General features: G+C 38.2%; 5 protein-coding genes across 7 annotated transcripts; 2 read left to right on the top strand and 3 right to left on the bottom strand.

Annotated features, from left to right (window-relative positions):
* Nucleotides 1-1,688: 1,688 nt before the first annotated feature.
* Nucleotides 1,689-6,328, bottom strand: grxcr2 (glutaredoxin and cysteine rich domain containing 2; the record flags this gene model as incomplete). Its single annotated transcript, XM_079486077.1, has 3 exons — nucleotides 1,689-2,916; nucleotides 3,436-3,645; nucleotides 6,026-6,328. The coding sequence occupies 3 exons, from the start codon at nucleotides 6,326-6,328 to the stop codon at nucleotides 2,743-2,745; spliced, it is 687 nt and encodes a 228-aa protein (XP_079342203.1). The 3' UTR covers nucleotides 1,689-2,742.
* Nucleotides 6,329-18,121: 11,793 nt separating this feature from the next.
* plac8l1 (PLAC8 like 1) lies at nucleotides 18,122-25,900 on the bottom strand. 2 transcript variants are annotated; one of them, XM_079487476.1, is made up of 5 exons: nucleotides 25,673-25,749; nucleotides 25,369-25,552; nucleotides 23,623-23,759; nucleotides 22,305-22,446; nucleotides 18,122-18,215 (listed from the first exon to the last, which is right to left on the bottom strand). In XM_079487476.1, exons 2-4 carry the CDS (start codon nucleotides 25,544-25,546, stop codon nucleotides 22,315-22,317), a joined length of 447 nt encoding a protein of 148 aa, XP_079343602.1. In that variant the 5' UTR covers nucleotides 25,547-25,552; nucleotides 25,673-25,749; the 3' UTR covers nucleotides 18,122-18,215; nucleotides 22,305-22,314. The 2 variants fall into 2 exon arrangements, with proteins under 2 accessions (XP_079343602.1, XP_079343601.1); XM_079487475.1 differs by lacking the exon at nucleotides 18,122-18,215 and having other exon boundaries at nucleotides 21,452-22,446; nucleotides 25,673-25,900.
* Nucleotides 25,901-26,736: 836 nt separating this feature from the next.
* Nucleotides 26,737-45,233, bottom strand: lars1b (leucyl-tRNA synthetase 1b). The gene is made up of 32 exons (XM_079486958.1): nucleotides 45,035-45,233; nucleotides 44,034-44,155; nucleotides 43,864-43,951; nucleotides 43,643-43,723; nucleotides 43,394-43,531; nucleotides 43,081-43,242; nucleotides 42,860-42,972; nucleotides 42,325-42,388; nucleotides 42,160-42,227; nucleotides 41,789-42,014; nucleotides 40,228-40,315; nucleotides 39,879-39,955; nucleotides 39,594-39,647; nucleotides 38,956-39,096; nucleotides 38,792-38,869; nucleotides 38,592-38,677; nucleotides 37,653-37,718; nucleotides 37,465-37,547; nucleotides 37,072-37,210; nucleotides 34,015-34,227; nucleotides 33,795-33,852; nucleotides 33,377-33,440; nucleotides 32,977-33,160; nucleotides 32,688-32,778; nucleotides 32,321-32,461; nucleotides 32,032-32,172; nucleotides 30,148-30,258; nucleotides 29,792-29,902; nucleotides 29,487-29,591; nucleotides 29,202-29,297; nucleotides 28,580-28,712; nucleotides 26,737-27,857 (listed from the first exon to the last, which is right to left on the bottom strand). Exons 1-32 carry the CDS (start codon nucleotides 45,038-45,040, stop codon nucleotides 27,652-27,654), a joined length of 3,534 nt encoding a protein of 1,177 aa, XP_079343084.1. The 5' UTR covers nucleotides 45,041-45,233; the 3' UTR covers nucleotides 26,737-27,651.
* A 514-nt stretch (nucleotides 45,234-45,747) lies between these two features.
* rbm27 (RNA binding motif protein 27) lies at nucleotides 45,748-58,656 on the top strand. Of its 2 annotated transcripts, XM_079486956.1 has the most exons (21): nucleotides 45,748-45,966; nucleotides 46,572-46,690; nucleotides 46,829-46,947; nucleotides 47,376-47,470; nucleotides 48,036-48,232; nucleotides 48,473-48,775; nucleotides 50,361-50,579; nucleotides 51,255-51,431; nucleotides 51,775-51,921; nucleotides 52,037-52,178; nucleotides 52,435-52,588; nucleotides 53,153-53,350; nucleotides 53,453-53,578; nucleotides 53,694-53,819; nucleotides 53,939-54,013; nucleotides 54,093-54,242; nucleotides 54,326-54,430; nucleotides 55,849-56,046; nucleotides 56,137-56,220; nucleotides 56,309-56,440; nucleotides 56,788-58,656. In XM_079486956.1, exons 1-21 carry the CDS (start codon nucleotides 45,908-45,910, stop codon nucleotides 56,875-56,877), a joined length of 3,015 nt encoding a protein of 1,004 aa, XP_079343082.1. In that variant the 5' UTR covers nucleotides 45,748-45,907; the 3' UTR covers nucleotides 56,878-58,656. The 2 variants fall into 2 exon arrangements, with proteins under 2 accessions (XP_079343082.1, XP_079343083.1); XM_079486957.1 differs by lacking the exon at nucleotides 51,255-51,431.
* Nucleotides 58,657-64,842: 6,186 nt separating this feature from the next.
* On the top strand, nucleotides 64,843-66,931 carry pou4f3 (POU class 4 homeobox 3; the record flags this gene model as incomplete). Its single annotated transcript, XM_079487500.1, has 2 exons — nucleotides 64,843-64,938; nucleotides 65,201-66,931. The coding sequence occupies 2 exons, from the start codon at nucleotides 64,843-64,845 to the stop codon at nucleotides 66,089-66,091; spliced, it is 987 nt and encodes a 328-aa protein (XP_079343626.1). The 3' UTR covers nucleotides 66,092-66,931.
* Nucleotides 66,932-71,855: the final 4,924 nt, after the last annotated feature.

Genomic DNA, 71,855 nt, shown 5'->3' with positions numbered 1-71,855 from the left:
CAGTCAACCCATCAAGAATCATCTCACCTGTTATGGTCCTCGAGAGTCACCACAACAGTTTTTGGACTATGCACTGGCGAATTCTGCCTTCGCTGTGGGTGGGCTGAGGAGGGCATAAGTCAGGAGCCTCTCCGCAAGTTGGCCCCTCACCAGAGCCCACTGCCAAGATGGCCGCCTCACCACAGCCCGCTCACAAGATGGATGCTTCACCTGAGCCCACTGACGAGATGGTCCTGCCTGCGCTTCATTGGCATCTGGCCCTGCATGTGACTCCCTGGCGTCCGGCCATGCCTGCACCTCCCTCGCTCCTAGCCCTGCCTGTGCCGCTTTGACTACCAAAGCTACATGCACTGCTGCCGGCTTTGCCCTGGTGCTCTGATCCAGACTAAAATCCAGATTATCTTTACCTCTGCGATCTACATTCTTTGTGTATTTTAAATAATGTTTTACAGTATTTGTTTCTTTTGCTCTGTCTTTTAGCATTATTTCTGAAAATATCCAGATACCTGTTTTATTTGTCTTTACACATTTTCTGGGAAGAATCATGACAAAGAAAGAAATATTTTTATGGTAAACAGAAATCATTTTCACTGCTGATTCTATTTATATGATTAACCAATCTGATATGTTAATCTGCAGCTATGCAGTTCTAGAAATGAATAAGGGTCCATAAAGCAACAACCACGCAAATATGACCGTGTCTGCTCTGTCAAGCCCAAACAATTACGTGGAAAATGGAGTAGCATCAGATCCCAGACACCCTGCAAATCTGACATTGCAGAAACCTGTCAAAACATTAGTTGCAGACTTGCTCTCACAGCCTCCCCACTGTTTACATTTTACAAACTCCAATGCTCCTTAACTAGACTAAAGTTTGGCTTGGTTGGTTTCACTTCAAACAAAGAGAATTCTGGCAGGCTTATATTTATCGATGTCACTCTTGTTTCTCGAGCGTGTGGAGGTGATGCTGAACATTCTTGTACACAAACCTACCATTTCATTGTCACATTGTCTGTTTTTAAGGTTTTATTGTTTGCAGAAGTTACAGGTCTGACAATTCAAGCCTTCTGGAAACAGTAGCTTAGACCAGCTGGAAGAGAACAACTATTATGTGCATGGGTAAAACTTGTTATTTGTGGTGGTCAACCAGCATGGTCATGACTGTGAGACCTATGTGATTTCATAAGGTCTGTGACAACAGCATCCAAAACACAACATACAGTTGTCTTCTCAGCAGCGTGTTAACTACAATACTGCCATTCATGTCCTGAGAAAGATGTTTGTTTGACAACCTCTAGACTTTAAATGTCTAAGGATGAATATATATACAGTATTGCGAAATGCATACATTTAATGGATTTCTTGAATCGCAAAACAAAAACATTCTATTTTAGGCAAACGCATTTTAGGTTAAAAAATTACAAGCACGCAGAAATGATGGATGACGTGGAAAACTATAATGGTGCATTTCTTAAAAATTCTAAAATGTGCATATCTTCATTTCAGACCATTTATTACCTTTTTAACTTTAAAGATTGATTGTTTAAAGGTAATTATATGTCCTATACATGAATCCAGTTTTTGAAGACACTCAGACACTCTTGAATAAAAAAATCTTATTAAAAATGTAGTTTTAATGTTCAATAGGGTCTTTTATTTTGCCAGGTCTTTTCTTTTTTGTACGTTTTACTTCATGTTGCTTGCGAGCCTCCCTCTATCATCGGTTTAATGTTCAGATTATTATCTTGCTGCTTTTTTGTCCTTTGTCTTTGGGAAATTTGTAAGACCTTTTACAGTAACACTTTAAAGTCGGCAAAATACATTTTACTCACATTTTGAAAGGTATTCAGTATATACAAAAAGATTCGCTTAATAGGATTTGGTGTTATAATCCCACTATTTCAGCACAGTTGAATTACCCAATAGGACATTTCCCACACTTTATGCATGACAAGGGAATATGGAAAGAAGATCTGAGGTTTCACTGGATTCGTCAGGTAGGCATCTTCTGTGATTGGGGGATAATTTATTAAAGAAATACATAGCACATGTTTTTGCAAAATACATACATTTTTACATTTATAATTCATTGCACATCTTAAGGTCTGTGGAATGGAATACATCAGTAGTCACTGAACCCTTGTGTGGAAAGAGGTCATTCAAGTATAGTGTATATTCACAAGCGCAAGAGAATGTAGGTTACCAGAGACTACAGAAGACCAAAGAAAAAAGACTATAGAAAAAAACATGTTCATTTGAATTGAAAAAAATGGGTGAGGAGATATTCACCAAATCTCATTCGTGCATGTTCATCGATGATTCCGGCAACCTGATCTCACAGGAAAAAAACCTTTTGTATGAGGTGGTGGATTTACTATAAATCTGAATGAGGTGCATCACACAAAAATGTATGATTATTAGATAAAGCAAACACGAATGCCCACACTAAACACCACCACCGGTACGATAAAGCTTGTAAGAAAACACACGAACGTGTTGAAAATGGGATGAATGGTTATGAATTGAGATCATGGAAATTTGAAGAAACAAATAGACAAACATATAAAACCCTTCTTGAAATTTGAGTCTATTTTCCTCCTTATTTTATATGACCTGTTAAACCGTCGTCTGTATGAACTCTCACTGCAGTATTTCCCAGAAGCCCCTTAAGCCTGTAAATGTAAGATTTAATCTCGGATCCACTTTCTTTCACAGCTCAAAGGTTCTGATCTGCAGATAATGTTAGTGTGTGCAGGACTGGCATCGCTCAAGGCCGTGGGGGTTGCACGCTGGACAACGTAGTTCTCTGATCGACTCATTGAAGCGGTTAGCCAGCATGGACAGTTTACTGCCGTGACACAGAGAGCACGGAGCGGAACCAGAACCTCCGCACTGTCCACAGGAGCCTGCTTCCTGCTGAACAAACAAGAATGATCAACAACTTACATGCCGTACTTCTAAGGACCTATATTACGTTTCGACAATGAAGACACAAATTGACAAGAATGACAGAAAGAGTTATGACAGTGTAGCGTAAAGCATTCATGACACGGCTCATTATTTTCAACGGTGTGCACGGCGAACATCATTATTCACGACAAATCGTGTTTCATGTTGCAAACGTCTTAATCATTGCTCTGTGAATATGTTATTAGTTATGAAGTTTTATGACGAAGCTGTAAAGCCAATTTATGTATTTTTAAGACAATGTAGGGTTTCTATTTTAAATGTTTTTGAAGTTTAGTGTTTTTGAAACGTTCGCATACTGCTTCTGAATCCAAACTTTGACTAAAGACTACAAACCGTTTTCAACCCCTTCAATGTGCTGTGATATCATTTTTAGCTACTACAATGATGAGTAACGGTTATGGTAAAAACCACAAAAGAGAGCAGTAAGAACTGTTTGCAGTCTACAGAACATTATACTGCGGATACCTTTTGTGCAGTCGTTTCATCTGGTTCCTCTGCATGAGAACATGCTGTCCTGTTCCTCTCTTTGCTCCGGGATGTGCGGTGTGGTGAACTCTCTTTCCTGTCCCGACTGCGGTGAGGACTCCTCCCAGATTCTCTTTTTCTGTGTGGAGCCCGAACAATCTTCAGGTTGCTGGTGTAGATAATGATCTTTCCAAAATCTAAAACTGGTGCCTGTACAGCCACAAACACAGACGTGCACATAACTAACCATGGTGGTTCGGGCATCTATCACAGTACTACCAAGGGTTTCTTTGAAATACCACATCTCTCACATTCAGAACACTACTTAAAACCCATCTCTTCTGTGAATACTTGACAGACAATAGAGAAAAAAACCTCTCTCAACAGGTATTGGACTGACTTTTGTTGAAACTAGTAACTTTGTATTAGCATCTATTGTATTATTGCTCCTGTATGACTTATTGCTTATTGCTCTTTTAACTCTCTGTATGTCGCTTTGGATAAAAGCGTCTGCTAAATCACTAAATGTAAATACAATTAAAAAATTTATCATTTATAATGTTTCCAGATTTTTTTCATGGTGTACTTCATATCAAAGTATGATTTTGTTTTATATATAGTTTAAGGGAAAAACATGTTTTTTGGGAACACTGCACCTGCAGTCTGTGAATAAATATCCCTTTCTAGGTCACATTCGTAGTAAGGTAATATAATGTAATGTAATTTAGTATAATATGAGCTATGTGATAAAAATGTGGTTGTGATTTTGTTTACCAAAACTTAAAAGGAACCAAACAGTTCTTAGCCACCATTGACTAGTAGGAAAAATTACTTTTGTTCTGTGGAACACAAAAGAAGATATTTTCAAGAATGTAGGGCAGCAAACAGTCCTGGGGCACTTTTGACAGCCATTGTATTTTCTCTGTGTTCATCAAAACAAATTCATTATACAGATTTGGAATAACTCAAAGGTGAGGAAAACAGAATTTTCAGTTTTGGGTTAAGTATCCCTTTAAGCAGATCGTCACAGGTGACATTTGAAAAACTCTACAAAGCAGCAAAGCTTTGAATCTTTTTAAAGGTCCACATTGTCTTATCGTGGTTGTTTATACATTATAATCCTCGCCTGGATGAATCCATTCTGGGTTCTATAGATCTTACAGTCATATCAGAGGTAGGAAATACAACACAGTTCACAATGGAGGAAAGCTGAGAATGTCAACTGTGCCGGTGGGATGTAATTGCATGCCTATGTTTAGAGCCGGTCTAATAATAGAAGTGGAAACTACAGTATGAATTAGTTACGGCTGGGCACAAAAAAAGAATAATTCAGAATAAAACACTTTGACCTTGGACTGGAACAAAGAAAAGATTGGAATTAAATGTTTCACTGCCTTGAGACTTTAAAGGCCAGCGTACATAAACTAAACTAAACTAAGAGGCAAAACTAGAGTTTTCACAAAACAACCATCTGCAGGAGCTCAACTGAAGATCTGGACTGTAATTTTACTTTCAAATAAAGTTATTTTGGGGATTATAGTCCTGGTAACCTTACACAAGCCAGGTTTACGTTCTTTAAGTACTTTTAGTGCGTTCTCTGTGTTTCTGTTCTTTGTTTTCCACCTCATTTCCCGCTCATTTAGTTAATCATCACCTCTAATTATAACTTGTTTCCATGGTTACTTGTGATTTTCTCCTGTGTTTCGTTTAGCTCCCTCGCGAATCAATGTGTATTAGGCCTTGTCCACTCAAGCAGGGGTATTTTCACAAGCTTTTTTATATGGGGTTTGATCATTTCGTCCAAAACCAAACTTTATTGAAAACTCCTGCCAGGGTGAAGATTGTCAGACCAGAGATTTTGGTTATGACGTCACCATGCGTGCTATATCATCTCTTTTGTTGATATCCTACCGAGACCTGTAATGACGTTTTTTCAGGCTTTTGATTGGCTACCATAGCTTTACGGTTAGGGTTATATCAGAGCCATTGAGAGAGAGAGTCGCGACAGCGGAAGTTGACCGCCATTGCTGTTAAAAAATTGTCAGTTTCTCAATATGCGTTCTTCAGCGGTCGTGTGTCCTTGTGTTCTCGCTCTACGTCATCAATAACAGTCAAAGTCCTGTTCCAGTATCAAATCATGGATGCATTGAATGCAGCCTTGTGCACGTGCGGAGCCCCTTTGAACTCCCAGAAGTCACTGCCTCGCTGGACCATGAGAACACACGTCCGTTCTTTGCGTTCTTGGAATTGAGAAACGGCCATTGTTCCATTGCCGTCTATGGAGTGAACGCGACTCCCTCTCACAATGGCTCTGGGTTATATTTCCACCTGTGGGTTTGGCAGCCATATTTATAGGGTGTTTTTGCGTTCTCATGTTGACAGAGATTTTTTTTAAACGGCGGACTAGGCCTTAAGCTGCCTAAATGTGAAATTGGGAGATTTGTGTCATGCTTTCCCTCATTTGGACATTAACGTTCCCCCACTAACAAGTGGTTCACACAAGAAATGTGTTTTAGATACATGTTACAATTTGAGGTTTTTGAGCAATTATTTAAAGTAATTATGAAAGTTTCCTGCTGGATGTTCTTACTTTATTATCCCCCTCTGGAAGATCGCCACAGGTCAGGGGACATCCGCCAACTCCTCGATAGACATTTATCCTCTGAGCGATCAGTCCTGTAGGAGGGTCCTGCATGTCGTCTATGCCACACAACGGTCCCATCTCCAGCTTAGCGTTGATAAAACTGTGAGGGTACTGCTCTTCAGGACTGTCCAGCTCCTGTCCATCCTCGTACACGTGCTTCAGCACTCGGCCGCTGTACGACGAAGCCAGCTTGAACCGCACCTTCCTGGGTTTGCCATCGATCCTGGAGCCTGACTGGAGCTCCTCCATGGTTCTTTTCTGCTGAAGGTGTAAGAACATAGTATTTCGGAAGGGTTGGGACTGTCCAGCTGCTTTCTGTAGGCTTGATGAATAATTGAGGAGGAGATTGTGTGTGCAACAGGAGAGATGGAAACTGAGACCTCACGGTTTCATCAAGTAATGACGCTGAAGGACAGAAGCAGGTGTAAGGACTGCCTTTGTGTCACCTGTGATGAATATCAATGTCCATTTGATAAGAAAAGTTTACTACCATACTTTATAAAATAAAGTTCTTCTTTATTTTCTTCTCATCCTTCATAAATGGGAGGAGGAAACTGAAAATAATGTTTTAAACATTTGTAACTAAATGTTTGTTTGTGGTATATTTGTCACAATATATAAGTTTGATACAATACGCATTCTGAAGTAGTTTAGAAATATGTCAACTTGCATTTGACACAAACATAATTTTAAATTAAATTTGGTGACCTATTTTACATTTGTATTTACCTTGATAGACTTGGCAGGTGCTTTCATCCAAAGCAACTTGTATTTCTTTATGTGGATGTCCAGATCCAATGTTTATAGTTTGAAAAGTATTTTTCTCACACTAAGAAATTGTTGTGCCTCAAAAAATATTTAATGCATTAACCCACTGAAGTCATTTAAATCACTTTTACGTTGGATGGATTTACTTTAAGGTAGTGGCTCTCAAACTGGGGGCCCCAAGATGGATCCAGGGGGGCCACAGATTCTGTTGCATTAAATTATATTTATACACTTTATGCAATCAAACATCAGAAAAATAAGTCCACCAACCAGCCGTATTGATGTTCCAGCATAACAGTTTTAAGAGTGGTTTAATCAAAATTCTAAGTAGAGGATAATTTTTTGTTTTTATTTATTTATTAAAAGCCGCACTCTACACAGAGGGGGAATTACAATTACATTTTTTGAGATCCACTGCTTTAAGGAGCTTCATACTTCTACTACCACTAATAATAGTAATACAAATTGATTATTACTTTTAATATGATTATTTATTACTATTAATATGATTATTTATTACTATTAATAATAATAATTAAACACAAACCACACTACAAAGCAAAGAAGAGACAGGATTTTATTTAATATCTGTGAAAGAAAGTCATAAAGTTGGCAAAAGTTATGTCCAACTTTGAAAAAATGTGTTGCTGCTTCTTTCAAATATATTATTAAAGGTATATTAAAAATTTAGTATGCATGCTGCTTTGTTTTTGTAATGCAAACAAAAGCTTAGTCTTAGGACAAATTGCACACAACACATTCACAAACAGTGAAAGCCCAGCTTTTTGGGGATATTCAAATAAAACCAACATTCCCGACACTCTGTAGTTTTCCTTTTTTCCAAACAATTTTGTCCACAATACCCCTCATATAGTTTGATCTAACCCATGCGACCTAAAGTAATATTGCAGCAATGCCTTGGACATCACTTTTATGGCTCATTTCCACCAACGGTACGGTACAGTACGATATTCAATTACTGTATTTTCATTTCCATTGTTAGATATTGTGAATGGTCCCAAAACGTGCCGTACCATATTTTTGGACCCTTTTGTTGGGGTCCCTAGCACAGTGTGATGGTACCAGAATGCAGAATGTTGATTGGTTGACAGAGAATCGTCACTTGCCCATGCTACAGGCGCCATTTTACATAGAAGCCCGATTGCTATTTTCTGGCATAGATCACGCCTATCTAGGATACTGCTGGTAGTGGAAACACAAGCCAGATCCGGGTTTGTCGTCCTGAACCTCACCATACTATAATGCACTGAAACGCATCGGATATCCCATAGCCGTTATCCAATATTTTACATAATAATAAATATTCCTGTAAACTATGTCTTTAAAGTGCATTATAGATTTCACTTTTTCTAAAAACAGCATTATAGATTAAGAGCGTTCGTTATTTTGTAGTAGATGCCCAATCTATCATTCAGTCATATCTTTGGGAGGGGTCTTGAAAATGTGAAATTGCTAGAACAATAGCAAGTACCCTGTACGTCCCGGGAGTCCCAAACAAGCCGGGCAACTGCCATTGTGATGAATGGTAATGCTAAATACCTAATGCTAATGCTAAATAGTATTCCCGAGTTATTATAGACCTTATAGCTATTATAAAAAAACGTTTCAACGTATATTCAGATTCATAAATATTACAAGCTATCTGTTCTCCCCATGTGAAAGACCTTACCAAATCCTTCCGATCAGACCACAGCCAGCTGGGTGCCAGTTATAGTGATACAGTCTATAAAAATAAGTGATATTAACCCTTATGTATTCTAACATCAGTCTTGCAATTATGCCATTAGTGGAGTGTGATTGCATTCTAACTGACTGCTGTGCTGCTTTGCCTCTTTTTCCTCCCCACATTCATTTCTGCCACTACTATAAAATCATTCATGTGACAAATTGTTTTGTGTGCCTCTCAGTAAAAGACTCATTCAGAGTGTCAAATCTCCAACTAGGCTATACTAAACGATTATTAATGCGTGCTTATTTTCAGCTCTTGTATGGTGAGATTAATTCTTCTGTGAGGCATCTGAACTGGTATTATTTTCTGAGTGCTTTAAATGCATCTTAATATTTAATATTGTGCACAGCAAAAATTATTTTTTTACAGAAATTAGTTATAATTTTACTGTTATTCTTTTTTTTAATTCACATACAATGCCAAAAAAAATTACGTTATTTTTTAAATACGGTCAAAAACTGTCAATTTAAGACTGCAAATTTACTAGAAAAGGTAAAACATGTAATTTTACAGGAAAACCGTAATTTTTATGGTACATCTTTGGCGCCCCAGCTGCCAAAAAATTTCATGTTGTTTAACAGGATTGTTTTACAGTCAATCTTTGAAATACAGTTAAAAATGCTTCAAATTACAGAAAATGACTGTTTTCTGGCCCCAAAAAGCATTTAAGAAGCTTCTGATGCCAGTGTATCTAGGGAACACAGTTGCATTTGATTGTATGTTCTGTCATTTTGAACTGTCAACAGTCTCTTATTTTACTCAGAAAACAAAATCTAGTATTCTAAAAACCAATAGTACATTTCAGAGGGAACGTATAGTGCGAAAATGGTTCATTGACTACAAACCGAACAGCTCTATTGGCCCAGACTGTGAGAATTCGGTCAGATATCAAACTGACAGTATAATGTTTGATCTCTGTGGCAGGTCGATGCATTAAACATCTCAGGTGATCCGTGTAAAGCTGACATTAGCGCACTTTCACGTTACATCGTCCAACATACGTTTCGAAACTCTGGACTCGCAGCTCTAGTCACAGCGATGAGGAACGCGGAACAAATTATTCATGACTGCAGAGCATAATGTGTAAACAAAGACACACTGTTATTGTTCACTTGGGAAAAGTTACAAGATAACAGAGCTTTGTGTTTAATAAAACAACAGATTCGTCATGAATATGTTGATAGGGTTTCAGCTTGAGAGAAATTAAATATGAATCAAATGTGTTATTGCATCCTGGTTTAGTTTTTGGAATATCAAAAAGTATTTTTCTAATCAAAATTAATTCAGATAAAAATTCCACGACAAAATATGTGTTTTTAATGAATATGGATTTTTCCCCTAAAATAATTTTATATTTTCTTGAGATTTATACTTTATACTTATATATAAGTCGATTTGTTTTCAAGTTAGTATAAAGATTTACCAGATTTGCCTTGTTCACACAGAAACCAGAACACCGTTGTCAGAGATGCACCGATACTACATTTCTCAACCGATACCGATTATTCGGTCACTGAAAAAATAATTGGTTCGACTTTCAAAAAAATTTTACGTGGTTGCCTAAACATTTTGAGTTAATTCAACTTAAAAATATTAGTCAACTCAACAAAGTTTTGTCAACTTAACGAGTTATTTATGTAATAATAATTTTCATATATAATATTTTTTATGAAATGGAGTTGAAGAATGCGAAATGTTTTAACATGGATATGAATCTGTCGCACTACTGCAGCTTTTCCTCTAAAGCGACTCACAGGACATTCATCACAGTTCTCCTGGAGAACCAACCGCTACTTTTCATTTTCCTTGGGCTCACTCTCACTTTAGGTAATACCTATACAGACTTAGTCTGTAGACTTAGATATTTGGAAGAATGCTGGTAACCAAACGGATCTCATCCCCAATTGACGCCCATAGTATTTATTTTCCCTCCTATGGCAGTAAATGGGGGATGAGATCTGTTTGGTTACAAGCATTCTTCCAAATATCTTCCTTTGTGTTTATCAGAACAAAACATTTATACAGATTTAGTTGGGGGTGAGTAAATGATGACAGAATTTTCATTTTTGAGTGAACTGTCCCTTATTATACAACTCTCTTGAGCATAATGTTTTTTCCTTCTGGCTTTTTAAAAATAAAATTCAAAACACTGTAATCTCCCGAAAAGGCTTTTTAGCAACAGTGCACCTGCAGAGGGGTCGGCTGTGAGTCAACGGCTCACTGCCAACATCAGACATCAGCCAAATGAATTCAGGTTTGACGCATGTTTGTGACTCGGTCAGCTCACACTGTTCGGCAGTCAAGAGTTGCACAAGCAGTACGAGTTCTCACCTGACTAGTTGAAATTGTGACCATCAGCCATTCCGTTTGGATGGACGTCAGGCCGATCCACCTTTAAACAAGCAGATTTACTTCTCTGCCTCATGTGTTTCATGAGATAAGAATAAAGTCGTTGGGAATCTGCTTAATGACATTCAGCCTGGTAAAGCGGGCCAGGTTAGGCAATTAGGAGTCATGCAAATGGATGGTGCTGAAACTCTCGGCTTTCAGCGCAGGGACCAAGATGTGATGGATTTAACTTAGGTGGCCTTCAGGCAAAAATAAATTAGAAAGAACTCATTTAATGAAATAGTTAGCACAAAAAGTCTCACATAATTTATTCACCCTCATCCTATGTAAAGTTACTTGTTTTTATATAAAGCTCAAATTAGGAGCCCACTACAAAATAATTTTCATATATATATACAGTTTATATGTTTGTGTTTATAATGACAAGACATTTCAAAATATATGTTTTTACTGTAAAATTTAATTAAAAAGGAACACACTGGTCAAAATGACTAAAAGGATGCAATGTTTTCTGACACGGAATACTACAAAGACATTCCAATTCCTTTTTTAAACATAAATAATATTTTTGTGTTAGAAGTGTTAAAAAAAGCCAGTGAAGATCTTTTATTCCAGAGTTCCATTCATTACGACCACTTGTGATCCTGAGATGCTTTTTAAACAACACTATTCCTATCTATACTGTGCTTATTTACCTTTCTTTTTTTATTAATTATTTAGTCAAAGTCATCCAAATAATTCACAAATATATTACAATAGACACAGTTATCACATTACATGATGGCAAACTGCTCCTCAGACGTCCGTCACAATGACCATCTAGAAAGGGGCCTTGCTAAAATAGCCAAACCCATCCATTAAAAGTCCTGTAGCTGTCCTCTTATGTGCAGCGTGATTCTGCTGAATATGCAGATTTCTGTCAATTAGTTTCCAGCAAAGCACTATAAGCAGCAAATAAAAGCCAAGCTTTAAAGGCCAAGCCTTCAAAATGGCAACTCTTACTCTTTCTTAACTCCTGGTTGGGTCAAATGCGATTTTGCATTTGTACGGCTCAGTTAAGCGCCCTGTACACTACTTACATGCCCTTTCTGAGGTTCTCAATGGTTTTGGCAGCTCCTCGTAGATCTAATTCAGCTGTGAACAGACTTTCTAGGTCTTTAATTATATGACCGTTCGATCAAATACTAAAAAGTTTGATTTAATAAAAGCGTAATTTATTGGAAAGGTGGTCCTGTAGTTCTACTGGTATTTGCATTAGCAGAATAAAGGTCAATAAGCTTAAATCCCAGGAAACACATACTGATAAAAAGCTGTAAGTCACTTTGTAGATAAAAGCATCTGCCAAATGCATAAATGTAAAATAAATAAGCCATCAAGGTCAATCCTAGGGTCTTTCGGTTTTAAAACATGCTCCTACATGCCATTTCAGTTTACACCCGAATGCAAATAAGTATCTGCTTGGAAAGCAATTTTTACATTTTTCACACCTTGCGCACTTGCTATGGTCAATATGTGCCAGCTGGTTTAGACCTCCATGCTTATTAAAAGCACAGGTGTTGCCTACACGCTGTGAGCTCATTGGTTATCTGTGTTGTAGAGACCTCCTGTGGCGGCGGGGCTGTGAGGCTAAAGATGGAACCTGCAGTGGGGAAAAAGCACATTCAAGCGCTGGCAAGGAATCGTGCATCACGCTGAATTATTCACAAGCGTCTGGCGCCCACAGATGGAGAGGGTTCTGCAGACAAGCGCTTTGGATGATGCAAATGAAATAGTGTTGACTGGCAGGCAGCGAGGCTAAAAGACAGGGCTAAGTGCTGATTTGGGAGCATTCAAGATGAAGATAGCGGAAACTAGACCAATAAAAAGCTCGATTTGCGTTTACTGTTTCGCATGCAGACATACTAGATAGCTGTGGTAAGGATTAAGGAATGGACAAAAGTACGCTGAGGTCATAGCAATGGTCGATCGTGGACAATCCTGCACCCAGTAAGCAACAACCCAGAGCATGCAAGCAACCACAGAGCAACACACTGCCCTGCTAACAAAAATGCACAGTTGGAGGACAATGACATATGTAGCTAAAATGTTTTACTAATGTTACTGCAAGAACATTTTTTATAACGTTGATATAACATTTAGAGAATGTTCTCTAGCCGAAGTTCAAGAACATGCCCTGTTAGCTGGATGTAAACTGCTGAGAACACCATAGCTGCATAACCTTAACTGCATAGCAACACCCTGGCACCCAACCACGTTCAATAATGCATTAAAAGATGTGGGAGAAGAAGGAACACTCATACAGATCAAATGAATATCTTGAAAGCGGTGTTAAAGTGCCTTTCTAATGCATAAATATAAATGTAAAGAGTTTGTCATTTATTATTGGCATATACATACATGTAGATTCAAGTGTTAGTTTGACTCAGTAGTTCCTGTGCATCAGTTCAGAATGAACCTGGCACATCATTTCCCACCTCATTGGTGTCTGTACAGGTAATGAGAATCCAAGTCATAAATCATCACTCTGAAAAAAGCTGTCTGCTGGATAGCATGTTTTGTGTTTTCATATCTGCGGCATTGAGGCTTATTTAATCCGAGCGAGCTGTTGGATGTTCAGCTCGTTACAACCCGCTTCAATTACGGACGCCTGTCAACCCCATTTCCACATGCACTTTAAACCTGGATTTAGCTCTTCAGCTTCAGTCTTTAGAGTACAGCTCCAAACCGAATGAATCTAGTGAGAACTTTTATTTTATTTTGGGTTGTGGTAGCCTTTGGGCTGTATTATTTTAATCAGTAATTATACGTGACGGGGGAAATTATCTTCGAATGTTTTGGTGTAACTGCTGAAACGAAAGGATTTTTTTCAGGAAATTGACTTTGTGTTTGAAAGGAACCAGGCAGAGAAACAAAAGCAGTAAAACATTGTTTCATGCAGCATCACAGGCCGTATGAAGCAACAATAGATCTGCATAATTTTTGGTGCACATTCTCCAAACTCTTTATGTGACTTTGGACATCTAGAAAGTTTTCTGAAAACAACATTTGTACAGCATCTGTACAAGTACAGTTTTATAGCCTAAATATACAACAATTTGTAGGGGGATAGCAATGATTATTATGACGTGATTAGATTTGTATTCATTTATTCCGAAAATCTTTAGCCTAAAGCTACGACATGTTGCCTCGGACATGTCAGCATTTATTAAGATCATAACATAACCATTTTAGATACTATTAGAATGAAGATACACACAAGTATTGTAGAATTTATAATGTCTGTGCTATAACATTGTGATGAGATAATGATCATAACAGTTGGAGGAGAATGACGTTATATATCTAAAATGTTTTTATAACGTTACAGCCAGAACATTTTGAGAACGTTGATATAATGTTTAAAGAACGTTATTGAGCCAAAGTTCTGAGAACATTCCCTGTTAGCGGGATGCAAACTGCATACCTTAGCTGCATAGCATTAACTGCATAGCAACACCCTGGCAACCACCTTTAATAATGCATTGAAAGATTTGGGTTCCCAGGGAACACTCATAAAGATACAATTAATATTTTGAATGCATATGTCCCAGGGCGTGTTCACGTGGGAAAGTGACGCCAATGCATACCCTCTAAAGGTAGAATTGTGCTCCTTTCCATTGTGTAAAACTGATAATTCACCACAGGATAATACATATATATGTATTCTTCAGTGGAACACAAAAGAAGATATTTTGCGAAATGTGTCTGTGGTTCCGTGTGCATACAATCAAAGTCAAAAAGTGGTTTGGCTATCAAATTTCTTCAAAATATCTTAATTTGTGTTTTACAGAAAAAAGAAAGTCATACAGGTTTGAAATGACACGAGGGTGAATAAATGATGAAATAATCTTTATCATCCTTTACAATAAGTCCTTACAATAGCAACTGATAGATATACTGGAAATTGTCTGCACCATCTGAACAAAACGGATCAGATTCAATTACTTATAAAGACTCAATCTAAAGAAACAAATCAGATTAACGTGCTGTGAACAAAACCAAAGTGGCAGAACAAATCATATTTCAATATCATCACCAGTAGTTTTGTAATTGTGTAGATATTAAAATCAATGGTGGAACTACTGTATGTGCATTTGATAACTTAATGAAAAAACGCATCATATTTCTTAGCGAAAAACGAATGACAGACACTGGAAAGTACTACAGAGATAACAAAGGAACAAGTAAGAAATTATTCCGTATGAATGTAAAAACCATGTGCAACAATTCACGCATCCAAAATGGGAATATCTGACATAAAACGGTTCATAAAATCTGTTCAACGGAATCTATGTAATGTGGGGCAACTTTAGCACAAACGTACAATTTACTAAGTAGTTTTATTTTGTCCTCTCCCACTCTCAAGGTTTCGTACAGCACCTGTCTCTCTTTCTCTTTCTGACTGATTTCGTTTTTGATTTATTATTTTAACTAGCTATAGCGATAAATATATTAGCGTCTACATCAACAGACAAAATGAAGATAGCTATAACGATAAATATATTAGCATCTACATCAACAGACAAAATGAAGATAGCTATAACGATAAATATATTAACGTCTACATCAACGGATAAAATGAAGATAGCTATAACGATAAATATGTTAGCGTCCACATCAACAGACAAAATGAAGATAGCTATAACGATAAATATATTAGCGTCTACATCAACAGACAAAATGAAGATAGCTATAACGATAAATATATTAGCGTCCACATCAACAGACAAAATGAAGATAGCTATAACGATAAATATATTAGCGTCCACATCAACAGACAAAATGAAGATAGCTATAACGATAAATATATTAGCGTCTACATCAACATATAAAATGAAGATAGCTATAACGATAAATATATTAGCGTCTACATCAACAGACAAAATGAAGATAGCTATAACGATAAATATATTAGCGTCTACATCAACAGACAAAATGAAGATAGCTATAACGATAAATATATTAGCGTCCACATCAACAGACAAAATGAAGATAGCTATAACGATAAATATATTAGCGTCCACACCAACAGACAAAATGAAGATAGCTATAACGATAAATATATTAGCGTCTACATCAACAGACAAAATGAAGATAGCTATAACGATAAATATATTAGCGTCCACATCAACAGACAAAATGAAGATAGCTATAACGATAAATATATTAGCGTCTACATCAACATATAAAATGAAGATAGCTATAACGATAAATATATTAGCGTCTACATCAACAGACAAAATGAAGATAGCTATAACGATAAATATATTAGCGTCTACATCAACAGACAAAATGAAGATAGCTATAACGATAAATATATTAGCGTCCACATCAACAGACAAAATGAAGATAGCTAAAACGATAAATATATTAGCGTCCACACCAACAGACAAAATGAAGATAGCTATAACGATAAATATATTAGCGTCCACACCAACAGACAAAATGAAGATAGCTATAACGATAAATATATTAGCGTCTACATCAACAGACAAAATGAAGATAGCTATAACGATAAATATGTTAGCGTCTACATCAACAGACAAAATGAAGATAGCTATAACGATAAATATGTTAGCGTCTACATCAACAGATAAAATGAAGATAGCTATAACGATAAATATATTAGCGTCCACACCAACAGACAAAATGAAGATAGCTATAACGATAAATATGTTAGCGTCTACATCAACAGATAAAATGAAGATAGCTATAACGATAAATATGTTAGCGTCTACATCAACAGATAAAATGAAGATAGCTATAACAATAAATATATTAGCGTCTTCATCAACAGATAAAATGTAGATAGCTATAACGATAAATATATTAGCGTCCACATCAACAGACAAAATGAAGATAGCTATAACGATAAATATGTTAGCGTCCACACCAACAGACAAAATGAAGATAGCTATAACGATAAATATGTTAGCGTCTACATCAACAGATAAAATGAAGATAGCTATAACGATAAATATGTTAGCGTCTACATCAACAGACAAAATGAAGATAGCTATAATGATAAATATGTTAGCGTCTACACCAACAGACAAAATGAAGATAGCTATAACGATAAATATGTTAGCGTCTACATCAACAGATAAAATGAAGATAGCTATAACGATAAATATATTAGCGTCCACACCAACGAAAATATCAAGATAACTATAGCGATACATATATTACCATTCACACCAACGAACATAAACATGATAACGGTAAACAATATTAGCCTCAACACCAACGAGCCATAAGGATGTACACAATTACAATGGGGCTCAACACTTACGATTTCTTCTACTGGCCCGGTTTATTTTTATTGGCCCTGACAAAATTTTCACTTGTCCCACCACAAAATTTTTATAAATAAATAACATTGTCTAGTTACTAATATCTGAATAATTACGGTAATAATATTCATATAAATAAATGTAATAAAGCAAATATAAAAATAAAAGGGTTTCAGATTGGTCTAATAGTAGTTATCAGGCACAGAAATTAAATAATGTTTATTATACTACTGCATGGATCTAATATACGCTAACACACGATTGTTCCTAATTTTCCCAAATTATAATTTTTCGTGATGACATAGCCCTTGGCCAATCAGGCAAGTGACATGTCCATCAACTAGCCCGAGGGTCTCCCATGCTGGCCCCGGGCCATGGGCAGCCCTTATTCTTGAGCCATGTACAACGATTAACTATAATGATAAATATATTTGTAAAATTCCTCATGATCTATTCTATTCTATCATTGTTTGTCTTGTTTCATATTTAACCCATGGGTTTTTTCTTCCACTGCTCTATTTTCAGTGTGCTTGATGCATAGCGTCTAAAGTAAGGTCATTGGGGCACCATGATGCAGAAGTATACTACCCATAATTCACCTCATAAGTATCCAATAGCAGAGCGGTATAAATGCTCTAGTTCAGAAGACATTAAATTACAACAATTTGCTGTAAACATATTTACAGGGTATTATCACATTGTACAACATGCAAGAATATTTCCATGTCAATCAGTCCATATCAAGATGAGCCAGGCAATATGTTAAAGAAAAACTATTTTAAACCTCATCCCTTAACCAGAGGAGGCCCCAAGAAAGAAAGATACTCACCAACACCAGTACTTCCGATGGGAGCCAAGCCAAGAATGCCCTCTTTCCCAGTCTTGCTGTTTGGGCTGGTGGAACTGCGACCCAAACTTGAAGAAATCAGTCTGGAGGCTAAGCAGACAGGCAGACTGAAAGAATTATTCATCAGCTAATTCACTCTGAAATGAGGTCCAACTGTTTTGGAACCCAGCCATGCCTTTACATCGCTTTGAAAGTTAGCTGCTTCGCACATGCTGTAAGCCAAAAACACACTACCATCCACCACGTCCTGCAGTCCACACCTCGACCATAAAAAATCAACGGATGAACCTCTTGAACACACACATAAGGACAAGATTTGGTCATTGGATATAGGACATTGTTGACACCAACACAGAATTATTTATCTTGACTGAGAGCGTTCATCCTGCCCAAGATGTTGAAGTTGTTTTTCATACTTGTGAGCTGTTCTAAAGGTGGATTTTTACTTCTGCTTCGGATCTACGCCGCAGACTACGCAGAGAGTTTAAAACCTACACCATAACCTGACGTGCACTTCTCAAAAAATGTAACAGCGTGTCAATGCGACAAGCGCTGTGATTGGTCTGCTTGAACCCCCTCACTTCAGGTTTTCTCATACGCATTTCCGAATGAATAATATCAATAAATTACATGTTCTGAATGTTCACTTGCCGCTATCACTGCTAAATACTTCAGACAGAATACGAACCGCTTCTTCTTCGGCTCTTGACTTGTTTACTAACAAACAGGTGATGCAATGAGGCTTTTAAACAAAGAAACAAAAAACATTAGAAAACTGAACGATAATTCAGTCAAAATCAAATGTGGCTAACTAGGGTATCTTAATCCCTGAGAAACGCCTATATGGTTGGAAATCTGTGAAAAGTACTGTAAAGATTCCATGTGTTTTCTGCACAAGCGTCAAAAAATGGCTCAATTTTGTCTCATAAAACAAACAAACAAACAATTTACAAATTAAAATGCATGAGCATTTTAATAACTTCATGAACATTTGCATACATAATAAAAACGCCTTGTAGTTTCATTGTTTGATCAATTTGAACAACCATAAACAACACTAAATAAACACTGAACAACCATAAACAACACTTGAGTTTGTGATTTCTCATATAGAAAATCCCTCTCTGCCCTCCATCTGCACTTTGTGCAGACATATGACGTCATGTGCAAACAACCTACATGTATTGTGGTACACTCTTAAAAATAAAAGGTGCTTCATACGGTTCTTTGATGCCATAGAAGATCCTTTTGCTTCCATAAAGAACTCTTCAGATTATAAATAAGAGATGGTGCCTTCCTTAAATAACTTTTTGAGGAACCAAAAATGGTTCTTCTATGGCACCTTGGCAAGTGTGTAATTCCAGTCCAGCGTGTTGATTTTTAATAGAAACAAATATCAGGAATGGCATAAAATCACCCAACAGCAATATGAAAGACTGAGAGAATGCCAAGTTTATTCCATGTTCATTTTGAACTTATCCTAAAATACATGTAAAACATTTTTATTGTGTTGTTTATAAATGAATATGAACTTTGCAGGATTCAAGATCTGCAAACATTGCATCTTTTTTGTTATTTTGAACAGTTTGAACCATTTCACGATGGTTACAAACTCTCTCTTCACCTCCCTACACCTACATAGCAAATAAACAAAAAACGAAAGATGAAAGATGAATCTGACTGATTGTTCTTTTCTTCGACATAGTATTTGCTCATTGGTTTCAGAAGCTTCGGGTGAACTCAAGTGCTTAAAGGGCAGAGATCAGATTGAATTTTTTATCAGACTTTAACCTTGAGCGTTAAATGTCACATCTCTACTTGCCTGCCACAATAACAGTCAGTCCGACCCTGTCATCAAACCGCTTTCTAACCGAGCCCACAGACTAGAAAAACACCTCCATGTCAAACTCACAGAAAGCTCTCCAACCGGCTTGGACATCTTCTCGGTGGAAACTAACAGCTCCCAATCCCTAACGCCTTTCTCTGCTGTTTGTAAAAAAGGATAAAAAAGCTTGTTTTGGATGAATGAAGACAAGTAACAGGATTTTTCTCTCTTTAAAGCTCATCTGTGGGAAGAGATCAGAGCTTTACAAACTCAAACATCTGACTGGCCCTCCATCAGCTCGCTGGCGGCGTGTGCCCCAGGTGTCTGTGTTGTTGCCGTGGACCGAACTGTTACCAGGGGGACATCAGGCTGCTTAGGAGCGACAAACACAACATTAAGACACGTCACGGCAAGCTAACTCCTCATTACGGCACAGATGGCCCAAAAAGCGCCATGGATGCTCACGGATTCTCCTGATGCCTTCAAGATCTCCTGGGAAGATTTTGCTTACGCTAGGAAGTTGTAATTGTGATGATGTGTTGGTTTAAGTTATTTTGAATCTTAAGTATAATAAAATGTAGCTGATTTATGCGAAAGTAAACAAAAATATGACATGGTTTTAACATTTTAACAATTCTTTTGACTTGACTTTTCTTAACGTGTCTCCTTAACTAAATTGATCTAATGATCACGTGAACTTGATAAATAAGAAATAATTCATGGTTAAAATAAGCAACACAAAGGCACATTGATACTCAGATATCCGAGTTGGGTAAATGTGAGAGCAAGATAATTGCTCTTAACTTTTCTTGATCTTTTTTCAGTTGACCCGTCCTAATTTACTTTTCTGGTTTTGTGTCTGCGGAGCTCAAGGCTCCAGCGGTCCCGTGTCTCCCTGGAGCCCTACAAAACCCAAAGAGCCGCAATATACCTGCCCTTTTATACACAGACACGAACTCTATTTCCTTGACAGGAGGAGAAAAGTGTGTGTGACAACAGTGCCCTCTGCAGATATACAAATGCACAAAGATTACACTTAGGTGAAAGAAATTCCAAAAGCTATTTCATGTATTAAGTGTATGAAATCGATAAATAAATATGTGACCCTGGACGACAAAACCAGTCTTGTCGGTCAATTATTCCAAATTGAGAATTTACATAATCTGAAAGATGACTAAACAAGCTTTCTATTGATGTATCATTTGTTATTATAGGAAAATATCTAGTGGAGATATTAGTTTAAAACTCTGGAATCTGAGGGTGCAAAGAAATCGAAATATTGAGAAACTTGTCTTTGAAGTTGCAATTCAGAGGCACTGTAGCAGGCCAACCCCTCACAAAAAAGGCTTGTTTAAAAGGAGATTTACAAAATATCTTCATGAAACATGTCCAGTGTCACAAATGATGCTTTTATGAAAATGTACAAATGTTTCTATGAGGGTTGGGGTAGAAAGAGAAAATATCACTGGGTCAGTAGAAATAAACTACAAGTCCCCTTTTTCCAAGGGCAGAGAGAGAGATTATAATTTTAATAGTATCAATAATAATATTCCTTTTCAATATACTTGTACTTGTACAATATACAAATACATGAGCAATTGTCTATTTATTTTTTGTCATTTTACAGGAAAACAACAGAAACAAAAATATAAAATAACAGAAAAGTAACATGTTGTCACATTTGCAATGCGAGTGTGAAAAACATTAATGTCGGAAAGTAGAATATGAAATATGTATATAGGTTCATATATAATAAGATATATGACCTTTAGTTGTAAGGTGAATTGTGTTCTTTATATTTAAATAGATTTTCAGTTTCCATTTAGGCAATAAGCGTTCAAATGTTTAGTCCCCTGATGTACAAACCATTTTAATTTAGATTGATATGATCTTGTCTTCGGGGCTTTCTAAATATGAATATGTTAGCTGGAGCCTCCAACGTCAATGATTCAACCAATGGCTTGACTGTTTAACTGACCAATGTGTCACAAAAATTACACGTACAAATATTCGATTTGTATTTATTTAGAATTTAATTTGATGGAAAGGTTTGAAACACAAATGATAAAAGACTGAAACTGCATGCGTGTGCGTGTGTCACGAGATCAGAAGTCAAGCTAGACACGCTCCCAGAACACATCATAACCTTCACTCCTCCATCTCTCCGCCATCTGTTTCTCCATCAATCTAAAATGTCAGCGACATCAATCTTCAAGGAGAGAGTACTGATCTGTCTAACCCTGCTTGAGCTTCAGGACCCGCGGTAATAAACATGCTGACAGCTCCTCAGTCTTTTACCATCACCAAAAACATTGATGAGGATGCGTAACACACACACACACACGCGCACGCACCAGCAGTGTCTCAGGAGCTGTTCAGCATGGTGGAAACAGTGTAGATTTGTGTCTTCAGCCTCTTCTTCATCTCTCTGATCATTTGACAGAGGGCCAGAGGGTAGCAGCAATATACAGCGGTCCAGTCCTCACACACACTGCCCTAGAGACACACACACACACACACAGGTGCTGTAGAAACACTTTAATGTATTTTTAACTTGATAATGCCGGGCAAATAAGGGTTTGTAGATTCCTAACGGCTGGAAAGACTGATTTTAACCACCCAATTTCAGTCAAAGAATCCAGTTATAGATTTTATAAAGAAATGCTCATCTAAATGTCATAAACTGGGTTTCTTTGGAAGAAGATGCGACAAGGTGAGTATCTATTTTTTGCGGAGGAAATATACTGGACCAGTTTTTTTATTGTTCCCTCGTCATCATAATACACAGAGCTGTTACTACAGTCACTTTCTGAGTTTGCAGCAATTGCTGGTTTCAATTTTTGCTATTTATGCTAACACTATGCTCAATTGTGTTATTATTTTAATGTAAAAGGATGACGCAAAACCCACCTCAGTGACAAGGCTGTAACTGTTATCTTTCGAACAAACCCTGTTGCTTACTCACACTCATTGGCTGTTGGATTTAGAAGAACCTATTTGTTTGACTGTTGATGTTGTTATTTTAGTATGAATTTAGTGCCCTATTGGCCAATATCGTTATACAGTACAACCTCTCATTATAAAGTATTTTCTTATTCAATGTCCTTGTGCTTTAAACCAGCAACAATATTTGATATAAATAAATGATAAATGGATTTTTTTAAATGATACAGATAAGGTACAAACGAAACTAAGAATGATGTATTCACAGATGATATTGACACTCCCTTAAAATAATAAAGATGGGCGATTTAGGGCCAATGAGCTCCCGGTCCTTTTAGAATACAATAAACGGATAATTTTTTAGAGATCCACGCGTGCTGTCTCATTTATAGTCGCAGAGTGGTGTTTTCAGTTCAGTTAAATCGCAATTGACATACAATTGTATGTTGTTTTTAGTAGCAGTAATGGTGATAAACGGTGACCTTGGATGTTAAAATACTTTGGGTTACATTCTTTTTTAGATAATGTGACCATATTCCGTATGCACATACATATAGTTGCAGTCCTCCTTGCATTTTATTGTTATATTTACAAAACCTAAATATCACAAAATATGGAGATACAAGGTTTCAGAAGGACAGTAGCAATGTATTACAGAAAAATCACTGTTGTTTGACCCTGCTGTGTTACTCATGCAAAACTGCTGTAATATGACCATTGGATCCTTACCCTTATTTTAAAGCGTTCTCTGATGCCCACTCTCATGGCAAATGTGGAGCCGGGCAGCAGGGGCAAACACAAGGATTCTCCATACTGATGAGCGAGACTCAGGTCCAGACAGCAGGGCGCAAACGCACCCACCAGAACTGCGCAGAGGACACAAATATAAAGAATTATAAAGAAACTTATAGAGGGAGCTACAATTACTGTAACTTAACACTTCTTCGATTTACTGACTGCAACAGAGGATTCAATAGAAAGCTGATCTGTCTGATGAATATAGCTCTGGGTAGAAATGGTACATGTAATCTCCTCAGACAGCTTATAGTTTTGCTTTAATGAAAAATCATTAACAATTTATTACAATTAAGGAGCACTCTTAAAAGGGAGACAGAGAACAAACAAACCTAGTCATGTATGGACAAGTCCCAGAAGATATGAGGATGTGCCTACTTTAATAATTTAGTGTATGCTAAAATCAGTATGCAAAATAAGTGGCATGTTGGAAAACTGGGTAAATATAGTATTAACACGGTCAACTTGTCAAAAAACTAGTTAAACGTATGACATAGTATTTCTGTGCTTCACTCCGTACAGGCTTCGGAAAGTTTTATGTTTAAACATGGATTCCCATTAACAAGGGTTCTTTATCCCCTTTTGTCTCCCAGAAAAGCAGAAAAGCACACCCAGCGAGCAAAAGAGCACGCCTACGCATCAACCAGCCAGCGTGAGAAAGAGCACGCCCATCAATGCCGCTTCACTCGGCTGTCGGAAGTTCAGCTGTGATTTTGATCACTGCATTTCGGTGATGAATGTTACATAATTGGTGGATATAACGTAGGATTTTCCAGATCGTTTGAAACTGATGGAGTGGTTGGCAATTGGCGTGTAGGCCTATGTGCATAATGTAAACAACACAAACCTACAGTGAATCAATGTGATGTTGTATTGTGTGCTCATGCTTTAGGGCCCCCCTGCATGCTTCCAGGAGGTCGTCTTTTTCCGGAAATAATCGTACAGCTTTATCTTTTATAGATAGAGCTGCTACTCTATGGGTACTCAAGACTAATATGAGATCGACAGAAACTGCGTGTGTTACTTCATCTTTAAAAATACAGGAAACTGGGTAGCCCATTTTAAGGCAAAGTGCGGCTAAGAAATGAATTCCTTAAGTTTAAATTTTCCCTAACCAGACATGACACAAGTAAGTGTCATGCAATGAATTTTGTGCTGTGGAAAACAAAAGAAAGAGAATGTTGAGAAATTATTTTGTGTCATTTTAGAGTGAATTATTTTCTAGATGTAGCAGGAATAGAAAGATATCCAAAGAGTTTAAAGGGAAGTTCACCCAAAAATAGAAATTCTGTCATGAATAACTCACTCTCTAGTTGTTTCAAACCTGTATAAATGTCTTTGTTTGGGTGAACACATTAAATATATTTGGACGAATGCTTGTAACCAAACAGTTCTTGGCCACCATTGACACTACCATAGTAGGAAAATGTCAATGGTCGTCAAAAGTGCCCCAGAACTGTTTGCTGTCCTACATACTTTTGTGTTCAAAGGAACAAAACAATTATTAGTTTTTTTTGCAACTATGGTAGTCAATGCGGTCCAAGAACTGTCCGTTTACAAGCATTCTTCCAAATTTATTTCACTGTTTATACAGATTCAGAACTAGAGAGTAATTCATTACAGAATTTTCATTTTAGTTTGAACTGTCCCTTTAACTCAACCCAGAGCAGTTTCTCTTACGTGAGCTGGTGTCACCACACACGTCAAAGAGTCCCGTAGTCCAGTCTCCTCCGGTCTGAGTGATAGTGGTCACCGTTGTTGTGGTCACGCCAAGACCCGGTTGAGTGAGAACAGGAAGTTCCGTCTTCTCATATCCTGTTCCATTTGGTTTCTCGTCTCTTCCACCCGATGAGTCCATTTGGTGCTAAGAAAGACACATTAACAGAAACAAATGGCTGTTCTGATCCGACCTAAAGGTTTTCATAGCGTTGTGAGAAAATGACATCCAACAATGAAACACATTATAAAGAGGGTGAACACTTACATAGCAGTGAAAGTCACCCCACGCAACGACAAGAGACTGCAGAGAAAAAGCTAGGTTGAGTTTTCCATAGTGACAGCGGCGTATTCTTTCTGATAGCCAGTTGGCCCAAAAGCCCCGACAGAAAGCTGCTTTGAGCTGATAAGACCCTGGCCGTCTTAATACACACACAAACCCACAACACACAGGAGACACGGACACAGACCGCATTTAAACCTCTCAAGTCACACTAATACAAAAATAACACAAACAATAGCTTGTGCATCACATAAATCCCAATTATGAAACACATAATCCTGTGTTATTGGGGCCGCAGACCAACACACAAAGATCAAGCCGAACCACACACATGCAACATGAGCTTACCAGCGATTCAGACAGTGTGACGCTACACAAAAGCACCCCAAGAGCACAAATAAAGACTATGCAAAATAGCACGTTTGATGCACACATTAAACTGGGTCACATCCACTGATGAAACATTGCACGCAGTTGTGGAGATGGGGTCGGTTATGTTTAAAGTCAAGTGAGTGTTAATGTCTCTTTCAGCATGTGTGGATGATTTCGCCTCCAACAGCATCCATCCGTGTCTTCATATCTAAGACGGAGGTTTTCCAGCAGGCCCGTTCAAGGAAAACTATTTGTGCTTGTGTGGTTCATACATTATTTGCATGTCATCAAAACAAAGATTTAAATGTCACTCATACAAATACAGCCGTGGAAAATGAAGACCATTTAGCTTTTCTGAATTGACTATTTATAGGTTTGTTTTGGTAAAATGATCATTTATGTTTAATTATGTTCTAATTTCTCCCAAATTTCATATAAAAATATTGTTTACATTTAAAGAAAATGAAAGCTGGACAAACAGGTTAAAAGAACAGAAAAGATGCTCTGTATTTTTTCAGACCTCAAATACTGCAAAGAAAACAAGTTTATTTTCACTTTTCAGCATCAGTAATATCTGTACGTGTATTTTACCTGGATTTTTGGTCAATATGTCGTAGATTTGATAAAAAGTGATTAAGAGAGGTGGATGACACAACCCATTTGCTGCCTTTTTTTGTCATTGAGATTAAGGAAACATCTGTAATTTATTTTTTATATACATTTCCACTGTACTGATTTAAACAGAATAATGCAGAAATTATGTGCCAAATGTACGGCAACAATGTAAAAAAGGACCCAAGGTTGCATCCAGAGGCACATTTTATTAGCAATTATTTATTAAGTGTTCACAGAATTCATGAAATTTGACAGACTGAGGGCCAACAAAAGCGTAGACAACACAACTGAATCCCAGACACAACCTTTGGAGAAACAGATCTCTTGACAGAAACTCTGTTGAAATACTTTCATTTATGGGTGTAAAATAGAGAACAGGTGAACAAACGATAAATGAAAATCCATAGGCAGGTATAAACAGTAAGAAATACTTCCAAGCATCCAAAGAGACTACATTCAGTTTACATGCTGGGCGCTTCTTTAAAATAACAGCGATCATAAAAATAACTTTGTTTCTGTTGTACTCTTCACTCTGAAGAACCAGCATGACAGACATGTAGTTTACAGAAAAAGTACACAAATTATCCTGTATGAATATCCTGTAGTTATCACAGTGAGCATCAATGACTGCGTATGATGAACAAAATGCAATCTTGCAGATTCTGCATGGGAAATGTAAAATTGGGAGCATAACAGTAAGAACCGTTGAGCAAAAAATGTAAAATAGCATGAATATTTCCAGTCCCATTAGCTTGAATGGGTATGAACTTTAAATGTACAGTCCTCCAGGCTTATATTTTGTAAAATTACTGTGAATGTGACACCGATTCAAATGCAGAGACAGAAATTAACTAGTCACGTTGAGCCTAAACACCAGCTAGTGTTAGATTAACTTTCATCTCAGCCGATGCAAAAACATTTCTAGACAAGAGAAAATAATCCACTTGTTAATAAAGTAACAATTGAAGTCCCAGATCTCACTGGACCAGATAGACTAAAGTGTCTCCGATATCCATTTTCAGGCCGTTGTCGCTCATCTGAACTGTGCTTTTTTCCAGGCTGATGTGAAAGACTGAACTGTCCGAGATGGCAAGTTTTCCCTCTTCTTCTTTCCCCAGAACGGGGATTCTTCTGGGCCCGAGCAAAGGGTCTTCAAAACGCATCAGTTTCACTTTGGATAAATCTGAAAGTTTTATAACAGTTATTAATAAACAATAACATTTATGTAACATTCACTAGCCACAGAAGTATTAGAACACTCGTGCATAAAAATGTATGAACGTCACAGCGTTAGATAACGAAACGACCAACACTTGGTTTTATATTTTGCCATCGAATGCATAAGTTTGCATAAAACTCACTTTCAATTCACATACGAAATGAAAACGTTCCGATGTTGATTTTACTTGTGAGATTTATGGCAGTAATTTGACATCTTAAAGTCCCCGTGAACCAAAAGTTGCGATTGTTTTTACTTCCGTATTTTGACGCATTTTCGAGTGAAATGGAATTTTGAGTGAGAAAAATACTGGCCGTGGCTTTTGTCTTTCTCTGCAATTGATTGGATGTGTAACAGCCGTTGCATTTTGAAATGGAACTGGCAGTTAAAGGGGAGGAGTTAACGGATGCTCCACCCAATCCGTCTAACATACTTAATTTAAGATGGATAGTCACAACAGGAAGGAAGTGCATTTTCAAATGTAATCTGAAGATTATGAGGGCACACGGATTTTAAAAAGAATGACCCATATTGATGAAATATTGCTGCTTTTATTGTAATTAATTTATCAAAAAATAGGCATTGTAATTTTTTATTTCACTGGGACTTTAATCGTTTCCTTACAACCTTCAATTCCAGCTATTTTTTCGAGCAAGACTGGAATGTTAGAATGATAATAATCTTACCCTTGATCCCTCGGTTAACTCGAGAAAGTCTGCGGATGATTGAGTCTTTGCTGTCTCCCTGTCGAATCTCAATCTTAGTGGAGAACAGACCGTTAGCTGGCTGCGGGTTCAACATTGACACGAATACTCCTGGCTGTAAGACAGACACAGAGGTCATGGCACATATTGATGGATTTATGAAGGCTATATAAAAATATGACAAAACCCACATAGACCACTTTTTGTCAAACACAAAAAAGGAATATGCAGCTATTGGGAATAGGACCGTCTATTTAAGTGAATAGGAAAGTCAAACCCCAAAATGAAATGGGTCACTTGCCCAATTGTGACAAATATTGAGAGCTCAAAATACTTCATATGCAAAAGAGTGGCCATTTCATTCTTGACCACTTCTGCACTCACCTAATACGAAACACCTTTTTTGGCTTCGAACAATTATTTTCATCGAAATGCTTGGCAACCATCCAAAAACAATTTATTTTCTGTACGCCTAAACTACAACATGGTGAGATAAACCAAAAGAGCATTACAAATCCACAAAGCACTTCTAAACTTATCCTCGCTCTCTCTGCATGTGCAGTAGTGCAGATAAAAAAAACAATAGACGGGCCATCATCATTACCTCAGATCTAAAGACATAGAGCGGTTTCCCAGGGCAACAGTCCTCCTTTAGTTTGTCATCAGCTTCAGAGGCGAACATCACGTCTATCTGATCCAACTGTTGGATGGGGGAGAGAACGAGAGAGACGGGTCAAATGTTTAAGATATTCAGCACTGGTTGTTGCAAAAGAATTGTGTTTAATATCTGTCAAGTGGCTTTCAGAAGGAAAACACATTTTTCAGCTGGACATAATGCACATAAATCGTATATAAAAAATGTTGGGCTTTACAAATAGCGTGCTTCTACCTCAAGTGAATTGGTGAGATAAACAATGTTTTCAAGCAGGACGGTACGCTCATCAAACTCCAGTTCTAGATCAAGAACCCGCAGCCCCTTTTTCTCCAGATTTTCCTGAAAACACATCGACACACAAATATGACTAAGGGGCACAGCATGTTTTTTCAATTGTTTCCAACAGAGACGCTTTCTAACTTTCTGAACACATTATGAAAATAATAGGCCATCTGAGTTTAAAACTTGCAAACTGAGCTCAAAATAAAGTATGCACTGCCAGGTTGGAAAAACCTATACTCATAAAAAACATCTTCTACCTTTATCATAACTACAAAGGGCATCACTCTCTTCATGTACTTCTTCAGCTCCGGCATGGCTCCCAGCTCCACGGCGATGACTTTATTGTCAGGAAGAGCTCCATTGTTGCTCTGGAAATGACAATAGGAAAGAATAGCCGTTTGATGGACAGTTTATCAGCTCTGACATTCTGATTATCACCACAGAGATGTACAATACAGAATACTGCAAATCCCTGCACTACAAAATAAAAGTCACCATCGCCGCATGTGTTATTCACCAATAATCTCCATTTATAAAATATTGAAAAAATGTGGAAACTGTTTTCATTAGTAATCTTTCAGACAATAGTAAACGTTATTTAGAAGGAAGGTACCTTGTAATGTTTGCCCAGCAGAGAGAGGGCGCTGTGCTGCCAGGGTGGGTAGGTCTTCGCTACATATATGGTACAGTGTGTGGGCTTGGCTGGAGGTTTGTTATCTCCTTTCTGTGGTCGATAAAGAAATGTAAGATTAAACAAAATACGGTAACATTTCAAGACGATAGGTGTGTAACGATACATTCGGTTCACGATGCGATTAACGATACGACTTATTCAAGGTCATTTTTACAAAATTAGTTGAGAAATTAGAAAAGAACAACTTTCCTTTCATTATTTCTAAAATGCTGCACACTTCTTTGTCAAATTAAAATATATTTTATGTCAAATAACAAAACTAAATTGCAATTTTAAAATCAAATTTACAATACAAATCAAATTTAAATGTAACAATACAAAAGTCTCTTAAATACAAACAAACTACTTTGCTTGAAATGTTTACATTTAAGAAATAGCTGCATATCAATGTTTTCCCAAGTTTGCTGTAAACACAGCGGCCCCTGCTGTTCAAAACACACAATGCGATTCATTTGATCTCAACCGACTTGAATTGTCATATATTATAATCGACTTTCAACTGGCTCACAGTGAATTGTTACATCCTTAGCAGACGATTGCCACGTTTATGGTTTCGATACCAAGTACATACTTAGAATAGAATAGCAAATGTATAGCACTTACGCACTTTTTAGGATAAAAGCATCTACCAAATGGAAAAAAGGGTAAATGTAAAAATGCAAATAACCTCCAAATAACTTTGCTGAATGACATGTTTTTGTTACATTGTGTAAAGTCTATACATTTTCTTCATTTTATTGGAATAAATAAATTTAAATGGGTTGCTTACACTGTTCTACTAATATTATATTTATATTACATTATATCTCACATTTGGACAGCACCAGGGAAAACTCAAAGCAACCGTTTTTGTTAACGTAACTAAAGCACAAAGAATATCATATCTACGAATTGGATAGTAAATCTCTGAACCTGTTTCCGGTCACTAGCAGTACATTTTTGCTTCATGGTCAAAAACCCATCAAAATGACAACTCCTTATTCAAAGTGACATGCATTATCACATGGCCATAGAAACAGAACTGAGAAAAGCCCTTCACTGGTTGTAGTTACGTAAGACCGAAGGTCTGTGAGGGATAATGCACTTCTCTTATGTCAGGAGACAGAGCTGCACTCATCCTACATGACAGCTCGCTCCTCATGTGAATTCTCTTTGGGTGGGATTGACTTTGCATGCTGGACCGCCGGGGTCTGGAGGTCCATGTACAACCTAAATAACTGCTCAACGCTGAGGTGAAAAGCAAGAGTTGTCTTACACAACTCGTGTATTAGGCTGAAACCTAAAGTCTATATAATATATCTATATTGAGTAAGTATTTGCTCCTAAGAACATGTAGAATTATGATATGCACAGCAAATATGTGCAAAAATCGTGAATATATATATTTACTGTATAAAAAACACGAGACCAAAAGTCTCGTGTGCAAGCTGTCACCTAGCTCACTTAAGATCCATCACCCTGTATCATCCACTTATAATATAGCGACTATGTCCAACAAATACAAAAAACATTTGAAATCATCACAAACAAATCTTATCAATATTAAATTACATAATGACACATCTATAACGGAGGACATTCAAAAGCTAAAATGTGTTCCTTCTGCGAAAGGAACTAATCCTTTGCGATATTATTACTGATCATAATATGGATGCACTCCGTTTTGCTTTTCTACATTATTGCAAGACATATTTTGAGATTCCTGCACAAAGTAGCAGGTATATTATAAATGTGACAGTATCGTATAAGCTATCAGATGATTTCCATTTCTCACGTAGGTGGCTTTGAGTAAAGAATTCCTACCTTGTTTTTGGCTGGCTGCATGTAAGCTTTCAGGCGCAGGCGGAGGTCATGAGCCGTATCCATCAGATACTGTGAGGATCGAATCAATACCTCGTCCACCGGACCGGCTGTGGGCCAGCTGGCCTTCATTACAGAACTGCTCTAAATGAAGAAAAAACAGACACGATTCCCATTTTTGTTTACAGCCTCAAGTTGTTTCTAGAAAATGAACCCTGAACACTTAGATGGTTTTAAATGTTGTGGTAAATCCTCAGTGGAACCTTGTGGAAGAGCGTTTTGGGGGTCTCACCTTCCCCAGCAGGGACCACGTGTGTTCACACAGGTGGGGGCAGATGGGAGCCAGCAGGAGTGTTTGCTTCTCAATAAACTGGAACACGAGATCTCTGTGCATGCCCTCGATGGCCAGCTCTCTGTATTTATCCTTCGCTGCCTACAAAGAAACAAGAGTTCACGATGAAGGAAAAGTACACAAACATTGTGAATTGATAATTAAGTCTCCAAAAAAACTTTAATTGTTTTTTTGAATACTACAGGTGCTGCTGTAACTACAACTCATGACATCTGCCAAGTTTATTCAGCCTAACAGATGCCGGCGTGCAGGATTCTGACAGGCGCTTTTCAGTGAAAGCCGGTGGATCTGACAGTCCATATGTTACCTGGAACTCAAAGAATCCGCTCTTCAATGCCTCCTTGTACATCATCCTCTCATAATGCTGCTCTGTTTTAACAATGCTGGAGCTCATTTCACTGCAGAAAAGACAGAAAATGAAAAAAATTAGTACAGATTTGTACAGAATGAGAACGTATAACATTTATTACTAACTATTAGAATATCTATTATTTTTCAATCTATTTTTGTAAAGACATCAAATGTCTAGAAGAAAAATGTTGAGCCTTTAGTGGTACAAAACAGCCTTCATGGTTGTTTAGTAACTCCAGTGTTACCTAATGAATACTCTGTCATTAAAGGTGTCGGGTGGTCCGGTCCTGAGGTTGTTTTGATTGGCTATCATCTCTTTCACCCACTCCACCCACGTATACAGCCGCAGGATTCCAGCATCCGCCATGGCCTCCACAAAGTTAGCGTCCTCCACCGTGTCCCCTGCGTCGGCCAGAGCCAAACGCATGCCTGAGACAAACAGACAGACGTGTATTCGGACTCAGAAACATGCATGAGATGTGGTATGAGGAAAACAAAATGAAATTCAGTATAAATATGACTTGTTTGTTTAAATACAAAAACAAGCATTGGCAAAACTCCATTTGTTCCAGAAATAGAAACATGTCTACCTCATTTTATTTTTCAAACATAACCCGAGATGCTAAAAACACTATCAGTACTTACCATCTGCAGAAAACTTTGCAATGGCTTGAGTCAAAGTGAGGAAGTTGCCAGTGGATTTGGACATCTGGTGGATATAAACACAATTTTATATTATATATAAATTATATATATTCAATAAAGAATATAGCTGCAAGCAGCGATGCGGGACCTCGCCCTTCCGTGCCACCGCTACATGCTGGCTCTCAGAAAACTATGCACGGTGGGCATGTGCATTTAAGTGCTCAAGTCAAGTTCCCTTCAAACTGTCCGATCGCATTAGCTGTGGAAATACTGACTATAATTGTAATTCTTTAAATATGTTTTTGTGTGTTATATTGACTGCTTGTGATGACATGTTGGAAATTATACTCCACAAACGGAGCAGGAATGAAGAGTAAAGTCAGTTTTCGGACATGAAAATAAAAAAACATATACACACCTTTTCAGAATTTAACAAAAGATGACCGTTGGCTCGTACCGCTTGTGGCCATTTTTCACTGCACAGGGAAAAATACAAAAATCAGCTGATAATAATAGTTGTGAAATAGTCATATACAATGTGTACAGAAAAAGAAAGTACAAATGATCAGAGGACATTTGAAGTCTATGGATCTTCACATGTAAACGGAATACTCTTGAAGCAGGTGGTAAGTTGGTACCTGTCATTGGGCCACATGGCTACATGGTTGTACAGATAGTAGGAGAGGTGATTGGGCACCAGGTCTTTTCCTGACACTCTCACATCGACAGGGTACCAGAACTCAAACTCTCTCCTGAGCTTCTGTAGGCGATCCTTCGGGATGTCTGTCTTTGGAAAGGGGGCTGTTTTGAAGAAGATGTAATCCCACACTTCCCTCGTCATCTGCTCGGGTCTACGGGGAGAAACAGTGTTTTTCTCTAGCATTTCTTGATTTGCTATTTTTATTCTGTGAACAATATCTGTGTTTATTTACAATTTCCATTTTCGTTTCATCCGATGAATTACTCTGATTATAATTTAGTTATGTTACACAAGATTAATTGTGAATACTTTGCATGTTTTATAATTTCTTACAATCTGTTCACTCAAATTTGCATAAGGGCTGATAAACGAATAATTGCAATTAATCGCATCCAGAATAAAGTCTGTGTCTACATGATATATGTCGGTGTACTGTGCATATTTATTTTGTATTTATAAAATCATACACATGTTAATATAAATATATGCATGCAAATATAAATGTCCACACAGACTAATTTTATGTTAACACACACTTTTATTCTGGATGCGATTAATCACGATCAATCGCTTACCAGAGGGCTGTTCCCTAAAACAAGATTATGAAATAAACCAGGATTAATTTGGTAAATCTGATTTACCGTCAGTCGATTCGATTTCATAAAGCAAATTTAAAATACTTCCAACTCAGTTGCTATGGCAATTTATGCTGGGAAACTAGCCTGGTCCGGGGCAGGCTAACTGTCAGGCTAATCCTAAACCTAAATTGTTGCTTAAGTAGAGGTCAGTTAACCAGTTGACCCACCGTAATGTGATGATATTACCACTGATTCTCTGTCACGATGTAATATTATATCACTTTATTCAACATTATAACCAAACTTAAATTTTTTGTTTAATAAAATAATTTTATTTTAGGTTGAAGCTGCTTGCTAGGAGAGAAAGGATTCTATTAAATAGTGTTGAAACAACAATCCCTGTGTCACTGTCTTTTGGCGTTTTTTTACCAGTTGCTGGATTTTCAGTTTTAACTTTCAACTTTATCGTTTTTTCTTCATTTTCATACCGCATGTCTACATCCAGAGCTTCCTTTTGTATGAGAACGTACAAAGTCTTTGTCTTTTTTGCATTATTCTGTAGGAACAGAGATCATTTTTTGATGGGATGCTCTAGGCATTTTGTTGTAATGACTTAATATTCCCTTTGTCACAGTTTAAGAGGGGCTACTCAGTGTCCTGCTGCTGTGGTTTTAACCTTTGATCGTTTTGTACCTTTGACTTTTGAATTATTCACCCGTTTTGCAGAAGGTGGCGGTAATGCAACACTAGACTGGATGTCAACCGGCGTTAAACACATAAAAAGAAGAAGAGCACCAATCTTTTCCTTTGCAGATCGATTTGATCGACGCTGGACTTATTATCTTGACTGACTGAGCCTGGTTTGAATTAGTAGGATTGCGTGAACTAAAGCTAAGCTTTATGAAACCCATCTAAGCCTGACTGAGTAGTTCAGTTCATTCAAGTGTGGTTTCGGACCTAAATACCCGCTTTTCTAATCTGAATCATCCCTCAGATCATTATTTATTGATTTTTGCATTTAACAAAAGCTACTAATTCAACTTATTTTCACAGCTTAAACATTTTTATCTTATTTTCATTCTGAATTTGATCTGTTACCTAAAGGCACAGTTTGTGAAATCCACCGCTATATGGTGCACATTCAAAACAGATATGTTCAAAACAACAAGGATGCATAGCTTGATGATGCTGTGAAGGAGCGTGGAAAATTGGGAACCGTCGTCTTCATCTCCACAAATAATTATCAATCAGAAGCCAATAAGAAATCATGTTCATGGATGATGTAAAGAAATAAAGTTGTATTAATGTTGTGTTTGATGACGTGATCTTATTTCATTTAATTAATTCATAAAATTAACTGATAACTTTATATTATTATATTTAGTCAGATGATCTAAAAATATCAGTAAATATATACGTGACACTCGTGCTAAATGCAGAAAAAGACATTCAAGCAATAAGACTAACCTTGTTGATCGATATAATATCATACGTTTTCTGTCAGTAAAGGAATCTAAACGTTTGCTCACCTGTCTGGTACGACACATGCAAGATCAGCATCTCTGGAGAGAACAGCGCATTTTAACTAGACCTTGCCACACCGATATTTAATCTAGTTTTTATCTCTCTGGTTTATATTGGCACCTCAGCCAATCATATAACAGCCTCATGTTTGCTTTCCTGCATTCTGCATCTTTTGACTCAAGGTTGCAGTCTTTTCATCTAGTGTCTTTGGTAATGCGAATATGACACCATTCAGAGGCGGGTGACAGACACGGCCCTGTGTCACTGGTTAAAATGACAATTTAAGATATTGCAATTAGAGGCCCTCTAATTGCATCACAATCCGGTACGAGGGAGTAAAGTTAGTAGGTAAGACAAAAACGTTTATTTTTGTACCTTGTTTACTGACTTAACGGCGATTTGCTGTGGAATTTGTGCTGATCGGGTCCAGGGTCTGTCTTTCCTGTCTTTTATTCGGGTCTAACTTTCAAATAATAGTTGGGTCTGGGTACTACATTTATGGCATTTCTCAGGTCTTAATATTGGACGGGTCGGCTCTGTGTAGCAAAATAACAGGCCTCTTCGGGTTCGTGTCCACATTTTTGGACCTGTGAAGTCCTCTTATTGCAAGTACTCAAATGCAAAAAATATATAACACTGGCCTAGTGGTTTTTGGATATTTTACTGCAAAAAAGTTACAAACTGTATCTTTAAGCAAGTACAAACCTTTTTACGGAAGTTTAATGACATGCCATGAAGTTTAGAAAAAATGGCTATAAAAACACATCAAACTATATCAAAATTCACAATCACTTTCATTCTGTATCCTTAACTTTCTTTGCAAAAATTTAAATGCATAAACGACAGGAAAAAACATTCTAGCCTTTCCAGACCTGATCCAGAGCAAATAATACCTTATTCCCAGTGGCGAGGGTCCCTGTCCGTTGAGGACCCCTCCCTGGAGAAGGTGTGCCACAGTGTAGAAGGCCATGTAGATGGTGGAGTCCGACAGGGACTCAATGAGCCAATGTTCATCCCATGGCAACCGTGTTCCTATGGGAACCAAACACATAAAAGAACTAAAAATCAAAAGGTTCTCTCTAAGGAACGACAAGAAAATTGCTGTTGCTATCACAGAGTGCTAGCAAAAAATAAGTATATTAAAAAAAGAACTATGGAGGGGCCTTGTCCTCATGAAAAAGCTTGGATTAATACAGGCTTCAAACAAAGGTGGTCATCTGACTATCTTATGAGAAAACGCTATTAAAGTTTGAAAAAGAAAAACACACAGATAAGCAGATCTTTACCCAAGCCATATGTTCTAGAGCAGGCGTGCTCCTGAAGCCAAGCCAATGTTGCTTCAAAGTTCTTCCTGGTTTCATCGCAAAACCTGAAGAGGAAAGCATTCAGTTAATATTACCACATTCATACAGGTTGCCCAACAACAACAAGTGAGTAATGTCCCAATGTCACACAGTGTGTGAGACAGACTTACGTCTCCAGAGTCGTCAGGAGGCCAGTGGCTTGTTTTTTCCATTCCTGATTGCCGTAATCCAGATACCTGAGAGATAAGACTCTAGTCACTTTCTGAAAAGCCAATTCAGACCAGGATGCCTTGAGGAAAGTCACTATAACAGCCGGATAAAACCGGATAACTATGAAAGCATGAAACGATACCATAAAAGGAATGGAACGTTTTGCAAGGTGATTTTAGTTTACTAAAATATAAACTTTGAAAGCGTTTTTGTTTATTAAAAGCAATGAAAATAAACATTATTGGGAAGAAATAAAACAACAAAGCACTAAAATGATCATAATAAACAAAACCAAAAATAATTTATCATGTATAGCTACATACAAAAAGAAAATAACAAAAGCATAATACAGAGTTGCTTAATATTTACCTAAAGTTAACATAGAAACTTTAAATATAAAAGCTTAGTTAAAATATGAATTAACACGAAATCAAAAATATTATAACTCTGCAATGTTCTGGATATATCATTTCTGAGAGGAGCTGATGTGTAATAAACACATAAATGTAATTGGAGTGAGGACAAATACATTTTTGATAAAAAGTATTATCCAACCTCAAATGTGTGAAGTGCCACGGTCCGCTGATATCACATACCACGGTTAAAATAAAATGTTTTATTATAAACACACACTCCATTAACATTATTTAAACCCCTAGTGATAAAACATTCTAATGTTCCACAAACATCTGTGTTTACGGACTTTTGTACAAAAAAATGCATTTATTCAACCACGTTACCAAAGCTATAATAACAGGGTTGAAGCTATAAATTAGAAATGATCAGGCTAGAATTATTCTCTCTTTTATAGCAAATATTTTTGGCCTCTACGGTTTCAGAGCCTTCTGCTAGAATTGCAAGTCGCATTTTAAACTCTTTTCCTTGAAAGTCACACTAACCATTGATCACACAGCGCCACCACGCACTCATCCCCAGAGCGAGACAACACCTGCTTCTCTGGCTCCATGTAGATCAGTGCTTCACCCTGACAACACAGTAAGACACTGAGGTCAGACACATCGATCATGAACATACAGGTGCAAAGGTGCAGTATCACACTGTTAAATATAAGAGAAGCAGGGGAAACAATTCAACTAACCCTTTCCACCATCATCTTCTGAATGGGTTTCTTCACATCCTGGACCTTCTGTCCCTTGAAACCTTCAACCAACATAATCTAGCAAAACAAAATTCAGGATGAATCATGGAATTGTGCCTAAAACAAAATGTGTTTAAGGGATGTTGGTGTTCAGATGGTCTCACCCCCTCGTAAAAGCCCTTGAGATAGACTTTCTCTTTGGCCTCTGCAAGCTTCTCTCTGTCGTTCTGGCTTTGAATCTTTAGCTCGTCACAAACAAGAGGAGCTGACAGGTTTCCGTATCCTGGTATCTCAATGATGGGCAACTGGAACAACACAGAGCCACAAACCACCTCAGATCCACTAAACAATCTGACTTACCTAAAGACCCCATGAAGTGGATATGTTTTTTTTCTTGTGTTGACACATTGATGTGCCGGGACAAAATGAATGGCTCTTTTTTTTATAGCTTTGGGTTTGCACTGCATCCAACAGAAACCAAGACAGATCAAAGTTAATACAATTCAAGCACATCCTTCAGAAGCAACTTAAGGTTGGGAAGGAAATATAGGCTCAAACACAACAGGGGAAGGTGGTATTTTATCATTTAAGAGCTGGAAACACTGTCTTTTACAAAGCATTTTAAGTTTGATCTATACTTTTGTATACTGGCAAAAGTATGGAAATGCCAAGAGTTTCTCCTTAACAAATTATGATTTTGTCCAGTACGTTAGTATATGAATTACCACAAAACTAATAAACAGAAATAACAGAAACAATAAAAAAGGACTGTGATGCGTGCTTAGTTTAGGAATCTTCTTACCGGCTCAAAGGGTAAAACCATATGATCCTGAATTCCAAACTTCTCTCTCAAAGCCTAAAAACAACATCACAAAAGACTTAGGCTTTCTAATATATTTTTATACTAAACATGTGTATATTTCATATTTGTACTTTAAGTGATGTAGTATTAGTACCGAGGTATTATCGTTCAGTGAGATTTTTGATATTGTTACATCCCTAACACATAATCATTATTAACCCAATGGATGCAGTATAAAACAAAACAAACAACTTTATAATATATAATATAAAGTTAACACAACACCTGTTTCTTTTTGAGGTCCCTCAGAGCAGCGATATCATCCGGCGCGTCTGACGGCACACTGGTGACAACTCCAGTTCCTGTGTTCACAAATGGTGAGAATGAAGACCTAAGGCAAAAAAGGTTTTGAGAGTGTTTGGAGTAATGTGGCGTTGGCCGCCTGAGAGCCTCATCCATCACTAGTCATTTCCATATTCCATTTCTTCTAGCTTCACCGTGCTCCGCAATGCCAAACAGCACTTTAATTTTTGCCTTTCAAAACATGTGCAAACTGCCTTGCAGGCTGTTACGGGGCACATCTTGTACATCAGGGGGTAATGTTATGTGATGAGGTGATATTGTGGGATGGTACCTTTGTCTTCCTTTATAGTGAGCATCGGCAGGGCGTAGATGGTCTTGTAGGAGGTGAGGGGGGCGCTCAATGCACAGCCCAGGATGTCCTGGAGAAGTAAGAGACACATCTTAGAATCATTTTTTAAAACTGTATCAATGATGTTATTTAAGAAATTGGTTTTAATAATCAATGTTAAAATGATATATTTCAATAATATGTTCCAATACTTCTTGACAGTTTACCCAATATTATAACTTCATAAAAGTCACAATGCTATTTGTTTCATATTCTCTCCAAAGGATCGAAGCAATCCCGTAAAATTATTTGTCAGTAATGTTTGAAGAGTAATTAAACAATGTCCTTAAAATGGCATTTCATGCAGTGTAGTGTTGCTGTGTTTGAATATAAGCAGTCTGCCAAGTTGTAAAACCGAATGTGAATGAATAACAAAGTTATTGTCTTGGGGAAAAAGGAGTCTTCATGAGAACGAGTCGTCTTTTGTTGTAATTTAAATTCTGGGTCAGATTAGCATGACTCATTGTGGCACGGGGGGAACCCGCCACCCCTGTAATCTGATCGGCCACCCCGTGTGTCCCCCCCAATGGTCATTGACTCTGGGTAATGTCAATCATTACCGACGCTACACGTTAAAACGGAAGCAAAATCTGTAACCTTGTGACTAGACTGTGTTAAGAACGAATGAAGGCTTTTATTTTGGAAAAAATACAAAGTCAGTGGCTCCGCAGCTGTGCTAATGAACTCGTAACTTCACCAGTCACAGACTTTTTTGCAATGTGATGCTCCTATGTGCACCGAGTTAAGGTAAGAACAGATCTCTGCAGGTTCTTTAAGACTGTCTATTTGGGTCTAATTTTATTCAATTTGCATAGGGAAACTGTTCTTGTGTGTTTATCCTTTAGTTAGCTCTCCATCTGGATAAACGTAAACATCTCTCCGCTGTTTCAGTAACGTTAGCATTAGCAATTACTAATGGCATACAACGGATGCTTATTGCCAATTAGGACATGACGACATTAATTAACAGCCAACAACAGAGCTTCATATCATTGTTGCAAAGCAAGATGAAAACAAACCGTGTGTAACTGTACAATATAAATTGAAGTGATCGCCCATATTGAAGTGGGCGATCAGTGGCAGCTTTCATTTTTGTTACTTTTGTGCGCCTCCCCAGATTAATTGTTGTTACCCCCCGTGCCCCCACCAGAAAATGATCTGGACCCGACTCTGTGACTCGGTACAATGCCCGCCTACGTTCCATTTGCGACACTGCACGCGGAAGACCAATCACAGCAGACTAGACCATCTGACCAATAAGATCAGAGTAGGCTAACAGAAAGGAGGGATTAGACAGATGAATCGCCAAATGGACGAGTCGGTCAAGAATTAAGGTAATAATAACTGCCTATTATTAGAAAATGAACGTGTTTTTACACCTTGTATGTGTGTTAACTTGCTGTGGACACTCCATAAACCAAAGTACGACCTTAAAAACCACAAAATATTTACATTTGATTTTTATTCCCCCATTACACTTTGTGCATGTGACGGAAATACAGACCTGGCCCAAGATCTGCATGATAACAGGAAACTGGCCGTTCTCTTTGGTGAAGCCCTGATAGGACATGTTCCTGGCCGAGCGCTGTGTGCTGATAAACAGATCGCCGCTGGCAGTCTCAAACACAATATACTTCATATCCGGACGGATCCAGCAGTTTGTCTGACCGAACATGGTTTCGGGTCTCAGAGTTGCAGCTACCAGAAAGATGTTCTTGCCTTTAAGACCACTAAAAACATTCAGAAAACCACAGACAATGGTAAACATTAGACAGCAAGCAAGCTACCATGATGTCATGTTCTTTGGTGATGGTACAATGGTAACACCGTTTTTAAGTACAATGCAACAGAAGAACCTCAGGGCCACCACAGTACCTGAGTTTTGATGGGTACGGCTCATTCATCTTCATCTTGATAAGGGTGTATTCTTGAGGACCGACTCCCTGTAACAAAGCATTACTTCATAGAAGCACTCAAAATACAAATTTTACAGAGTTTATCTAACAAAACAGAGATTTGTTAAATACAAATCATCCCCACCTCTCCCGTCTGTCTGTCATGGTCCATGCAGGGCTGCCCATCTTTGGGAGAGTATATGGTATATCTGTAATAGACCAAGAAGGATTTTATAAAATCGTTAAAAGATTAGTTCAACTTCAAAATGAAAATTCTGTCATCATTTCCTCACCTTTTGTGTTCTGCGGAAGAAAGTCAAACAGGTGTGAAATGACAAGAAGGTGAGAAATAATGACAGAATTTTCATTTTGAGGTGAAGTTCTCCGTTCAAATACATAGAATCCACAATAAGTACTTGGACACCATTAAGAAATGCATAAATTAAATTGTATGAAATATTAAATGACACTAATGTCAGTCATGTGGCCATTTTATTGCAATACATATTAACCATCTGCTTGTCAAGATGACTTTTTATGGATTTTTTAAATCGCACATGTCCTAACAGAGCAACTAGAGGTTTGACATCAGCAGATCTGCGTTACATAAATTTCATAATTCTACATTGTAAGTACAGAACAGATTCTATTTATCCAATTGATTATGTTTAAAGATGTACCTCTTCCCAAACATGATCTTTTTTCTCTCTTTCAGAGTGATAAACTGCCACCTAACAAAAGAGTCGTAGAAGGGGTTTACATCCGTCGTGATGAAGGACCGACGCCAATCCACCTACCACAATCATGGGCAAAGGTGTGATGCACAATGTCAAGTTCAGTTGCATTTTGTTGTAAATTGTCAAGTATTACGCAGAATGAAAATTCACTCATTCACTCATACCTTCACACCCATTTTCTTTAGGTCTTCTATAGCAAGCGGAGGGAAATAATCCAGCCAATGTTCTGCCTCGGCAAACTTCTCGATTTCATTGTCTCGCAGCCCCAGAGATCTCATAATGTCCCACTGGAACTTGGAGCATCCAGACTTGGCCACGGCTTTGCTCTGCGAGTTGAATGAGATTGAAAACAGGTGTAGAACAGCACTTCAGACAACAGTGAGCATTTATTTAGCCTCAATTCTTTCATTCTGGACATACTATGCCACTTTAAATGATAACTGAGTTTTGCTCAAGGTGCTCAAACTTTAGATGTACCTTCTTGCCCTTTGCCTTGTCCTTGATGATGATCTCATCGCTGATCTTCGGCTTCTCTTCCTCCTCATCATCTTCATCAGGAAACTGCGGTGGGAACCCGTAGAGCTCCATCTCTCTCTTCAGCTTGTCTGCACATGCCTATCACACATCACACATATATATATATATATATATATACATAATAGGATTGATGTTGGTATTATAAAGTGTATGGATGTGATGGCGCTGGATCGAGTTTAAAGGACTCACTTTGATGGGCATTCCAGTGCAGTGCAGTCCAAATGGGAAAAGACATTGTTTTCCTCTCAAACGCTGGTAACCCACAGCAAACTGCAAGACATCAGTCATAATTTAAGGGAAATCAATTGTGCAGGTTCATATGTAATGCAGAAGCTTCATTGACAAAACGTAATCCTTTCAAATATACAGTTTAAGGAACACACATGTCTTATTTATTAACACCTACTTACCTCACACTTAGACAGACAGAACGTGTGCCCGAGATGAAGTCTCCCATTCATGTACGGGTAAGGAAATGTAACGAAGTACTTGTTCTTACTGGTTAAACAGAGAATTACAAGAAATGAGACATGAAAATAAACAGATTCAGGAAATCTTCAAGATGTGAAAACAGACTCACTTGGTACTTTCTCCAGTGGTGGCTGGAGCGTTCATCTCGAACATCTTTTCCTTCTCCCATTTCTGCTGGACCTCTTCCTCGATCTTCCTCAAGAAGTCGAGCTTCGCCGTTCCTTTACGTTCCTAAGACACATAGCATCAGCAGAATGTTTTTACATTTCAACACACATGGAAAACTTTAGCAGAGAACTGAACTATATATAACTTTACATGTTTTTTTACGTAATTATTATGACTATGTTATGATTAGTAGTATTGGTTATATCTTAAATACATAGAACATTGTATACCAATTTGGGATGCGCGATAAATTATCGGCCATATCGGTATCAGCTAATAAATGGATTACATACTTTTAATACATTTTTATGTTATCGGCAGTACAATTTAGGCCAATAAATCATAAATCATTTCCTCTGGTTAAACTTCTTTCGCTGCACGCAGTTAAAATACTAAACAGTACAGTCTTTCACCAACATGTACATATCGGTGCATCCCTAATATGAATGTGTATATGAATACACACCATGCAATGGTTTCAGTATCACAGCTGAACATACAGTAAATTATGGTGGATGATTTGTTAAATTATAATGAAGGGCTACCAGAATATCTGCTAGTTATCTTGCCAAACAATGCATTATTGCTAGGCCTATACTAGATATATAAGTTACTACTGTGAAGATGATATTAGGACACATTAGCAGCACCATTGACAGCTGCTGTCACCTGTGTTACTCTGTCGACAATTCACTTCGGTTTGCAAGAAAATTAAATACAACAATGGTGTTCCTCGCTTCGTGGATCAGAAGATCGGATGTTTATATACATGAACAAAAGTAATAGACACGTATGTTCGAAGCTAGTTGCTAAAGAAAACCAATGCTGCTTAAGTGACCATTTATGATGCCTTTTATGGGATTTCATATAATGAGGCAAGCGGTGGTCTCAAATAAATAAATAACACGTGTAAAGCATTAATATTCAGTGGATGAAATTTACCGTCATGCCGAAGTATAAGCAGAAACTTCAGCGAGATTTCTGTAATAGTGAAAACGCGTGGCTGATGACACCGTGGTGAAACGCCGGCGGAAGACGCGCTTGGACTTATGGGTAATGTAGTTTGAAAGGATCTGAGTCTTTGCCACACAGAAAAGAGACGCATAGTGCTGTTGTTTTTACAAAGCACGTAGATTAAAGGCTCTAGTCAATCACCTTATAAGTGAAATCCAATAATGATAAGTGCAATAATGCCGATCAGTTTGCACAATTCAAACCCATGATTTATAAAAACAAAATTGTAAAGCGAATAGCAAGAACAACTATGGCAATGGCATATTATTTAGGGTAATACATTGTTGTAATTTGTATATACCTACGCCATTTATATTAGAGACTATTAATTATAAACTGTGTGTGGGGGGCTTAATACATAGCAATTGATATGTTAAGTGATATAACAAGCTATTTAAATTAAACAAAAAAATACTTCATTTAATTTCATTTTCCATCGCCTCACACCACAAATCTATTTATCACCACCATAATTCAATTACGTTGCAAAGGTGCCTTTTGATTTTGTTGCAAATTAAACTTTTGAGACTTTTTATAAACATAGAATTCACAGACTTAACTTTGTGTTTGTCTAAATAAATGTAAGTTTATTGCCTAAAATGTGTGTTCGTCTTGAAACGTTGCATTGAAAGCCGTTCTGTGATTGGCCGTTGCCCTGTGACGCAACCGCGTGACGTTGCGTCAACTTCCAACAGCCCGTCCGCCGTTCAGTGACTACAGTAGGCCCGGTGTGTGTTTTTAGACGATGCTAGAAGCATAAACGCACAGCCTTTAATCGGTATTAATTCCTTGCATATCAGAATGATTATAGATAATGTTGACGCTCTGAAATCCTGGCTGGCTAAACTTCTTGAACCCATGTAAGTGATGAGCAGAGTGACATTTGAACTGTTGAAGCTAACTTGCGCCGCTAACATGCTAACACGCAAGCTGGCTTGCAGATCATGTGCCTGCACTGGAAACCGATGGTGATTTCCATGTGTTGTGTTGTTTAAATTGCGTTTTAGTAATGTATTGTGTCTGTTAAGTCATGTACAAACGTCCCAGTTTGATGCCATGTTTCATGAAGCTAAGCTAAGAAGGTTTTGGCTGTGATATCAGTGTGGGATGGGTATTAGAGTATCAGGACACAAGTTATTTTAAATGGTTCGTCTTGGCAGGTTGGCATACTTACTGTTTATTTGAGTACCAAGATACTGTTTTAGTCTAGAATATTAGTATATACTAAAATATTGACGAAAGCAGCATGAGTGTAGTAGGTGGTTAATGCATTAGCACCAAACTTCTCATGAGATGATCTCAGTGCATTCCTTTAGAGCTCTAGGCACAAAGCTTTCACCAGACAACCCCAGAGACCTGCATGTAGAAACTTGACATCAGGGGGACAGATATGTATATTTATTGTAGGTCTGTTAAACTGAATGCATACAGTGTGTAAATGTCATTAACGTGTGCTTATCTGCAGATGTGATGCTGATCCAACCGCACTGGCGAATTACGTTGTTGCTTTAGTGAAGAAGGATAAACCAGAGAAAGAACTGCGAGCGCTGTGTGCGGATCAGTTGGACGTTTTCCTCCAGAAAGGTATCGGCATGAGTTCACTTGTATTGCTTATTGGTCTTTTATATGATTAAAAAGCTGTGTGAAAATGCAGTTATGCACTATATGATTATGATATGTTATGCACATGACTGATATCGTTGATGGTTTTTACTTTTGCAGAGACTACAGGGTTTGTGGATAAACTCTTTGAATGTCTATCCACTAAAAATTATTTGGGAAATCCACCCGCAAAGGAGGAGAATAAAACTCCATTGCAAAAGGTTGACGAGAAGGAAGAGGTAAAAATCAGTTTTTTCTGTAACTATATTCGTTATAAGATTAATATTGTAAGGACATCTGAAAATCGTACTGTAGCACTTCTCTTGCCTACACATAATGTCTAGGCCTGTGTTTTAAAAGCATCGTCTTGTATTTCCAACGATGACATCCATTATTCATCGTTTGCTTGCTTTTGGTGTTTTTCAATCACCATTTTTTAACAAGTTATGTAGTCAAATCGCATCCAGTTAACATTTCCACTGCATATGCATAATACAGTCCATTATCTCCGTTACACTAGCAGTGTGAAACTATTTTCCGTAGGAAGTTTTAAAGATTGCCCTTTGGAATAATGGATACATTTTACCTTTTACAAGTGTTTTTTATTATGTAATGCAGGAGTGAATAATATTTGCTGTAGATGTTAAATAGTCAAATTTATTTTCAGACTGCTCATGTTGAAGATGACAGGGATAGTCGAAGACGAAGAAGCCCATTGAGGAATCGTCCAGATTTCAATGAGTCAAGGTTGGTCCTTGAACGGTAAGTGTGGACTATTCAGGACAAGTTTGTGTACTGCAATCAAATGAATGCATGTTCAGTTTGGCTAAAACCAAATCTTATTAATAAAACATGTATTTCTCGAATAAAAAAGCTTTAAGGACCTTAAATAGAATTGGCTACAAACTGTTATATACTTTTAATAAACAGTTAATGTTTTGAATGTGTTTGGTTAGAGCCAGTACTTTAACTGCTTTGACCTTTGGACTGCTAGCATGAAGCACGCTGCTCATTATTGTGTCTAGCAGACTTGACTGTATTGCTGTAGATTTTAGGCATTGCAAAACAATAATGTCTCTCTTGAATGCTTACTCCCACATCTGTGTTTGCATATTCAACCAGGAAAATTTGTTTTTCGAGTTAAACAGCCTTATCTGTTTGAGCCAGAGACTGTTCCTGAATCAGCTCTTAAACCACAAACTAGACAGCAACTGAGATATTTTATGTAATACGTGATATAAACCTGCACCAAAGTGATCAAATGCATCGCTTCTGGCCTGTCGCTGACCGTGACAATGTTTCTGATCCCTCATTTTTGTTTCTACAGGGCCAGAGATGACCGCCGGAGAGACGACCGTAAGCGTCGAGAACTAGACCGCCACGGAAAGAGCGGAGAGTCTTACCGGGAGCGCCACGAACGGCACGGAGGCAGTTCGCGGGGAAGGAGCTACAGCCGTAGTAGGAGTCGTAGCCGCAGCAGCAGCCGTGGAAAGAGCCAGAACAGAGAGCACAATCAGAGAAGAGGTCACGATCATTACAAACCACTTACAGACCTGTGTCATACTAATGTTTTTGTTTGATACCCAAAAATCTAAATTCTGTCATTTTTACTTACCATCATTCCACCCCTGATGTATATGGCTTCCTTCGGTTTAGCACAAACAATGTATTCGATCACTCGATATCCAAAATATTGCCGCCTCAAACGTAATCCAGGTAACTCAAGCGAATCCTCATCAGTTCACATGTGGCGTCTTTCAACAGAGCACAGATCCAAATTCGAACAGGAGCGGAAAGAGACTGAGCCTTACAACCCGTCTCCTGCCCACCTGGGTAACCTGCACCACCAGCAGATTCATCCACCCCCTCTGCTGCCTCTACCGCTTCCCCAGCACCAGTTCCCCTCCTCAGGGAGCCCCTCCATCCCCAACGCCGTAACCTTGGTAGCGCCGGCTCACCTGCCCGACAGCACCACAGAGAGCTGGTCTACATACTTTACCAACCACACAGACAACAAGACGTTCAACAAGAGCAGCACGCTCAAACATCGCTGCAGAGATTACGACGGTAAGAATGGCCCTTTTGAAGATTACAATATTTTAGAGATCTTTATTTGTCTATTGCATTGTATCAAGTTAGTTTTGGTCGTATAGTAGCTTGTTTGTTATGACTATGACTGTTGTTGCATTAGATGCAAAATATTCAATCTGAAATGGCAAAAAGGTTTTTTGTGGATGTATAATGTTGACGCAGGTGTCCTAACAGAGTGACCACAGGTGTAATTCATCACTGTTATCTACAGACTGATGCTTCGCCAAATGTCTGTTTTTAATAGTATTTAATGTTTGAAAACATTATTTTGTGAAGTTTAACTTAAATGAGACCTGGTTTAGTATTGTTTACTATTGCAATGGCACAAGTTTCTAAATACTATTTTGTTTGCTTCACTTAATGTTAACCCAGAATGAACCAGTGTTTAAACCATCAACATATTACAGACAATGTCAACCCGTTAACCCCAGTTCAAGGGCACCGCATTAAGACAAGGAATTCACCCAAAAATATAATTCATCATTTACTCATCCTAATGTCGTTTCAAACCTGTGACTTTCTGTCTTCTGCAGAACACAGAAGAAGATATTTTTAGGAATGTTGGTAACCGAACCCCATTGACTTCCATTATATGAACACAAAACCAGACATTTCTTTCTGAGAATAACTTTTGTGTTCCTCACAAGAAAGAAAGCCATACCTGTTTGAAATGACATGAAGATGAATAAACGACGAGAGAATGTTTATTTGTGTGATCAGAGATACAACTTTAGGCTTCTCATGGATAAAGACCCACAGTTCAGTAACAGTAAAGTGTCTTTTTAATTCTCTAAGGTCATGTTTTCTAAAGGATCACTAATGACTTTGGCATAGCAGTTTTACAGCCTCCTGTGAGCCGTGCTTATAATTACCACCCAATCTCTCTGGACCTGGGGTATTTTTCACACTGGTGGGAGTTAGAATCAGCCCCAGGGATGATTTGAGGGAATTGATAGTTGGGTTGTGTAATGATCATGTCAAGTAGCTCATCTGTGTTAATGTTAATGGCCCAGTTTGGCTCAATATCTTGGTTAAAGGGGACATATGACACGGCTAAAACAAATATTATCATTTGTTTTAGATGTAGTGATTTAAGGTTAAAAAACGCTGTATTTTCTGCACACTGTGCATGTTTGTCTCCTCTTTGCCCGCCTCTCTGAAACGCGCAAATTGTTTACAAAGCTCATCGCTCTGAAAAGCGAGGTGTGCTATGATTGGCCAGTTAACCAGTGCGTAGTGATTGGTCGAATACTGCAAGCTTGTGACGGAAATGTAATGTAAATCTTACCATATTTGGAACATCATGTTCCAAAGAAAATGTACTGACAGGTACGCCCACCTCATTTGCGTTTATATTTGGGCGGTCTTCATACCACGAACTGAGGTAGATTTGCAGGGGTGTGGTTACGCGAGGCGTTTCAGGCTGGTCTGGGTGAGCGTTCGCATTGAGATAGAATGCATCTTTTATTCCGACACTTTTTTTGCAATTTAACCTGTCTAATACATGCAGAAAAATGTGTATTCGCGCCATATGATAAATCTACCTTATTGTTTTGAACAGAGAAAGGATTTTGCATACGAGGAGATCTCTGTCCTTTTGACCACGGCAATGACCCTCTGATCGTGGATGACGTCACACTTCCAACCATGATCCCATTTCCGCCTCCGCCTGTTCTGCCCAGGATGCCCATGCCGCCCATGACGGAGCCTCCACCGGGCATGCCAAGGCCCATGCCCCCTCACGGGCAGCCGCCGCCTCCAGGCATCTATCCCATGCCACGTAGGTGTCACTTTGATTTCTGACAGCAAATCCAGCATGGCGCATGCTGCTTGTCATTTTTCAGGAATGTTGTTTGTAAGAAAAACTAAATGCTACAATGTTATGTCTGTCCTTGCAATCAGTTCTGGTGCTAATGAGATTTGCATGATTAAATTGCATTTAGCTTAATATGAAATATGGATACATTTTCATTTAATAACCTTACATTTTGGAGTAATGCATTTGTACATACATTTATTACAAATGATGGTAAAATGTTGTAGTTTATTTTTTATCAGTAATGAATTAATTTAGTTTTAAATGCGTCAATTGTTATGTTTATTAATTGATTTTTTTTGGAACACTTGAATATTTCATGAATATCAAGATTTTTTTGGCAATTGCTAGAGTATTGTGCAGGCAGTTCAAAGGTCATGTGTTTGTTTGCCAGGGAAAAAAACATTAATAGACATTGAATGCATGGTAAATTGCTTTGGCCAAAAAACTTGAATTTGAGGGCCATTTGTGCCACTTGGCCACATTAGGAAAATACTTCATATTCACACTGTCAATCTCTCAATGGAGACCGTCAATTCCTACATGCCTCCAATACTTGCATTTGAAACTGGAGCGGGATTGCATGTACTGTACACTGTAGTGTCCAGCATGCTTGAGTTTGCTCTTGTCTTGTTTTAGGGCCTTCTCTCATCCCAGCCACTGGGATTGACACTCAGCCTCACTCCAGAAGCAGCACTTCTTCTCCTTTGGCCCTGCCTGGTGTGGGACCACCTCCACGTCCTCCGCCTCCTCCTCCACCTCCTCCTCTTTCTTCCTCCTCTGCCTCTCTTCATCCTCAGTACAGTCTGTCTGAATGTAAGACTGCCACTGCGCTTTCCTTGTCTTTGCTGTTTCTGCAACTTGCTGTCAATTATTTTTGCGTGTTTTCCTTATAAATTATGTCAAAGCCCTGATGGTCACAATTTGAAGAGTTCCTTCACCTTAAAATTGACATCCATTGACTTTCTTAGCTTTTTCATGCTGCAATTGCCAACTCTTACCATGTGGTGGCGATGTCGTGACATTTTACAATAGCAAAAAAGCACAACTTTTGGAAATCTTAAGTTCTGAAATCAAACATTCTTTATTGTAGTGTTGTTGAATAGGTTTTTGCATACAAATGCATGGCAATATCACTCAAGTTGCCTTTTATATACAGACAACTACGATCCTGAGGGTTATAACCCAGAAGCCCCGGGATTGACTGGGCCGGGCAGAACTCAGTACCGCCACTTTATCCCGCGCATTCAGACGCAGAGACCCAACCTCATCGGCCTCACCTCTGGAGACGGACAGACCTCACGAGGTAACGGCTGTAAGAGAATAAATCCCATTTCTGATGTACGGGTGATGATGTTTAAAACAGTGTTTCTATAAAATGACCGGATTGAACGTAACAGAGGTTTTTTTTGTATTTTTAGCAGCTAATATTGTGATTCAGACGGAGCCGTCAGTCACAAGCGTGTCTAGCAATGAGGTGAGGTACAACTCAGAGCAGGAGAACAGAAAGAGAACTCCGCCGTCTGCTGATGGACCTCAGGCTAAAAAACCCTGGATGGAAAGGTGAGTGACAAGTGTATACAAACAAAGATTTGTGAAGTACGTCTTTAAAAGATAAATATGAAAAACTATATATTTTTAGATCTTGCTTTTAAACAGCCTGCACAATGAGGACGTACTGTTAAATGAATCGTAGCTTTATTTCAGTGGTTCATTTGTTACTTTTTAATGTTGGATTTAATTTATTGTTATGGAAACTCTAGTAATAAAACCATTTGTGCTGGTTTTGTGATATAAAGAAGGGTTTTTGTTTTTTCAGGCAAAATTTTAATAACCAACATAAACCCGCCTTCCCGAAGAAGAACCATTATGTCAACACCAAATTAGAGGTGCGCAGAATCCCGCGAGAGCTAAACAACATCACCAAACTCAACGGGCACTTCAGCAAGTTTGGAACCATAGTCAACATTCAGGTGACAATAGTTTTCCAGCCTTTGTGCTTTTATTTTTTGCAACATTTCATATTGGCTGAAATGTTTATGAAAGGGAAAGTTCACCCAAAGATTCTGAAAAAAGATATTTTCAAGAATGTGTGGGAAACCACTATTGACATCCATAGTAGAATTTGCCCCACTATAGTAGTCCATAAGGACCCAGAATTGTTTGGTTACAAACATTCTCCCAATATCTTTATAGTGTTCAGCAAAGCAATGACGTTTATACAGGTTTGAAACAACTAAAGGGCACCTAAATGAGGAAAGAATTATCCCTTTAATAACCTAACCTTGGAAACACAAGTCAAATATATATGTTAGTGTAAAGACTTCCACAGTCTTGTACCTTTGTCTTGTTCTTTCATTTTCCTCTTATTATTATCCCCAAAGTTGGTTACGTTGTGATTTGTCTAAGCTTGTCTATAAATGCAGCCGGTCACTGGTGCATTCAATACATTTGCCTCTCATAGTAGAGTATTGTTGTTCAACACTTATGATTTCTGTTATGTAATATAAAAGCCTGCGATTGTTCTGTTTCCTCAGGTTGTGTTCGGGGGCGACCCAGAGGCAGCGTTAATCCAATACACGGCAAACGATGAGGCTCGGAGGGCCATATCGAGTACAGAAGCTGTTCTGAATAACCGTTTTATAAGAGTTTACTGGCACAGAGAGTCTAACTCACAGGAGCAGGGACCCAGCCAGATCTCAAACCCTGGCCAGCAGCATCCCGCAGCACACAAGGTCAGATGTCCTACTGATGCTTTATATTTGTTTGCAATTATATCCGGACCAATGCAGCACTGACTGTAGGCTAATGCTAAACACACTTCGTTGCGTCCGCAGGTCATCAATAAGCAGCACACTGCCGGATCTTACGTGCTGAATAACACCTTCCCCAAACAACAGACACCAACGGGAGGTGTGGGAACCAACGCTGAACCAACCAGCCCTAGCCAAGAGCCCTCAGCGGTAACATACACACATATGCAAAGCCGAGGAAGGTTTAGGGTCGATTAAATGTTTTTGCACTCGTAATGTACATGCTCATTATCAGCATTTGTTTTTTATTGTTGTGTTTAACCAGGGTTTGACGCCACCCTCCGGTCAACCGAAGGGTCCGTTCTCACGTACAGTATTGAAAACCACATCTAAATCATACGGAAAGACAGCCAAGGTGCTCGAAGCTCAGGAGGTTCTGAAAAAGAAGCAGGTGTGTATTTCCTTTCTCGACAAGCGTAAACTGATAGCAGCAGTTCAGACTGCTTAGATTGCACAGTCTGGAATGTACTTATGAGTGAGCTTACAACACCTCTGACCTCTGGCCCTCAGGAGGCGTTGAAACTGCAGCAAGACATGAGGAAAAAGAAGCAAGAAATGCTCGAGAAACAGATCGAATGTCAAAAGGTACAACACCACTTGATGCAAAAAAATAAATGGAGGTTGATCTGTTGCCGGCATATAAACCTGAGCTGCCCGTCTGCAGGTACTGATAAACCGTCTGGAGAGGAAGCCGGAGGAGAGGGCGAACATCATGAAGACGCTCAAAGAGCTGACAGACAAGATCTCGCAGCTGAAGAACGAGATCAGCCCGAGCTTGCACGCCAACGTTAACGCCACAAAGTCAAAAATAGACGTAAGACTTGTTCATCATTTCTGATGTTTTCTTGATACTTCAGTACGGGTTTTTTTAACTGAAACGAGGAACTTTGTATGTAGGCCCAGAAAGAGTTGCTGGACGCGGAGTTGGATTTTCATAAGAAGCTGACGTCAGGAGAAGACACCACAGACCTGAAGAGACGGTTGGGTCAGCTGCAGGTGGAGGTGAGAGCATGCTGATATGTCACAATCTGTAATCCATTTCTACAAACACAATCTCATATCCAGTTTTAACAAAAGCGTCCCTGAAACAAAAGTGACAACAGCGAAGCCGCACCCCGTGCCAGGCTTACATTAGCTGGGGTGAAATATGCATGTCATTACTGCCCATTTCCTGCACATTAAAGCGTAAGCACTTACTGGACCCAGAGGACCCGACCGAACCAACACACATCTCTCATTCTCACTCTGATGCTCTCCATAACATTAAAGTTTGATCTACTTCCACGCGAGAAATGAAAGAGAGGAAAGACAATTAATGGGAGAAAAAGGACTTCATTGACTGAAAAGTTGATCAGTGGGGGCTTTTTTAAGCTTAATCTGCAGGCAAGGTAAAGAGAAGACAGATGTTTCTAAGAGCTATGTGGAAGTTCAAAAGCTGATCTCAGAACTGAGCCGCCACGCCCACAGACCAGCCCGTGAATGGATGTGTATCGCACACAAAAATGTAAAGAGCTGCCTAAAATAATTTTGATTCATTTTATTGTTAAAGGAATATTTCACTTAAAACGAAAAATTCTGTCATTTTTGTGCAAACTTAGTGTAGTTAAAATCACTTCTGTCATGAAAAGGAATTTTGTGTGATGTTTATTCATTTCATTACCAAAAATGTCACGAAAGCATCATAGAGACATCTCATTTATTTATTTTAACATGACACACTGTGCAATATTTCTTACGATTAGTGAAGCACCTACATTTTGACTGCCTTTTCCGGAATATCCGAAAGAAAATAATACGCTAAAATATCTGGCGCCCCCGCTCTCCCTTCAGTGCTCACTCTCACTCTGGCTGTTATAAATGCACGACGATGTAGTGCGCTAAAACTAATAAATATACGAAGAAAATCTCAAAAGCACCGGACAGAAAATGACACGCAAGCTCTGTGTAAAGCCGAACTTTAAACGCAACAGACTCGTCACATGCAAATGATCGGCGGATCGATCTGTCAGTAAGTGAAGATGTAGCGATGATATCACAGAAGCTCATTTTAAGCCTGTTTACATGAACAGAGTCCCCTCTGTGTTTTGCGTGTTTGTTTTTATTAAGGTGATATTTCAGAAAAAAATTGTAAAGTAATATTTGGTATCTGTTTTAGGCCAGGTGCATCCTGAATTTTCGGTGTCTGTTTCGGCCCAGAATTTTCATTTTATGTGCATCACTACTTACGATCTACTAATACCATCCCGATTTGAACAAACAACTATGAGCTGATAACCGATATTTCTCGCCAATTCACGAAAGCAGCTTAAAAGAAGAAAGATGTAAAAGGTTTCAAACATCAAACTGGTGATGTTTCTTAACATTTTCTATATACAGAGCACAAATTCATTGCATTTCCCACTGAATTTTAAATCTGCCAGGCAATTCAACTGGGACTCATACCCGCTGGGCGTGGCAAGCCACCGACATCCCTAACCCGAGGCAGAGGGAGGGGCCGAGGGCGGAGCCTCAGGGGTCGTGGAGGCGGCAATCATATGGTGGTGGATCACCGGCCTCGAGCTCTCAACATCATTGGCTTTACACAAGAAGAGAAAGAAGAACTTTTGCCACATTTTGTTGTAAGACTTTTCGTTTGGTTTAGTTGAATATTATTAAAGTTTTTCTTTGCGCGTGATGAATCTATGTGATCCATTTCTTTTGTTTGATAGAAATTTGGTGAGATCGAGGAGCTCCGTGAGCATGATGCTACCAGTGTGGTGATGACCTTCAAAACCCGGAGTGAAGCTGAAAACGTACCGTGCCTTAAGTTTTCGTTTTGGTTTTCGTTTTGATCTCTGAAAGCAAACCGAGAAAGGTAACAGACGGATCTCTTTTTTTCAGGCTGCCAATCAAGGGGCGAAGTTCAAAGGTCGTGTTCTGCAGATCTCCTGGTACAAACCTAAAACTCCTTCCGTGTCAACTGAACCAGACGAGGAGGGGTTAAAGGATGATGTCAACACCGCAGGATTACATGTAATGATTTACACAATTATACACTGTAAAAACAATCCTGTAAACAAACTGAAATTTTCAGGTAGCTGGGGTGCCATAAATAATCCTTAAAATACGTTTCTTCCCTTTAAAATTACATGATTTTAAAAATGTTCTTGGTATATTTGCAGTTTTTTTCTGTAATTTTAGTTTTTTGACCTTATTTTCACAAATACAACAAAAATGTTGTTAGAAGAACTGTAAAATGACAGAAAAAGCTGCCAGAATATTTGTTTTTAAAAATCTGTAAAATGTTAAACGTGGAGAAATTGTGAGTTTATTTTTTACATAGTCTTTTCGTTTCATACTGATCTTTGTAAAATTTTTAGGACATAGTCAGCCCGTTCTTGCTTCCAGAGGAAGAAGAGGAAGACGATGACGAAGACGACGATTACGAGAGCCGCTCATGGAGACGATGAGGAAACGGCATCACACTTTTCTTCGGAGAAGGACTGTCATTTTTAGTTGCTGTTTTTGTAGGCTGATTAAAGTATGTGTGATGGAAAGACAAGAGGTCTTTCATTTTTTTCAAGACGGTTTTCAGTATTTCAAGAAACGGTCTGAGCAACAGTGTTCTCCGTAAAGGAGATGATGTGAAAATATGAGACGTCCGTAGGGATTGCAGTGTCACTCTGAAATCTCTGCATTTTTGCTGAGATTGAATGCGAAATGTTTCAGCGAGGAAACATTTTGTTTCACTGTGCACGACCAGATATCAGTAACTCACAACATTTGTGACTACTGTGTATTTTTTTTAGCTGAATACGTTCTAGCCCATGTAACGTCCAGTATATAATTTGATGTGTAAGTTCATCTGCACTTTGTGCCATTTTGGCTTCAACCCTGTTGGATGCACTCGCTTGACATCTTTCCCATTAAAGGCATCTCTTTCCTTTGTGAAGAAATGAAATGCCGTCTCTGTCTCTTTCGAAACATTTCTATCTAGCATTTTAAGTTTTCCCCAGATTAGTTATTTTTATTTTATTAAAATGATTGTGCCACTTCGTGTAAATATGGACTTTGTAGAAAATGTATGCGGCACACACTTCGTTGTGTTCAACGTATCCGACTGTTCATATTTATTTCGCACATCTAGATGATGTTTCGAAACCAAAAATGACATAAATTTTGTTAATTACAGTTAATATGAACAGAGGTGTTTTGAATGTATTCTGAATTAGTTTGCGCTTCATTTACACCTTATTGTTGGTGACTGACTTTCTATTAGATTTGTGAGTTTCTATTTTTTTTGTGCGTGTATATTTTGTAAATGGTTGGCGTAGTAATGACTGTTCTGTTTATTTTAGGTGTAGGAAAGAATGAAGCTATTGTCGCATTAGTCATGATACAAACGCTTATTTAAGTGACCTAAACCTTTTTTTTGTTAACTAGCAAACTAACATCATTACACTATGCTTTAAAGATTTTGTTTCAGTTCTTATTTTGAAACCCTGTTTTGCCATATTTGGCACTCCAGACCTGATCCTTCAGAAACGGGTGTAAATGTATCCGTTTCTGTAATCTTACATATTGTCCTAAAGCATGCAGGAATCTGTATGAGTGTGTTTAATTATAGCAAGAAATATGTATGTATGCATATATATTTTTTTAATTATCATATTTACATACTTTGCTATTTGCAGTTAAGATATAAGTTTATAATTCCTTTAAAGAAGGACCGGTGTACATTTGTTTATGTGATGTTTAATAGCATGTCCCTATGACTGTAGAATCCAAACATTCAGTGATGTCTCTGTACGCCCCACACTTTCTCTCTCAATAACCCTGTTGCTCATAAATGCTCTGACAGGTCGTCTTGTTGGTTTTTTACATGAAAGAGTCGAGTCACTTTCGATGTGAACTTCAAGAATGGATTTTGATCATTTGTACAACTCTTTTACTACACCACATTAGTATAATGGCATACACCTAGCATAAATACTGTAGATTTTGACTATTACTGTTTCTAAATTTCAAAATCGATGGATGTATTTTTCCGTTCTCTGTTTGTAAAATGGATTTCTAACAGTCGCATGTTTGCTAATCAATAAAGATAATGGAATGGGGGTTAGATAGATGAATATTGAAAGGAAAAAACAAGTTCAATTGGCCTAAAAGAAAAAAAAGACAAGAGTCTCATCAGAGAGCAAAAGAGAGAAAAAAAATCCATGCTCCATTCCAAGAATCATTCACCTCTGAAACAGTTGTTGTGTTTTTCTTTGTGTGTGTTGTATGAATGGACTTTTGATGTCTAAGAATGCAGTAAGGTAGAAAAACATATAAGTCGAATACATATGTGATGCTAAAATTGAAAACTGCTCATTTGACCATTTAAAAGTATTTGTATCGAATGCACTACATAGGGTCATTACACATACAAAACATGACAACTTGTCCTTACCAGACGATATTGAAATTACTCCTAAGAAATACTATTTTAATTTTAAAGTGTTTCCAACATGCATATTTACATTCACAAAGTGGTTATAGTGCAGCAGTCAGCCAGCATGGTATCACTCGTGCCAATCTAATGCACAAGACCATACTCTGACCAGAGTACTGCAGTGGTCTAAACACCAGTTTCAGTGGGGCAATCCCCAACAGTGGTCCTTTGAGCCGAATATATTGACTACTGCAGTGATGTCATCAGACGAGCGACCAACCTCCCTCCCTCATGGCGAGAAATCAGACCCTCATAACATCGGCCCACACCCAAGCATCTGGAGGGGTATCTCCTTGACGATGGCCATCACCGACCGGCCCCTTCCACCCAGCCTATATCAGAGGTAGCCGGTAAAGCAGAGAGGATCCGCAGTGGGCACAACTAGTCAATCACGACCATCCTCCATCAAGGATGAGCCTCTCGTCAGTTGAGATAGTAGCCATCCTTACAGCCCCCGAGGTGAAATGCTCGAAGTTTTCAGAGTTTCACGCTCTTTATCCACCTCTTAGTGAACATGTTTGTTGTCTTTGGAAGGACCCAGAGGTATGGAGCTAAACTGCTGTTCATATGTCGATTGTTTACTTATTAAGCTGCTTAAGTATCAACGGGATGGCTTTATAAAGTTCCTCCAGCTACAAGGGAAGCTCAGCTCCTCCAACATTAACCCATACAACCTACAAGACTTCGCAGGGTGGCTCCAAGTCAAAGCTCAGCAACAGCGACTGTCTAGTACTGGTAGTATAACTCTATCAGTATGCCAAAGCCACCAGCAGTTGAAAGGAGAGGAGTCAGGTTAAATCAAACAGCCAAAGTACAGCCTTTTATCATCGGGTAGCACCCACCGAGGTAAAAGCATTATCCAGTCCGAAAGTGTTCCAGAGGAAGACCCCCCTCAAAGTCCATTGTTTTTTCTGTGGCAGCAAAGAGCACTACATCAATTGTTGCAGTAGTATTACAGAGCAGTTAGCTACTGATGACTGCAAGGAGATTTCAGAGGGAAAGCGCTGTTGGAAATGTGCTCCAAGAATTTGGAGGTACGTCAATACGCAGGATAATCCAGCTGACGACACAACGAGAGACACAACCCTCCAAAGTTTGACGAGCCTAGTCGATGGAGTCAAGCGCCACCATTCTTCAAGGCCTCCAGACGTCATCAGCACAAATATGTGTCATGTCAGCGATGGCGAGCTCAGCCAAAAGTCCCTCAGATGGCATATTTGCCACCAGAATGCCTTCGACTGCTCTGTCCACCTTTTCACTCAATGGGACTGCTTCAGCCCTAACCAGGTGAAAATTGGAAGACGAAACGAAAAACGCTAGGGTTTGATCTTTACATGTCTCACAACTAGGGCAGTACACATCAAACTCCTTAGTTCAATGGATGTGAATGCCTTCCTTCTTTCACTCTACTGGTTCATTGCCAGAAGAGGTCAGCCACACAAGATACATTCAGACTGTGGCACCAACTTCCGTGGGGCAGAAAGAGAGATACGGGAAGCTTTCAGGAACATGGAGTCAGAACTCCAAACTTGTCTTGCGAATACCAAATTGACTTTAAATTGAAGTCGCCCAATGCTCCACATTTTGTTGGACAATGGGAACGTGAAGTTTGTTCTATAAAGAATGCACACCGGGTAGCGGTCGGTAACCAGACAGTTACAGAGGACGTTTTGTCCACAGTCTTATGGGAAGTAGAGGGCATTCTCAATTCGAAGCCACTAGGATATGACTCAACAGACGTAGCAGACATTTTTCTGATCACCCCAATCCTTCTCCTTATAGGGTGGCGGGACGTGCCGCTCCCTCAAGTAGCCTATGCACCAGGAGAGATAGGACGACGGAAGTGGCATCACTGTCAAAACGTATACACTGGAGTGTACATATTTTTTTTAAATGTATCCAGACACGACAAAGGTGGCAAAAGACTTCAAACAACCTAAAAGTGGACTCTGTTTTACTGATGGTGGATCAACGACTGCCTAGCCCCTAAGGTCAAATTTGCCAGTTCAGGTATTGCCAAGAACTGTTGGAGGTGAAAGGATTGTTTAAGTTATAATGGAGGGTAAAACCTACCTCAGACCAGTTACCCACCTGATACTGTTTGCCTGCCCTAGACGGTAATATCTAAGACATTTAGAGAATTCATTTGATTACCCATTTGCTGCAAAAATGTGGGGACGGCTGTTCTTCCCTGAAAGCGTATTGTTTGTTAGCTGTGTGACGCTGTATGTTACTATGTACGTAAATCATGCAGTGAGGTGCTTCCAACGCATGCACATTTATCGCAACTCTTTGACCAGAGTACTGCAGCGATCAATAATATAAACACCAGTTTTAGTGGGGCAACCCCAACAATGTTCATTGACATTGTATTTATTTGGATTTCTATAAAAAGCATGAAATAATCTTGTTGTCTGTTGAAATCATTCAGGATGCATTGTTCTGTATCTGCAGCTGAACAGTTATTGCAGACATTAAGAACAAATTCTGATTGGTTAAAAATGTTGCTAAAAATACAACAAAACTCACATTGAAAACATTTGAGAAACTTGTGGCGAGTCTTTTTAAATCCGTTTTACATATCCCACCCGTCTAATCCAAACTTCCAAAATGGTGCAAAACTTAATTTGGCTTCAGTGGCTTTGACATATTCAAATTCTTGTAAATAATGCACAGCCACCCTTTACTTTGGGAGGCCAAGTGAAAAACACTCAGAGTCTATTTGATTTAATGCAAGCAGTGTTGATTGCCCCACGGGAGGGCAAGTCAACCACCCGCTTCATTCTCTTTCTCTCTAAATCTGTCCAAGAGCTCTTGGAGACAGAAATGGATGGAGTAAGCATGCCAACGACAACTGCTGGGTTGTTCCACGGGACAGAGAGTTATTGCCTGCAGAAGAGCAGACTCCTGTCACATCTCGCCAAAACCAAATCAATAAAACATGCCATGTGAAATCAGTGCCATGTTGTTGCCTGCTCATGACAAGCCTGCAAATACCATCCCCAGCTTTAAATAATGCATTTGTTTGCAGATGACAATTGAAGTTTTTGAGGATGAAGTGGACAGAAGCACATGCATCAGTGTGGGTTGCTTGTGAAGTCACGGTGAGGTTGAACTTTCTGTGCATGCAATGTGAGACTTGATGTTGCAGAAGCATCAATCAGGTGGTTTGCTGTCAAGGGTCGGTGACGCATCACCATCATTTTCACATCTCTAGGAATGTGTTTAGTTCATCTGTAGGAGCTGATCAATAGTTTTGAATACATTTAATAATTTAGAAGAGTACATTTGTCTCTACTTTCAAAAAAATGTATTTGAGGGAACAACACTGTATAAAATTAAAATTTTACATAAACTTTACTCTTTTCTTTAACAGATTCTTCACATAGTTTTGAAATATTACTCATTTAATTACAGAAAAATATTTCAAATTTACTAGAAAACATGTTTTTACAGTGTATAAAAGAAGCCTACTCGTGTGTGCTATTAGTATACTTTATTGTTTTGTATATTAAATTAGAAAAAAGTATTCTTTCAGTAAACCTTTTATGTACTTCACAGAAATATTATTTACATACTTCCCAGTAAAAAAAATATTTTTTTAAATTAGTTGTGTATTAAAGTTTAGTACTGTTACACTTACAGTATACTTAAATGTAAAATAAATTAAATGAAAAAGTGGTTTATCAGTTTTGAAATAGTAGCACTTACAAGTATGACAGTTCTAGTTACTACATAAGTAAACTTAAATACATACTTAAAATTTGTCAACTCAAGAAAATAATAATAAATAAAAATAACATTTATTATTTTTTAAATGTTTGCAATAAAAATTGAAATGACAGGTTGAGAATCTCACCCAAAAAGTACTTTTGTATCAGTGCTTGTATATATCTTTAAATACACAAAGGTATTTTCTACACAGCTCTTCGTTCAACAAGAAATGTCATTAATGTCTTAAAATGGCAGGAATTATCATATCTTGTATGTTTAAAATGTATTCTCAGAAAGCTTGACCTTTACCTTGACCTTTTAACGACAACGTGAATATACTCACATTTATTTCCTCACAACTCACCATTACACCCACAGTATGAAAATGTGTCCATGTACATCAAGATGAAGCGATGAGCTATGAATGGGGCATTTTTGGGTTATGCTTTTCAAACATTCATGAGCTGAAACTTTACCTTGAGAAAGGATATGGAGAAGACATCATTATAAAAGCTATCATAAACAAGATAGGCAATATCATGACAGAGCAGGCTCAACGTGACTGTTTATATTTTTTGCCAAGAGTTATAAAGGCGGTCGCTGTTAATCTGCGTAATGAATGAAAGAATGCCAGAGAGGTAATGGATGCCCGCCACATAGCAGATGAATAATTGAGCGTCTGGGGGAACCGGAGAGGTGGACGGGATCGGATGGTGCATCTGTGTCATAGCACTGCCTGGCTTCTCTTTCGGCAGTCATCGTTGCGGTCGCCACGTCAACCAGTCAGAGAGTGAGAACAGGTGTATACTTCCACAGGCATACCATTTATCCGTTTACCACACTGGTCAGCTGGTGAAGATTATTATTATTCCACCATGGAATGAGAATTAAAAATGTGTCTGTAAAATTCCTTGAGGGAAAATATCATGACAGTTTATCAAAAAACAATTGTTTTCTGTGCCCAGATGTGCCCAATTTGATTTTTTCTGAGTTATGCTGTAGTTTGCATATTTCTTATTCTGTTTTGTCATTCACCATACACCCTATTGATGGTTTAATTGAATATGAGGGAATGTGGGTTGTGCTCGCACATATAGGCACTTCACTATATTATTAGAGATGCACTAAAATATTGTATGCACAGTTGGAGTGTAAACTGAAGTTAAGAATTTAAACAGGGTTTGATCTATGGGAGCATTAAAAGCGCCCTTATTTATTATGCATTATTCTTTCATTTGCTTGCAATAATTCTTATAAATCTGAATTTATGAAGTACAGATTCATGAATTTGCACATTTGATCATGTTCCTTTGTTTTACTGTTGATGCTGTAAGCTGTTAGCAGGGCAACAGAGACACAAGCTCAATAGAGATTTCAATAGAGACCAGGGGTCAGCCAAGGTCTGGTTTATGTCAACATTAGGAACAAATATATAAAAGCATTATATGAAGTTCGAGGAACACTGTGTGTTTACATTTAAATCACTACATATAGACATTTAAAAAACATATATTTATATTGTAAAATATAATTCTGGATACAGGGGGTTGCAGCTGTAGCCCATTTATATTAGGATAATATAATACAGCATTTATTAGTAATTATAAGTGAGTCAATTGCAAACTATAAATGAATCACAATGAATAATCTATATTCATATATTTGGTATATCCCATGGCTCACTTCAGTTTAAAACAAATGCATACTTTATTTGTATTCAATAATTATCTTATTTTGTTATTTCACATATACTTTGAAATTAGATTATTGAACAGTTTATTTAAATACCTGCTCGTGTATCGCAAAATAAAGGCTCCCGGGTTCTTTATCGAGCTGTTGCTTGCTTTATGTTCCATAAAGAACTTGTATGAAATATTGTATGTATTTAGAAGAAATATAAAAAATGTAAGAATATGAAATAAGGAAATATAAAAAGGTAAGAAAGAAATGTTTTCTTTAATGCCTTTACTGAGAAAACCGTTCCTTAGAAAACCTAATATTGTTCTTCAAAGCGCATAAGAACATTTTCGCTTTAGCACACGTGCCCGCACTTACAAACTCTCATGTTGTAAGTAGAAGACGGGTAGGGAGGGCGGTTGTCTGTGCGGGTGGGGTGAGCTGACCAGACGCCGCTGCCAATGGAAACGGCACACACGAGGAGCGTCGAGCCAGTGCACCGCGTCCGCCTCCATGTCAGGTCCACTCACCTGCCAGGTGCGCAACGAAGATGATGGCCATGAACGGCAAGCAGCACTTCACCATGCACCCCGCGCTGCACCCGAGCTCCGAGGGCATGCGGCGCGTGTGCCTACCTGCCCCGCAGGTACGTTTTACGGTAAACCGCTCTTTCCAAAGACGCATTGTCTCCATTCTGTCACTTTTGAGTTGCTCCAACGTCCCTCCCTCCCCAACCCGACCTCTCCTTTCCTCTACCTCTCTCTCTCTCACATGCCTATCCAAGCAAAGCTGCAGCTTTCATATAAATTTTTATGACATGTGCTTTGAGGAGGGTGCATGAGAATGTTCTTTAATCCGGAGTTGACACAATTCCCCACTGACTTCCATATGCGCGCTCTTGCCCACAGCTCCAGGGCAATATATTCAGCGGCTTTGATGAGAGTCTCCTGGCCCGCGCTGAAGCTTTGGCGGCGGCGGACATTTGCAAGAGTCACCCTTTCAAGACGGACGTCACCTACCATACCATGAGCAGCGTGCCTTGCACCTCCTCGTCGTCCACGGTGCCCATATCTCACCCTTCAAACAACCTCCCATCGCACCATCACCACCACCTGAGCCACCAGACCTTGGAAGGAGATCTACTAGAGCACCTTTCCTCTAGTTTGTCGGTCAGCGGCATGGGCGCGCCGCCGGATCCTTCGGTGATGACCACCCAAGCCCACCAGCACCACCTGCAAATGGGTCACCTGCACCAAGCCATGGCCATGGGGCACCCGCACACCCTGTCGGTGCACAACGGGATGGCGTGCGTCAGCGACGTGGAGTCCGATCCCAGGGAGCTGGAGGCGTTCGCCGAGAGGTTCAAGCAGCGGAGGATAAAGCTCGGGGTCACCCAAGCGGATGTGGGTTCTGCCCTCGCCAACCTCAAGATTCCGGGCGTCGGGTCGCTTAGCCAAAGCACCATCTGCAGGTTCGAGTCCCTAACCCTTTCCCATAACAACATGATAGCCCTCAAACCTGTCCTCCAAGCCTGGCTGGAGGAGGCTGAAGCGGCTTACCGGGAGAAAAACGGCAAACCGGACCTTTTTAACGGCAACGAGAGGAAACGAAAGCGCACGTCGATCGCTGCTCCGGAGAAGCGATCGCTCGAGGCGTATTTCGCCATCCAGCCGCGACCGTCGTCGGAGAAAATCGCGGCCATTGCGGAGAAGTTGGATCTGAAGAAGAACGTGGTTCGGGTTTGGTTCTGCAACCAAAGGCAAAAACAGAAAAGGATGAAATATTCGGCGGTGCACTAATGTTGATGTTGCGAATTAGACATTTTAGGAGCATCACATGCAGGGATCTAAATATCTTTAATCGTTAAGCCTATAAGGACTCATTTTCGTATCGCCTTCACTTTGTGTAGCCTACAATTTTACACATTGATATTGAACAATCTTTGGACGGACTTTATGCAACACAGTGTTCTTGTTACTGTGTAGTAGGCCTACTAAGCAATACCATTTAACATGTAGCACTTGCCGTTTCGTTATTTTACGGGACAGACTGTGAGAACACACTGTAACTGTTATTACTAAATTAATCATGGCAACTTCATATGTGTATAAGGGCATCGTAATGTAAATGGTTCCCTGTTATTTAAGTTAAAATAAATACGGTATGCAGTCTGAATTATAAGCAATCGAACGCAATCCTTTCATTTAAAATCATTTGCTTTCTATTTATTTTCAGGAGATTCATCGGAAGGCTACTATAACTTTGTTTCAGTATTATCACACGTGAGGTTATATTTTGAAGTGTGTTTTGGTATTTAAAGACGTATTTATTTAACTATTACAATTTACGCACAAGGTGTTGCTGGAGTATCACATGAAATGTCATTTGAAACGTGTTTGTAATATTTGTTTGAATGTCTCGTGATGTAAATCACATGTTCTCACAAACTGTCACGAAATATTTCCTCGTCAACGATCGTCAGTAAGTCAAAGTGATGACGATGAAAATATGCAAAAACTGATGGTGTAATGAAGAATGCTGCTATTTGGTTTGCATAAATGTAGCCACTACAATCACTCCCACGTTTATTATTCACATTACACTGTGTGACTTTGAATGTTATATAATAAATTGTTGATTTTTTCAAAGCCTTCGTTTTTGCCTTATGTTTATTATTATTATAAATATTAGTTTAAAGGTTTTGGAGACTGTAAACAAGTCGCCAGTTTATAGTGACTGCTCAATGGAGAAATGTGAGTAAAAAAGATCACACGCATGTTCTATATAACAGTAACATAATCAAAAGTCCCAAAATGGCTAGATAAGATGGATTCTTCTTCTTACATAAATTATCTCCGACGCGTTAAAATCATTGTAATATCATAAATGGATGAGACTCGTGTTTTATTAATAAGCTGCTCGAGCGCAATTATAATTAAACATTCATGACAAAAATATAGACTACACACCAACACCAATATAGATAGAAGAATGGCTAATCCAGGCCAGCACAAACATCATCTTTTTTTTCTTCTTTTAATTCGGGTTTAAACGGACACCGCTGAATAATAAATGTCTGTCACGGCTTTGTGCAAAGGGATTTGAAATTATTAAGTAATGACGATGCAATATTAATTGTATATTGGTATAAAACAGGCAGAGAGCTGGGGGGAGAGATGTTAGTCTTACAGGCTCAAGGGATGAAGAGACACTGTGCAGGTAAGACCATGATCATGATGATATTCAGTCTGTTTTTATACTCAATTTTTGAAGTTCTTGTAAAGTTGACAAGCTTCTGTAGTTATTTTGTTGTTGTTCTTGTTTTTTCTATTTTACCTTTGACTTTTAGATTACAATTTAAATGAGAGACAAATAGACAAACATTGCGAGTTTAATTCTTTGAAAACTGCGACGGTAAAAAGTGATTATGAAGACATTGAAAACTCTTTGTTACTTTAGACATTTTAAAGTATTGTTTTCTAGCTAAAAAAATCTTAGTAGTATTTTAAAAGTAATTCAAATCTAATTTATTAAATATAACTCCTGCATATTTTTTCAAAATATGTGTTAGCCGGGTTGTACCATATAACACAAAGATATGCAAGTAGTGTTCGTATTTTAATTTATTTTCTGTTTTTCTATGAAGTACTAACGAAAGTATGACTTTCAATTATTTACTTGACAAATAAAAAAATTTCATTTCAAACCTAATTTGAAGTCATGAAGCCTATATTCAAGATTGAAAAATGTTTGACGCACGATGGATATCTCTCTGCGTTTTCCTTTTAAACTTTTAAAATGTACAGTGCGCAATGGATGGACATGCTAACCGCACTTCAGCTTCAGTGAGAACTAAGTTATAATATTTTTGATCTCTTATAGGAGTAAACCAGGGGGTGAATTCACGTGCTAGGACGCGCAGCGTAAATAATTAAGACGAGCAATTCAACTTTTTTATCATAATCCTCAGACGACGGTGTAAACCAATCTAAGTTGAGCACAGACCAGGGGCATGTGGCCAATGCTTGGGACTGAATTATTGATAAACTATTGAAAGGTAGAGGCCTATAGACCAGTAAACCATGTGCCCAAGGGACGTCCTATGGCATGGGCATTGTTCAAAGACTGAACTTGTTCAGTTTATATTCATTACTCTTTATTTTCTTTCTTTTGTAAATACTAGAATGCATGCAGAGGAATGCATACGATTTCTACCAGGAAAAAAACAACAGGGTTTGTGAAACATAACATTAAATAAAGATGATAATGTATAACAATAATTTAGATTTCTTCTAGACACGGACTGATGTGAACGTTGTGTGATCTTCATCAGAACGCTAACCCGATTTAAATAATGCATAACATTGTACATTATGGAAACCTAAGGGGAATCTAGTTTAAAATACAGATTTTGTTTCATATCTTGTCACACAGAACCGATTTGATCTAAAACAAAAAACTGAGAAATAACATAAAAGAGAGGTTTTACGGTATTTTTATTATATAGTCTTTGGTATTTGGAACGTGCGTGTCTGTGAAAGAGTGAATCCATGTTTTTTTTTATTTCAGAGTAAAGAAGATCTGACAGAATGAGGGTGGAAGGCTGTATTTAAGGAGAGTGTGGCGCGCCCCCGCTCCCTCTGCTCTTGCGGGTCCGCGCATGAGAATGGCGCTTAATAATTCATAGAGCGCCAGCAGCAACACATGAGAATGCGGCCAATGAGGAGACAGGCGGTGCGCCCGGTGCGCTTTATTAGTCTATTTTCATCATCATCACACGCCAAGACACCTTAGGCATTTGCCCGTGGTGTCTCAGAGAGATAACTCACAGGGTTATCCGAAGGGATTCGGTTGCCGGCCGAAACTTGAAGCCGTCCTTCAGAGGTGAATTTTGGGCGTGTCTCCAGCACCCAACTCTGTTGCGTAGCCTGTAATGTCTCTTACCTCCTAGGCAAAGAGTTTGCACACGATAAAACGAACTGAAAAAATACATTAGGTAGGCTATTAATTTTCTGAAAGGGAATTCCGTGCTTGCAAAGTGAAGGAAATGTTATTAGCGTTTAAGGTAAATTGGTCGTGAGTTTAGGTTCTGAGTCGCAATCTAGGATCTGATGTTTGACGACAGTCCCTCAATTCTTCCGTTTTGTAAAAAACTGTTAAATACAGTGACAGCGTCTGCAAGAAGGCTACGGATGATCCCAAAATATATATTTTTGAACATGTTTTTACTCTAATGGTTTCAATTACAAATACCAGTATGCACCATCAGCTGCTTACTATTGAAAACAATGCAAAAGTCCTATATAATAGTAATGTGGGATTTATTCGAAAAGGATTTAATAATGTTTAATTTGTACATCTGCCAGATAACATCCACTAATAGAGACTTGTTTGATTTTTGATTAAATTAATACAATTTCAATTTCTTGGTGTCAATGTTCGTCAAAAAAAATATATTGGTAGATAAGTGCTTGTAATGATTAATGTATTAGTTGCAGTTTGCTAAAGTCAAAGCAAATAGCATTTAAAAGCAAAGTTAAAGACGGTTTTAATACATTTTCAGGTGCATTCAACTTTCTTACATCAAGACACAAAATATCCATGCATGGTCATATTACATGAAGACGGAATAGTGGATTAAAATAAAGCCATAACTGCATAAATAGAACTACACATGGATCAAAAGAAAACAATTTAATCCAAACAAAACAGATACATTAAAGTTAATGAATAAATAAAGGCAAAGTTTTATCATTTTAAACTAAATTTTGATTTAATAAATAAATACTCAAGTCAAATTAAACCTAAAAAACAGATCAAACTGTAAATAAAGGATTTTAATCACAAGAACCTGTAAATGAGACACATTTTATATTAATTATTAAAGGGATGAAAATTGATATAATTCATATGTTTTTATTTGTATGATGATTATTTAATATCATTCTGCATTGATATGTTTACTTTTACATTAAAGAGGTTCACTAAAACGTTTCCAAAGCGAGTCCTTCACATGATGCCAGAAGAATCAGTTTTGATTCCTCAAAAGAGTCTTTCAGTCATAGCTTCTAAAAAAACATCATAGTCAACAGAGAACCTTTTGTCCATCAGAAACAAACAGCCTGACAAAACCTTTAACTTTTAAATAAATAAAACATTTTCATTCTAAATGGCAATGCACAAATTATTGAGTGACTAAACTTGTTCAACCCACTTAAACGTTTATAATGTATCTTTACTTAATGATTTTGTGGTGGGACACATTCATTCTTTAAATTAAGTACACTAACAGAGCAGTGAATTTAGAGTTCCCAGCATTAGGAGTCACTTTTGTGAAAAAGTGCTCGACATTACAGTGTTTATTGTTCAGTTTTCTGTAAGATTTTCTGTCTGTATTTTTGAGTTTTGTGGTTACCATCGTTCAGAAGAGTGGTGCTGGTGCTTAGGTTATGGGAGAGGTCACGATGTGTCTTTCATGGTGCGAAGGCCAGTACTGTGAGAGAACACTCAGCTTACTCGTACATCATATATGTTGTGAACAATAATGAAAGTTAATTCCAATGCTAAAATAAGACTTCTTGATTTTTTAAAAGTTTATAATGTGACATGCTTAAATAATTGAGATCATTTTACTAGATTTATTCATGGCATATTGCTTTATTTAAATAATCTTTCAAGTACTTATGTTAACAATATTACACAAAGTATTTTTAAGTAACGATCCGTTTAATTTTTTACAATGATGCTTTGATTGTTGAATGTTTGATTTTTAGCTATAGAGTTGATGATGAAAGACTATAATGGCACCTGTCAAGGTTTTTTTTAACAATGACATTCAGTGCCGGTTTTCTGCATCCCAAAATTTCACCGCAGCCATCACTGCTCCCGGCGGGGTCTAAGATTTGGGACAGAGTGCATCACCTGTCTGGCTGTCCGGCAAAAAATGCAGATGAAGAGTGAATGTACCCACCTGTAAACTTCTGTTTAACCTCGTGTTTGTCTCTTTCTTGGGGAGTTGTGTCCAGGACAGTTTAAAATCAGATATGTGATGCAAGAGCAGACTGCAGATAAAACTTGCAAAAATAAATTTACATTAAATCACTCAGAAAGTTAAAGGAATGCTAAAGGACTAAATGTAAATGTTTAACAACAGATTTATGTTTAGTTTTCAAGACCATCACGCTCTTGTCTGACCTGATGGAGGACTTTGTGGCTCACAGCTGCTATGTCATCACTGGGGGAGAAGTTTAGCCCTTAGAAAGGATTTTCTCACATGCAAAACTAAAAACAAAAAGTCAACAATTACACAATCTCTTATATTTGAGAAAAAAATTTGCAAAAGGTTGCAATGAATTCAAGCCAAAAGAAACTTTAACACTCAAGAACCTGAACCAAAGTAAATCAAAATGTTGAACATAATAGAAACTACAGCTAGACTAAAATAATGCGTAAGGGCTACAAAAAGTTAATAGTAATAAATGTATGAATGTATTTGTGCAATGGAGCAGCTGTCATTGAGATACAAACAGATCTTTTCTCCATATTATAGAGCTTCTTAAATCA

This window comes from Barbatula barbatula, assembly GCF_947034865.1.
Source record: "Barbatula barbatula genome assembly, chromosome: 22".
In the NCBI taxonomy this organism is placed as follows: domain Eukaryota; kingdom Metazoa; phylum Chordata; class Actinopteri; order Cypriniformes; family Nemacheilidae; genus Barbatula; species Barbatula barbatula.
This window is presented reverse-complemented; position numbering and strand designations above follow the sequence as displayed.

Excerpts from the sequence above, each read along its gene's own strand:
- plac8l1 (XM_079487475.1), bottom strand. The coding sequence starts at position 25,879 with ATGCGGTCTGTGTCCGTGTCTCCTGTGTGTTGTGGGTTTGTGTGTGTA. Across the intron at positions 23,760-25,368 it reads GTGTGGTGACACCAGCTCAC|TTCTGGTGGGTGCGTTTGCG; the intron begins GTAAGAGAAACT and ends TCCTCTGCGCAG. Across the intron at positions 22,447-23,622 it reads GAGAACGCTTTAAAATAAGG|GGCAGTGTGTGTGAGGACTG; the intron begins GTAAGGATCCAA and ends GTGTGTCTCTAG.
- lars1b (XM_079486958.1), bottom strand. Across the intron at positions 32,173-32,320 it reads CGTGGTCCCTGCTGGGGAAG|AGCAGTTCTGTAATGAAGGC; the intron begins GTGAGACCCCCA and ends TTCTTCATTTAG. Across the intron at positions 28,713-29,201 it reads TCTATGTCTTTAGATCTGAG|CCAGGAGTATTCGTGTCAAT; the intron begins GTAATGATGATG and ends TCTGTCTTACAG.
- rbm27 (XM_079486956.1), top strand. The coding sequence starts at position 45,908 with ATGATTATAGATAATGTTGACGCTCTGAAATCCTGGCTGGCTAAACTT. Across the intron at positions 46,948-47,375 it reads AGGTTGACGAGAAGGAAGAG|ACTGCTCATGTTGAAGATGA; the intron begins GTAAAAATCAGT and ends ATTTATTTTCAG. Across the intron at positions 52,589-53,152 it reads GAACCATAGTCAACATTCAG|GTTGTGTTCGGGGGCGACCC; the intron begins GTGACAATAGTT and ends CTGTTTCCTCAG.